The sequence below is a fragment of the Nymphaea colorata genome, chromosome 3 (assembly GCF_008831285.2).
Source record: "Nymphaea colorata isolate Beijing-Zhang1983 chromosome 3, ASM883128v2, whole genome shotgun sequence".
Classification (NCBI taxonomy): domain Eukaryota; kingdom Viridiplantae; phylum Streptophyta; class Magnoliopsida; order Nymphaeales; family Nymphaeaceae; genus Nymphaea; species Nymphaea colorata.
Window position 1 is genome coordinate 15,311,299 of NC_045140.1, and position 60,948 is coordinate 15,372,246.

The 60,948-nt window shown below is 37.8% G+C and overlaps 3 protein-coding genes across 8 annotated transcripts; 2 read left to right on the top strand and 1 right to left on the bottom strand.

Annotated features, from left to right (window-relative positions):
- The first annotated feature begins 6,381 nt into the window (after nt 1–6,381).
- On the top strand, nt 6,382–10,822 carry LOC116251143 (protein MANNAN SYNTHESIS-RELATED 1-like). The gene is made up of 6 exons (XM_031625234.2): nt 6,382–6,927; nt 7,745–7,874; nt 7,975–8,039; nt 8,419–8,504; nt 9,319–9,892; nt 10,485–10,822. The coding sequence occupies exons 1-6, from the start codon at nt 6,826–6,828 to the stop codon at nt 10,743–10,745; spliced, it is 1,218 nt and encodes a 405-aa protein (XP_031481094.1). The 5' UTR covers nt 6,382–6,825; the 3' UTR covers nt 10,746–10,822.
- Nucleotides 10,823–11,678: 856 nt separating this feature from the next.
- LOC116250629 (choline monooxygenase, chloroplastic) lies at nt 11,679–16,181 on the top strand. 5 transcript variants are annotated; one of them, XM_031624404.2, is made up of 10 exons: nt 11,679–12,041; nt 12,146–12,194; nt 13,382–13,517; nt 14,479–14,553; nt 14,643–14,852; nt 15,047–15,142; nt 15,296–15,417; nt 15,491–15,590; nt 15,851–15,901; nt 15,977–16,181. In XM_031624404.2, exons 1-10 carry the CDS (start codon nt 11,741–11,743, stop codon nt 16,115–16,117), a joined length of 1,281 nt encoding a protein of 426 aa, XP_031480264.1. In that variant the 5' UTR covers nt 11,679–11,740; the 3' UTR covers nt 16,118–16,181. The 5 variants fall into 5 exon arrangements, with proteins under 5 accessions (XP_031480264.1, XP_049932962.1, XP_049932963.1 ...); XM_050077005.1 differs by having other exon boundaries at nt 15,497–15,590; XM_050077006.1 differs by having other exon boundaries at nt 14,643–14,813.
- A 1,438-nt stretch (nt 16,182–17,619) lies between these two features.
- LOC116250628 (calcium-transporting ATPase 5, plasma membrane-type-like) lies at nt 17,620–60,643 on the bottom strand. 2 transcript variants are annotated; one of them, XM_031624401.2, is made up of 35 exons: nt 60,568–60,643; nt 60,214–60,379; nt 55,902–56,018; nt 55,774–55,816; nt 53,453–53,568; nt 53,237–53,362; nt 53,027–53,116; nt 48,039–48,108; nt 38,071–38,141; nt 37,897–37,980; nt 37,044–37,121; nt 36,896–36,967; nt 34,317–34,400; nt 34,142–34,224; nt 33,949–34,057; nt 33,814–33,869; nt 33,660–33,702; nt 33,498–33,581; nt 33,172–33,309; nt 32,708–32,773; nt 32,520–32,618; nt 26,833–26,943; nt 26,587–26,757; nt 25,316–25,375; nt 24,454–24,618; nt 24,250–24,366; nt 24,057–24,155; nt 19,967–20,104; nt 19,800–19,900; nt 19,543–19,588; nt 19,310–19,444; nt 18,651–18,758; nt 18,461–18,552; nt 17,962–18,050; nt 17,620–17,852 (listed from the first exon to the last, which is right to left on the bottom strand). In XM_031624401.2, exons 1-35 carry the CDS (start codon nt 60,639–60,641, stop codon nt 17,815–17,817), a joined length of 3,339 nt encoding a protein of 1,112 aa, XP_031480261.1. In that variant the 5' UTR covers nt 60,642–60,643; the 3' UTR covers nt 17,620–17,814. The 2 variants fall into 2 exon arrangements, with proteins under 2 accessions (XP_031480261.1, XP_031480259.1); XM_031624399.2 differs by having other exon boundaries at nt 32,511–32,618.
- Nucleotides 60,644–60,948: the final 305 nt, after the last annotated feature.

Genomic DNA, 60,948 nt, shown 5'->3' on the forward strand with positions numbered 1-60,948 from the left:
ACATTAATTATGACTTTTTTTTAAAAAAAAGAACCTAGCATTTTATTGACAAACAGTAGTACTGCCGATCGAAAAAGAGCCTAACTTTTTCACTGCCCTGGCTTTAGGTTTAGTCATGACTTATGATATTAATTACGTTTCTTATATAAAACCATAGATGCTTTTTTACTTGAAATAAGGATAACGATGAAAAAGCATTAACTACAGACCCTTTCTTTTGCCATTGAAGCTCCTCTTAAGAAAATCAGAATCATGAGGCCGGTCGAGTAAATTTGACATGAAACTAATTAAAGAATAGGTAGGAAGTGAAAAATTTTCGAAAAATATATACATAATTTTTTTTAATGACGTATGATCCCCGTCTCAATATTTGCCGAAGGGTTGCCTAGACAAGCACATTATTTTTCTATTTCAGCCTCTTAAGTAGTTGAATTGCGTCAGATGCGTGCAGCATATTGATTCCTCACATTGACATTGTTGTTCAGTAAACAGTGGTAAGTCTTCAAAAATTCCAATGGCGCACGCGTAACGTACGCAAAGTACCGTCCTGATAAGATTCGAAACTTGTCAAGCTTTTATATATATATATATATATATATATATATATATATATATATATATATATATATATATATATATGAAGAGAGAGAGAGAGAGAGAGAGGGGGGTACGGGCTGAGATTTGACCTTTGCATGGGCCATCTTTCTTGGTCAAGAAATGGAAATATCTGTAATTAATAAGAAAGTGGCAGGTGCAGGATAGCGTGAGGATTGAACTTTTGGGCGCAGAGAAATGGTAGGGACCAGACCCAGCCAGTCATTGGACTTGGATTGTTTATCTTATGCCAACGTCCGGGTCTTTCGTTTTTTTTTTTTTTTTGTTTCCTTCATACTCTTGATTTTATATATGTCAACTATTTAGTGATTTTATTTGTATACCATACTCTATCCAAGTCCCAATGAAGCCCAAGACTCTTGGGACAATGAAAATGGGAAGGCCTTGGAACTTTTTTTTCAAGCAGTGGATTGTTAATTTCTTACTAACCCCAAAATATTTTATGCCATAATTAAGGACACGATATATATCAAGTTGCACGCAGTTGGCAAAGGCACATGTTCCTTATTCCTATAATGAATATCTCATGACCATTTAATTATTTACATATTAGTTGCCCTAAAAGTCAGAATTTAAAGGGCAATTAGTGCTCCTGATCACTTAAAAATTTCTAGCTCCACTGCTGACACAATAGATTGACAAGTTTGACGATGACAACATGTGAAGGTCCTAGCTATAAGCAAATGGGCGCTTGGATAGAGCCGATGACATAACAAGAAATTCTGAATTATTAGGTTGTTAAGGAATTGAAACTTATCAAATGTTCAGTAGGATTTTCAAAACTGATGATATTAAGCAATGGTAAAGAGGGTCGTACTACTAAGAATTTGAAAGTTAAGGGATATTGGTCGCGATTTTTCAATATCGTGTGTTATATTTTCTGGCATGTTGAAACTGTAGGTCAAAAGCCTTCTGGATTAAATGTTAAGGGGAAGGTGGCTCCCTTTCTATGTCCTTTTTTTTCTTTTGTTTTTGGGAAATCAATGGATGCCGTGGATGCGCGAGCTTTCTAGACTTTAGAAAATAATGAAAGCTAATTGGTTTGCTTGGATTAGCTGGGAGCTGCAAACCATGCAACCAAAACATTTTGACATATATATGACGACCATAAACCGAAGCACGAGTTGGACCAAATCGTTGTCGAACGTCAGTATTAGGAGATTAAAGGATCGGGAACAAGATCAACGACAGGATGACTTCAAATATGTAAAAAAAAAATATTGTGAGCCCGTATCATCTCATTGTCATCATCAAAGCAGGTCATACATTTCAAAGAAGAAGTATGAAACGCCAACTTACTGTATTAATTACTTCACATGACGTTAGAGATTATCCTGCATAGATATGGACGTCTGTGCTCTTTTTGTCATCTATACTAAAGTCTTTTTGAGAGAGAGAGAGAGAGAGAGAGAGAGAGAGAGTTGTATGTGTATCAAAGTTCAAATCTCCCCAGAAGAAGATTTGTACAAAGAAACAAGCATTTCAAAAGATTCGCTCGATGGCCCAGCTGAGGCCACCGCTCTTTGAATTATGGAACGGCTTTGGAGCCTTTGAGAGAAGTAATTGAACTCCTCTGTTGAGGGACACTTGTTGATTATGTGTAAGCTTAACTCATTGAACATCATCATCGAGCAAACGTTATACATGAGGAGCGTATAAAGACTCTGAATGGGGTGCACTGTTGAACTTCAACTCCAATTGTTTTGCCAGGTTCATGTATCCCTGAGTCCACACCTGTTAGCGTAGATAATTTAATTTCATATACTTTTTTATAAGGACGATGACTCTGGTTTTTAAGAGTTACCTATCCAGTTAATTAGGACTGTTCAATCTAACCTGGTTGACAATTAAAGAGAGAAACAAAAAGTTGGATTCTGGATAGTAAGAATCTTCTTCAACACATACATAGTTTTCTTAAACAAGTTGCGGGCCAGACGCCTTATTAGAATATATAATGACGCACCAACAAATTTAAGAAGATGGATATCAGTGTTTTCATGTTCTCGACCGTTTTCCAACAGCGTGTATGTGTATATGCTCTATGTCCCCTTACACATTAATTCGTTGTCAGCAAATTTGGAGAATGTCTAGAAAGCTTAAGAAGATAGGGCGGACACAATATTTGGGTGTACGTAATATTTGTTATTTGTCGGTCAGTACCGAACGAGAGGTCAAATGAAGAACCGGATCCAGAATAATTAGTAGGCAAAGGATCAAACCTAAAACTATAAATTTGAGGCCAATGTCCATGGATATGGAATCTAGTTACTAATTAGGTACTAGTAAGGTCATATTAATTCTGATATCTTAAGATACAGGTTGCAAGAATGTGGACACTGGATCGGGGCAAGTGCCGGGTAGACAAGGGTTGGTCCTGTTGGAATTGTTAGATGGATTGAGGATCAATCTACACCTTAAGCAGAAAACCGGAACATTGCATAGAAAGGAGAAAGAACGAATGGAAGAGCATTGATACTAATATTGTAGCACTTTCGTCACGTAAGATTGTAACAATAGCCTGTAATTGAAGCCCGTATGTAGCTGCATGCTCTCTGTCACTAAAACGATAAGATGACTGACATGGATTTTCATGACTGACGAGTAGCCATGGCTCTTTCCTTACTAGTCTTGAACTTATATGCGATGCCCTACATCATCTTGGTTGCCAAAATTCACTTGTAGCAATGGACGCGACTGTGGGCAAAACTCAATTATGTAGCCACGGAGATTGCTGTAGTTGTCGACCTTTACACATTTGCCATGTACAAGCATTTCCAAAAACTTAAAAAACAAGGTGAAATAAATACATATGATTAAATGGCCTTAATTTTGTTCCAAAACTGTTTATGACATTTGCACAGACTACTCGTTGCATAGTGGGAAGCTCAGAACGTTGGCTTTGGATCAGTATAAACTGCACAAATAAAAATGATGTCTATGATGATCTAACATACCATCCTTAGTTAGCAAATGCCTGCAAAGATTCCCTTAAATAGAATCTATCTTGAAATTAAACACAGTGCAGCTTCACCATTTGATGATACGAAATTAAACATACAACAAAGAGACCCATAAAAAGCTTTTGCCCGAGCAAGCACGGGAATGATAATAATGGCAATACAATATCATACAGACCTCAACCGTGCTTAATTATGCTTTAATGAGTTGTATCTATGTATAAACAAGCTAGTGCATAAGCCCTGTACTCAACCATGTTTAATTAATTTGCGCAATTTCAGTTGCGTGGCAGCACGTATCTGCACTGCAGAGATGGATGGTGCCTAGCTTGTGGACAGCTCGGCGGGCATTAACTCAGAAGAAAAAGAGGAAAAAACTGATCGATGTAGCGACAGAACTGTCAGTAATGCCATTTAATATGGAGCTGTGGAGTTGTGCTACCACCCGCTGGCTCTCATCTGGGGTTGTGGAGAACAGACGTGTGATTTGACAGCCATTGCTGCATTAAGATCACTTCCAACTACGCTTTTCCTCATTTAGCTTTCTAAGCCCTGTTAATGGTGAGCTATTGTAGTGGCCAGCTGATCGATAGAACCCTGCTATAAATAGGGCTACTACACAACCGCCCAAGTCGGCTTCTCAAGTTAATTTCCTCTCCAGTAGAAAGAGAGAGAGAGAGAAAGCTGCCCCAAATTGGAGTCCAGCTTCAAATATGAATAAGAGGAGTATTTCATCATGCCTTTTAAATAGAGTTGAAGCTTTTACCCAACCTCTAGTCTTCCCGTGAGATAGTGTGCTGATTCATGAAAATAATTTTGAAAGAATCTTAAAAAGCATTTTGAAATTTCTTAGACCAAGATTCACCAGGGTTTAGACTATTAATCTGGGTGCTTGTTGATGTTGAGTATACATAGCCAAAAGCATGTTCTCTTAAGCAAGCAAACTTTATGAAGAACATAGTACTAGAATGCACGAAACGGATCTGGGTCGGGAATATTATCACAAGGATCCAACCTACCTTGAAGAGGTTGAATATTTTGAAGGCTCAATATCCATGGGCAAATCGCACTACTTTTTGGGTTGGAAATTTTTTTTTCGGCTTTTTGGATTCACAAGTTCAATCAGATCGGATGTCTGGATCAAAATCTTCAACGCGGACGATGAGCATGGCGCCTTATAAACTTAACTTTCTCTGTTTGCCATCATCTGCAGCGGCCCTGATCTTTTGCCGGGTAGCACGCATAGATATAATTACGGTTCATCGTTGTCATTGATTCTTACTGCCACATTTCCACTAGCAGCTAAAAGAGCTCCCGTCGGCTGCAAAACAAACAAAATTTTCACGGCAAAAGGAGTTACTCATGTTGACTGATGGTTCAGCCCGGCCCTGATTCAGACGGAACTACTAGCAACGCTTAGCCTTCACAATATTATTGATTTTTATTAAAGAAAAATCTTATGCCTTCTTAAAACATGTACATAATAAGAATTAAGAATGCCCCTCCTCCCCCCACCCCCCGAGAAAAAAAAAGTTGTATATGGGTGCCTAGTTTGAAATGATTTTTTGCTGATTTAACTTCACAAATGATTTCAAACGAGCACAATTTAGAACGTTTAAAAGAAAAATCGCTGAAATTCGATGCGCAAATGAAACTTTACGAGAGCTTTAAAATCAATGGTTTCAGACACCTTAACATACATATCGTAGCGTAATATTGTTTTCAATTTCATCGTGTATAGATGTGACATGGCCAATGATTTAGTTGTCCATTAGAAAAAGCAGCAGCTCCTACACCAAAAACTTGATGACTAAGACCAAGAATTTTTATATATTCAACTGTATTAAACTAAAGCATGCACGTTTGATAAATGAAAAAAGGTAGTCCTAAACAATTTGTACATTCAAATTAAGTTAATGACATGCCTACGTGTGTAACTAGAGAGAGAGAGAGAGAGAGAGAGAGAGTAATTCTTCCGAATTAAGCAAGAAACGCCAACTTATGGCAGTTAGCATCTTTAAGTTAATTTGCTTTGTTCGGACTTGACATTTTAACAACGTAGTTGCTTACATAATAGACTACGTCATCTTAAAAACACAATTATCAGTTTCAACAATATGGTTGCACACTGGAAATGTGGAACCAATTTTACCATAATTTTTTTACGATGCACCATTAAAAGTTAAAATGCCTTTTCGGCTAGTGCCTTCTCTAGAAAAGAACAATCTGTAAAGTGTCACCAGCTGGTGAAGCTCTGATGCAACCTTCGGTCTTAAATCAAAGAAGATGATGTGCAAGTCTTGCCTGCTGATTGAGATCAGAAAGCGTTACCCTTATTTCTTCGAGATCTAAAGGTTTAGGCCATTGGCAAGTATCTATACAAGCAAAATGCTCGGCCTCGGTAAAATGTTTACTACAGTATAGTTTAACAATTTGCCCACTTTTTGTTGTAAATTAATGAATGATTTGGGTTTACGTTCTTCGCTTCTTCTTCTCTTTGATATTTTGATACGCACAGAAGCAAAGTGGTTGATGTTTAGGTTTATTTAACCTGCTTGATCGTCATTAAGCAACGTGAAATAGCATTAAGACTAGTTTTATAATTATCACAACCTCTGAACTTTCTTAGAAAACTTTCTTATTTTTATATAATGTTTTGAATCATAAACACAAACTTTTTGCTGTTTCTAATTAAAGAAAAAGTTCTGATTTTTTTTTTTTTCAAAAACTTATCGGCAATTATTTCATTCCAAAACCAATGTTAGCAATTCGGGGTACCTCTCCCCAGGTAAAAGCATTGGACGCAGGGGTGACTGGTGAGATAGGCAGATACATGTATAGAAGAAGCAGCAAGGAGCCAGGAATAATCGCGGATAATGGGCGCTCGAAAGATTTCCTTGAAAATCCATTTCCGTTCTCGAAATCAAGTGTAGCTCGACGGTCGCGTTGTCTTCTGCCTGAAGTGTGGACTTATTAATAAACATCGTATAGATGTCGACTGCAAACGCCAACCCTGATCTCCCTCCCGACGTTCCAAATGTTTGCTTTCCATTGGGCTGCAGAAAGAGTACAAGGATGAAGAACGCTCTACCTTAGGTCTCTTGTGGTTTTCTGCACCGTTCTCATCAGAAAGTTGAGCTGTCATCCTGTCTCTTACTGACTAGCCAGGAATTGAAGAGTTGGAAGGCAACAGCATTTCGTAAAGAGAGAGAGAGAGAGAGAGAGAGGGTTGGTGGTTGTTCGTGTTCTAGAGATGGCGGTCGACCCAAGGCAGATACTGGCTGGTTTCCTCACCTTAACCATGTTCTTCATGCTTGTCAACATGATCAAAAGAGATCACTTTGACACCATTGAGGTGGCCATTCCTTTCTTTTCTGGATTTGATTGATTTCTTTTCGGTGGTTATTTTGCTAGTTTTGGGTGACCATGGGAGGATGATATCGGCTGTTTTCTTAGTCTCACGTGAGTAAAGAATTTGTTTCCTTTTTTTTAACATTTTACTGTGAATTCTGGTGAAGGTGGCTTCTTTATTATGGGGAATCATGCGGAAAATTAGGCTTAATTTTCAATATGCTTTGTTCTCCTGAATGCTACGCTTACTAATCCCTTCCATTTGTTTATCCTTTTTTCTTCAGTTGCGTTCCGATGCTATGCATGCTCTCTTCTTTTATTAGATGATATATCCTGTAAAAGAAGTTACGCACATGGCTTTTTTGTTACGTGAATTTTTGCTAAGTGACGCAACTTTGATATATGTCTCTTCTAATTGCAAATCGTAATTAAGTATTTACGTTATTTTAGTTGTCTACATATGCGAATTGTATCCATTTTAAGTACTTCATTTTTTTTGAATTCGTGTATTGGGAGAACTTGGATTTCCTCTTAACGCTGCTGAAGAAAAAACCGTTTCCATGGTAAATTAGATCTGTCCTTACAGGGGAATTCATTTATCTCCATAGTTTTGCTTGGACTGATTGCTATCCTTGTGACTCCATTACATTTGGAGTTTGACATGCACATTTTCTTCCAGTTGATTGTTGGTGTTCCTGATCTCCTGTGGGAATTGATCATGAATTAGTGTCTTCCAATTCCTGCAAAGAAATTATAGGCCATTTTTCTATTGATTCTTGGTATAACTAGCCTTAATTAGTGCTTGTTTTTCAATCTTGAAGATCAAACAATCTCAAACCATCACGATTTCAGAGAAGCCGAGTACGAATAACATCGAGACAGAGAGCCGCATCGGCCTGTGGAAGGAAAATGATCCACCACTCAGACATTGTTGGAGCAAACTCCAACCTAGTACTATTCTCTTATCTACTCTCAAATCGATCTTTTGAACATTAATTAACTGATGATAGGCCTAACTTACTGCTTTTCTTTTCTTTCTTTTTTTCTTAAGAGGAGAAAAGAAAGGGGTATATCACACTTACATTGATTAATGGAGCACACTACCATCTTTCTCAGGTAGTATGAAATCCCTAATTTTCTGCTTATTTTCTGATGATCGGACTAACTTCTTATTAACAGATAAAATTGATTTTGGTTGAATGGTTTCTTGAATTTTATATTGTCCCTCCACATTCAACTCTGCAAGGCTCAATCGTAGTGTCCTTGGCAATCAACGCAGAAAATGATGTAATTTGTGTGGTAACATGCTTCATAAAGTTTGTTAGTTAAGTGATGGAATCCAAATGGTTTATCGGTTTGGTCTATGAGTTGATAACTGTCCTTGACATTCATGCGTCGCTTTTCATTTATCCTCCACGATGTTCCATTGTTCTCCTTTTCTGTCCGTTTCCATGCTTTCCAATATTTCACAATGTTCCCTTCTGCTTTACATCAGATTGCAGATGCAGTAGCTGTTGCGAGATATCTGGGAGCAACTTTGGTGGTCCCCGATATCCAAGGAAGCAGCTCAAGAGAAAAGAGGTGATTTTCGTTCATATATATATATATATATATATATGCTTGAGTATCTAAAGCCGAGGCATTCTTTTCACTTCAACTGGCGTACACTAAAAGTTACATGATATGGTGAAAATTTCTAGTGCCACTTCATTTTCGAATGTAAGTTCGCACGATGGAACTTGATAAATGCGATCATGAGATATAATAAAGAAAAATGGATTCTCCGGCATGCGTTTAATGAACAATTTGCCTTATAGTTAGTGGAAACAAAGCAGCTAAATTAATGTGCATATTCGCAGAAAAGGGTTTGAAGAATATTCATTCTTGCACTCTTATATTGTGGAGCCATATCAAAGATTTGGTGTTCTTGGATATACTTCATTTCTGCTGCAAAAGGTGGGATTTGTACCGCAATTTCAAAATTTCAAGTAAATCATGTGCGGTGCTTCTTCCACGTTTGGAGCACGTTATTGTTGCGTCCTGCATCCATCCTTATACATACCAGGCAACAAACACAGCAATTGCTCTTGTCATTCTCCTGCAACCACATTTTCACAGTTCATGCTGCCCCTTCCCCAAAAAAGGACATGACGAAAGTTCTATTCTCATGATGTTATATTTACTTCTATGGTTGTGATTAGTGATCAGCAACTATTTTTAAGTGGTCAACCATCAACACAATTTCTACAATTATTTGTCTGTGCACATGCATAGCATGATGTGCCCCGGTAACTGACCCTTCACTTCCGAGTTAATTGTCTAGGTTCATACTCTTCTGTCATCTTCCTACAGCACAGATAACTTTCCATTGATAAGTTTACTTTGTCATTTTCAGGAAATTTGGTGAAATTTATGACATTGATAAGTTTGTCAATAATCTCGTTGGTGTTGTCGAGATAGCAAGGGATCCCACCACCATAACTGCAGGTATACCTGCCATTGTGCGAATTCCCACTAGGCCAAGGCATGATGTAATTGATGAAAGAGTTGAACCAATATTCAGAGTAACGAGGAGTGTGAGACTCGTCAGTTACTTTCCTTCACTCAACATGAAAATAAGAGGTTTTCAGAAGAGAGAAGTGGATTCAGCCTTCTGTCTTGGCATGTTTGGCACTCTTGATCTGCAGCCGGAGCTTCTTACCGTTGCAGATCAGATGATCGAGAAACTTAGATCCCTAACCCGTAAATCTGATGGCCACTTCATCGCCATCGATCTGAGGCTTAACCTGTTGCAACTAAAAGGATGCAAAGTCACCTCTGGAAGAAACAGATGCTTCAGTGCACAAGAAATAGGTAATTTTTTGAGGAAAACCGGTTTTACTAGCGAGACTGTTATCTATCTAACACAGTCCAAATGGCATAAAGAGTTCGATCCTTTGAAGTCAATCTTTCCAAGAACTTACACAAAGGTATGTAACCAAATTTTTTTGCCGCCTTGATTTTCTCAACTTAACCTGATCAATCTTACTTTCTCATATTCAAAAGTCACGTAAGACGGATTTTAATGCGTCTGCGTTCCATTGGGGGGTCATTTCCACAAAAAATGACCAAAATGAGAAACTCAGTCGTGTTTCCGACACATCCTATTTTACTTTGGCTTTGAACTGCATTAAGTGTGCCGTTCTTTGCTGCTGCTGTTCCTACAGGAATGGCATTGCTTGAAAAACATTGTTGATCTCATTGTTGCCTGGGTTATTTTTAACTCTGTAATTGGTATTTCAGTGGCTAATCTGCTTTTACATTTGGGAAACAAGAAACAATGGTTCCATCTGGTAAACTTAGATTAGTTCCTGAGATAATCAATGGAAACTGTAGAGTTTCGTTGATTGAAAATGGTATCATATTAATGTGAGAGTTGTGGTTTAGTTAGAACCTGTATATGCTGGCATACGATAAATTATCCTCCTTGGCCTCATGTATGAGTTATCTTGTTTTCTACTGGTATTTGTCCTGCTTTGGTAGTCCATTGCAAACTGAGATTATGGTTGTGGCAAATTACAGGAATCTGTCATTCCTGGTGACAAGATGGACTTAATCCTTGACCGCAAAAGTATAGAATTGGAGGCCATTGACTTTCACATCTGCACCCACAGTGATATATTTGTACCTGCAATCCCTGGCCTGTTCTACGCAAATGTTGTTGGACGGAGGATTGCTGCTGGCAGGACGCAGATACTGGTACCAACAAGCAACCCAACTTCTGGGTCTCTTTCTCGCTATGTTTCTGACAAAAGCCACCTGGCTTATTCATGTTTGTGTTAGACCATCCATGAACAAACCAGCAAACTTGTATTTGTGATCTCCCTGTCTCTCTTCCTCGATCTATCTATCCTTCTGTCTCTCTATGTGTGTGTGTTGTGTAACAAACGTTTAGTACATATATGTTAACGAAGATGATAGTGAAATGCTTATTTCTATGGAAGAAAATAAACTAATAGAGTGGTTCATATGTCATATTGAGGAGAAGCATGCGTAGAGAAATTGGTTATTCATAACCACGGATAGATAACCTATTTCTCGACGTTGCCCCTTGATTGTGGAAGAGTGGACTAAATCGAATATATAGGACAAGCGATCGAATTGCTTATGTTTTGCTTCGGTAGCCCCTGATTTACACGACTAAACATCACATCTAGAACACATGGTATTCTTAGCTTGGTGTTAATGTTTGTTGGCCCAAGCCGATAATTGGTTTAATTCAGGCGACCAGTCTTTTTACCTTACCCACTTTCCATGGATGAGGTAGCGGGAGACAAAAGTTCAACTGAGAGATCATTGGCTGATGCGTAATTGAAGATAAGTTATTTTTGTTTTACTGTTATCAGAATCATTTTGTGAGATATGAATTGGCCAATTCATCAAATTGTGAATTGACGGAAGGAAGCTGAAATTTTCATTTCTTGAAAGGAAAAAGTAAATGAAAAAAAGTTTAACATTTAATAAGAATTAAAATTCTCAAAATACTCGGGTAGCATTGAAAATGAACGTGGCATTCTACTGAATCGGTTTGGCACCAATTCGATTCGGATCTACAGTTCAAAAAAAAAAAAAAAATAGAATCTTTGACTCTCTTGAATGGACCACCGAATCAAACTGGTTTGCCACCTATGGGACAAAAAGTGTGTTGCCACTGTTTGACAATAACATTAAAATTATAAGGTTTTCTGTAATTTTTCTGAAACGTAGGAAGCCTGGACAAATGGAAGGCGCGACAGGCTCGATGGGCTGCCACGGGTGAACGGTAGGACGAGGAGGAGATGGCGAGCGCCTTGCTCCTTCCCCAATGCTCTCTCCCTTTCAGCAACCTAGCTTCTGGATCGCTCCCCTCTCGTCCAGGTCCCTGCAAGTCGTCCGCCTCTTCCACCCGCTCTCCTTCTTCGACCACCTCCCTACGACCGTCGCTCCAAATTCCCGACAGACTGCGCCGGGAAATCGACAGCTTCGACCCGAAGATTCCTCTGGATGAGGCACACACTCCACCCAGCTCGTGGTACACTGATCCTTTGTTTCTCGACATAGAGTTTGATCGAGTTTTCTACAGAGGATGGCAGGCTGTCGGTGAACCCCCCTCTCTTTTCTCCTCTGTTTTCGTCTTTTTCGAAGTTCAGCCTACTTTCTTATTTGTCTTCCCTTTTTGTTGATATGTAACGTGGACTCAAAAGCAGGTTATGTTGAACAAGTTGCAAGTGCTCATGACTTCTTCACTGGCCGGTACTTTCAGTTCCATGCTTGTCTTTGTGCGTGCAGTGCATGTGTTCAGTGGAAAGCTATAGTGTTTGTCTTTATGCACGCGCGCCTACATGTATGTGTGTGTGTGTCTATGTATGCATTGTCTGATTTCACTTGTCCCTTGTGTTTTCTATGATACCGTGACCAATCTCTTATACATAATCTTTATCATTTTCATGTCAATTCATGAAAGATGCAAGTTCAACACATAAATTTCGGCAATTAGGGGACCTCTCTTTTTTTAGTGAACTTCTCCCTTAAACTCCACAATTCTAGGCATTTTGTTTGACTAATAATTTTTGTAAAATGCAGTATGGAAGTCGTTGCGTTTCTTGATATCTTACGAGATTTAGACATCCTGCTGTCTGGATCATTAGAGGTTCTGTGAGATGGTTTGCATCTGGTATGGGTTTGGGTGTGAAGTTGCTCTGATGCGTGTCTCAACGATGTTTTCTCTTCCTCGTACCATAAAAACCTGAAGCATAAGAACGGATGGCATCAGCATGCTAAAAGCAATTTAGTGCCTGTCCAAATTAATTTTAAATATGAAAATTAATGTGTTGACATATGCAAATAGAGAGCTGAATAGCTTTTTTTCTTTTTCCATTACGTGCCTTGGGGTTAGGAGTGATTGCAATGTTCTGGATTTATTGTGCGTCTTCTATCTTCTACTACCTTTCTTGCTAAGTTTAACACGTATCAGATTAGGCCAAACATATTAACTAGAAAAAAATTAAGCACTTCCTTTACGTGGCACTCACGCTTGTAATAAAATCTTGCAGTATCAAAGTTATATGGATGCTTAATATTTCATCATATTAGATTTTTTTTTTTTCCTTTTGGCTTTTGAAATGTCTGTTTTGGTACAATTTTGGAAGCTATATGATGATGTACTTCTGAACTGAAGGTATGTCCAACTCCTTTTCTTCTCAGCATAATATTATGTTTCATGCAAGTATACCCCTGTTGCTGATAACTTTTTATTTTATAGTATTTTGTTCTATATAAGGTGGTCTGTTTCTGCTGTTCTGGTTATACCTTTGATTTGTCCACATTGCTTTCTTAGGAATAATTGTCTTTTTTATGCTTTTTCACTCCGTCCAACATCTATGTACATTATTCTTCATTTCACTAATGTTACGGCCTTCACTAATTAGATAGAACAGCAGATTGGGAAGTCTACAATTTGTGATCACTCGAGATACAAATGGCCATCTTCGTGCATTCCACAATGTGTGTCGCCACCATGCTTCGCTTATTGCAACTGCCTGTGGAAGAAAATCTTGCTTTGTCTGCCCTTATCATGTGAGTCTTTGGTGCTTAGTTGATGTTTTTATGGAAACTAGATAATGTTTGTTTATGTTAAACCACAGTTGTTGAAATCTAAGATACACATTGCTATGTCTGAACTCCCTTGGAACAAAAATTAGTTACATTTCGTTGTAAGTTGTTAACATTTAGGAATTTTGGGTGATAATTTCACCTGGTACTGGCAAGCACCTTATACTAAGAGTATAGCCAAACGACTCTGTAAGGCTGAGCCTACCACTTTGGGAAGTAAGCTTCCAAAGGTTGAAGGCTTGCGCTTCTAGAGCACAAGGGAGACATGTGTATCTGTTCTGTTGAGAAAAGAGCCGAGGATGAGTACCTGGAACTTGGAAGAGTTCAAGTGACATTCTTTACTTAATGAGTTTCCACTTGAAAAATTCAAAGGATCATTCTGTTGGACCCTTGTACATTCTTTCCTCTTCTGGCTATAGTGGAAATGGAGTGTTAGAAGCATTATTGATTTTTTCCTTGTATAAGTTTCTCCTCTCTAAAAGATATTGAATCCAGTGGTTTAGTTGGTTTGATTTTGGTTATTGGATCTGAAAGTTTTGAGTGACTTGGGAAGGGCTGTTACATCTCCGAGTGCTGGCAATATGGTTTTCCAGTGATCAAAAGCAATAATTTGACCAGCTGCAAAATGACCTTTGGTCCTTCAGGAAAATACATTGGTATGGGTACCTACAATAGATGCTGATAACTAGGCTTTAAAGTGGATAATTAGAAATATGCTGCTCTCTCTTTGCCTGTCTACTCTTTAATCAAGCCAAGCTTTTGTTCTTTCTCAATCCCTGATGAGAATGGTGTTCTTCTTTTTGTTCTTCGTTTTGCAAAAACAACTGTTTTCTAGTTCATTGGTGGCCTCATCTGGCAATTCTGCTACAGAATGTACTTTCTCTGTGACTGTTCGAGTTGCCAGTAAATCACGTCAAATTTTCAGGGATGGACATATGGATTAGATGGAGGACTACTTAAGGCTACCCAGATTTCGGGGATAAAGAACTTCCATTTACATGTATGTGATGGTAGTTGCTGTTTGTGGTTTCCTTATTTTAATATGTTTGCATAGCTAATTGCTGTTGGTTTTGGCCAACTTTGCAACAGGAATTAGGTCTCCTTCCGATAAATCTTGCTACCTGGGGGCCATTTCTGTTACTTAATTTTAACCAGCAACTAGAAGATGAAGAATCTAGTGGCGAAAGTGTTGGCAAAGACTGGCTTGGAAGCTGCTCAGAAATATTGATCGCTGGGGGAGTCGATCATTCTCTCAAGCATGTATGTAGGCGTGAATACAACATCAACTGTAATTGGAAGGTTCATCTCCTACTGGACTTCAAGACTTACAGATTCTTAATGAAAACCTTTTATTTCTGATCTTTTTTTTCCTCTTGTTGTATTCTTTCTTCTGAAAGGAATGGTTAGACGGTGTTGTCGCTCCATCTTAACTAAGGAGCCAGAAATCTCAGGTTTGCAGGTTTTGTTTCATCTAACAATCTTTACTAGTACAGGTGTTCTGTGATAATTACTTGGATGGCGGTTATCATGTTCCATATGCACATGGTGCCCTTGCAGCTGGTCTTGAGCTGGAGACCTACTCTACTATGGTATTTATGTTGTATAAATGGCTTTAGTAGTACTATATTTACATTAATATTTCTGTTATACTCTACTGTTGCATTTCAAAAGAATCCTTATTAACCTTTTCTTTTTTGGTAGGATTTTTTTCATTGTGATGTTTTTCTTTTTATATGGATTAGGTTTATGAGAGGGTAAGCATTCAAAGATGTGAAAGCATGCAAATAGAACGTGGAGATGATTTTGACAGACTGGGTTCGAAGGCTTTGTATGCTTTTATTTATCCTAATTTCATGATCAACAGGTAATCATGAATCACCATTCAAATTCTTCTTGAAGAAATGATTACAAAATAAATCAAGCTAACTTCTTGGAAGTTGTAGGTATGGTCCTTGGATGGATACTAATCTTGTCGTTCCGACTGGCCCATCCAAGTGTCAAGTTATATTTGATTACTTTCTGGAATCTGGTTCTAAGGTAAGAATCTGTCAGTCATTAACTTGTTGGGTGGTCCTCTGGTAATGAAAACCTAGGTGCCTTGTTTTTCATCTGAAATCTTTTCAAGGTTTCGCGGTTGTGCTTTTGCATAGATCTCGCCAACTGCGGCTCTGGTTGATCAAATCACATGGGCTTCCATTTATTTAGACAATTTTCACCTAGTAGCCACATCTCAGAGTTGGGTTACGTTGTCTTTTTGTGAATGTCATGGGAACCTAAGTTCGTATATTTGATGGCAGGAAGGTGAGACTTTTATTAGAAGAAGTTTAGAAGAAAGCGAAAGAGTTCAGGTATGGGACAGCAATCATTTGCATGAGGAATGTTTCATTTTTTTCATGATTTGATGCATTACCAATGAGATGCAGATGGAAGATATTACACTGTGTGAAGGTGTCCAGAAGGGGCTTGAATCACAAGCATGCTTTAGAGGGCGGTATGCGCCAACGCGGGAGAAGGCCATGCACCATTTTCACTGCTTTCTCCACGAAAACTTTACTGCCGACTGATCTTTTTTCCCTTGTATGATGTGGGAACTTAACAATAAATAGTAAATGCCGAACATTTTGCCCAGGATACGTTGCCGTGATGTGTGATCCTGTGCCTTTTGCAGCACGAAAGACGCTCACATGGGTCCCCACGCGCTCGATCCGTACGTTGCGTTGATATCTAGGCGCAAATTCGACCACTGAAAAGTGGATTCTACCACATCACAGAACATCTCGTGAATAGGTCGCTCTGCATATTTGGCCAGGCAGAATCTCTTAACCAGTCTCTAGCAATCCGAACTGCACCTTATCGGCTACTGAATTGGACTTCTTTCTGTATTTGTGACCATAAAGCTTATGCCTTTGTATATGAATGTGAATAACTCGTGCTATGGTTAGGTTGTGGCCTTACAAGAATACTCCTGGTATGTTTGAAATAAAGGATTGCTTTGAAGACAAATCTCACTTAAAAGTTGCATATCAAACAGGCCCTTAAGGGCAACAAGCTAAACATTCCATAACCATCGAAGGTCGATCTTTTGAGTAAGGACTTACCATACAAGTCCTTGACTATTAGATTTTGAGTGTAACAACTCAACCCACTCGAAATATTAGTTTTTGAGTGGAACAACTCAACCCACTTGTAGGTTTGAGTCACTGGGGTTCAATGAAAGTCAACCCGCTTCTTAACAGTTTCAGTTTTAACTTTAAAAATTTTCAAAAATTATAAACCAAAACAACAATTTTTTTATGACTATTTTATAAGCCCAAGATTGAAACCTTTATAAACCCATGAAAATCTATCAATCTCTAAACATTTCAAGCATTACAATCCACTCCCCTTATGCACTCTCAACCGCACGTGTGGAACCTTAAATCTAAGTGTTAAACTGCCCTAATACTACTATAACAACCCGACTCACTCATAGATGATTCGAACATCTAGCAGTTTCAAAACAAAAATCTCTTTTGATGATTTCCTTAAATCCTTAATAAGATCTTTAACAACCTTCAATATGAAACGAAACATTTAAAACGTTACACCGAAAAAGAAACAAAAGTCCAAAATGATCGGTCTCCACATATGGCAATTAAATTAATCTATTGCAATTAAAATTATCGTGAAACTCATACGATATTTTATAGTCTCGCTCTCCAAAGAGACGTTAAAAGAGTTAGCAAGTATCCTGAACAGTTGGAAGTGACTCATGTTCAGGAACGCCTTTTTTTTTTTACATAGAGAGTTGGATCTCCAGCGGGTAACAACCCAAAATGTCATGCAAGGCCATAATAAGAATTGAACCTCACGTAAGGCTGTTCAATACACATCTTTTCCAACATCCCATGCCAAATTGACAGGGTCAAGTGCTGTCATGAACCCGGCGCTATGAAACTCAGTGGAGGAAACAAGAATTTGCAAAAGCTCGATCATTTGTGGTAGCGGAAGGCATCTCAGTTGAATAAACGACGATAGAGAGGACGAGGACGCAACCTTTAAAAACAAACTCACGGAAACAAAACACTTCAAAGTAAGAATGACAATCCTAAAGATAACCATATACAATTCCATACCATATTTACACAACAATAAACCCAAAGAATCAAAGCAAAATTATAAACAAAAAAATCTGGATCCATGTACCCCATTCCTTTCTTGATCAACATGACAAAGGACACAGGAATTCAGGAGCAAAACACGTTGATTGACGAACTTATCCTCAGTGATCATCTTGACGATCCTCATCATAAGCATGGCCTGAAACATGGGGCAGTACACATTCATTAATCATATTGAAACTTTTAGTCGATATAGATTAATAAACTTGAGAAAATTTCAAACCGAGCAAGATGGGTATGCGGAGAACCTGCTTTGCAACGCCATATCCATTTGAAATACTCAGCAAACGGCTCACTGGGGACAGGTACAAGTTTGCCAAGAAATGCCAGAGGCCAGCTGAATAAACAACGCAAATAGGAAAACAATTTATCTAGTCAGGTTCCTAGAGCTCCTCTGAAAAATGCACATGCAAATGTGGATTACTTGTCAACATAAAAAAAAGTTCAGAAAAACAGAAATGTATTAGGAAAATCGGTTTACTAGTTTCCGAACAGGACTTAAACAAGCTGGGCATCTGGATCTATGCACATCCTTGTGGTATTATGCAGAATCTACTAAATTGCCAGCAGTAATACAGCCATGTCAGTTAACATGCACAAAAGGACGCCACTGGTAGTATCCAAAAACTATAAAGTTTTATGATTACAATGTTTGTGTCCTGTTTCTCTAGGTCCTATGGACCAAATGAAGAAATTTTTTGAGTGACAAATGACAATCATCCACTCTATGATAGTAGTATCACCAACCTTAAGAAACCAATAGCAATAGAGGCAAGCCACAACTGCCAAGTCAACTTAACAGTGGAAGCAAATTTCCCAAGGAATTCTACAATCAGAGCCTACAAGAAATCAAACCACTTGAGAAGAAAACATAAAACACCAATCTGCAAGATATGTATATATACACACACACACACACACACACATAAGCTCTTGCCTGAAAAGTAACGCTTATAGTTATTATCCCCATAAAAAGGTAGTTTCCAGTGATTCCAGAAAAGATATTCCAGTCCTCAGGTTTCCGGCAATTGAACTCATTGAATACCTGAAAAGATATAAATCTTGATATCAAATAACAAGATAATTGCTCATATCAACATTCAGAACACTTAGTTGACATGTTCAGAGTTGATATTGAACGCTTGGATTGGGTTGTGATCTGCATTTCCAACATCTTCTTTTCAAATCAAAGAGAACACAAAAAGGAATTTACCCAATCAAACGAGTATAGAAAAGACTCTACTTAGTATCCATAAGCAAATGTAACAAGACTTTGAGAGTATGAACAAGAAGCCATTGACATGGTGAAGAGAGCAGATTTTTCAGTTTGCTTCCAACTTATCCCACATGGATGACATCATCAGGAAAGGCTTTTTTTTCTTGGTATTTTACATCAGTTTAATGCAAACAGTTTAAACAGGCACTTAGGGTCTCAGCAGCGGGTAATTCTAGACGATGATGTTCTCAGGCTTTAGCAACCAGATGACTGGAAGTTGTGCAAGACTCGCCCAGTGGATGACATTATGTATGATAATAATAGCCAATCGTGCATGTCAATATGCAAAGCATACATATTTTAGCAATAGAGAAACTTACTTGGCACATGACAAAGGAGTTAAAGATAAAAGTATTCTTGACATCTTCAGCCTCTGCTTTCGACTTATTTGAAAGGTGCAGTATAGGTATACCATCAAAATTCAGGACAAGAAGAAGTGTGACTTGATACAGTGCCTGAACCGCACATAAATAAACAAATCAGCAAATAAAAGATGAGAAACCAAAACTATTGAACAGAGCTCTCACATCTGCGTAACTAAGAAACCACATACTTGAACGATAATGTTTCGCCACATAATGTTGGTTATAAGAGGATCCCTGGAAAAGGTACCAAAAACATAGGGTTACGACAAATTCATTGTGCATGTATTTAATGGTGTAGAAAAGCAACATAATGGCACCACTATATACTTCAGAGTGGCGCAGGAATAAAAACACAAGCTTAGGCATTCTTAAACATTTCAGTTTGGTCAAAGTCGACTAGATTTTTTCAATAAAAATGAGAAACCAGTCGATACAATGCTCTTACCTTCTACCAACTGGAGCTCTCCGCATGAGTTCATCTGTAGGTGGCTCAGTAGCCAATGCAAGTGCCCCAAGTGTATCCATTATGAGATTAACCCACAGAAGCTGCAGAAACAACTTCCTAAGAAATCATAAACACAACCAAAAAGGTGAATTCAGCAAGATGAGAACCTGAACAGCTGTCAAGGGCACATTCCCACCAGAGACAGCAGCAACAACATTTATTACAAGAGCTGCGACATTCACAGTCAGTTGGAATTGTATGAATTTCTGAATATTTGCATATACAGAGCGACCCCAACGGACGACCTGAGTTACAAACAACAGAAAACTCTGCACATTAGAAAATATCATCTTCAACATAGTTGGCAAACCCAGTGAGTCAACTCAGGAATCACCCAAGTCAAGGACAGGATTCTCGGACTGACTCATCAACATCTGAATACTGGATCGGGACTAACTTGCCTGGCACAGTAGATTGATCAGGATTAGCCTGATCCTGGTTCATTCATAACTGGTAAGCACAACATCAGTTCCAGGTTTTGACTTTTCAAATGTGTGTGTGTGTGTGTGTGTGTGTCCATGTTATTGAGTATATGTTAATGAATAATAACATCTATAGGGCTTAATGTACTAGCCATAGGATCTAGCAATCGTCTAACTCTTTGCTGCCTCTCCATAAATAGAGGACAGAATTTCCCTACATTATCTTCCTTAGTTTCCCCCGTTCATTCCAATAAAAAAAAAAAATGTTTTGTGCCTTAGTGCACATCAAGTGCTTGCATTTAAGATTATTTTAACTCATGGTGTATTGAGCCTTTGTGCACCTTCTTGGTTCTTTTCCCAGCTCTTTTGGACTATGTCAGCCATATTTCAACTCTTCAAATTGACATGGTTCTTTCCTAAAATTGGTCATAAGTGCCCAGATAAAAGCCACCAATTTTCTGGTTAAAGAGTTTATTCCTTTTCCGCCCCAAGTATATCATAAGAGCTTGCCAGCGAAGGTCATCCACCAACAATAAAGATGATACAAACCAGCAGCCATCTCCAGGTACCGCTTTCTCTCTCTCTCTCCATATTTACTTAGTTAAGTTGCATATGTTAAGCTAATTTGCTCTCTTAATTTCTGAATGTGTTCTGTTGCATTGAAATGAGAATGTCAATCAAAGAACTCTGTTAATTACTTGATTTGCTTTACAGTTTACAGCATTACAATATTTTTAGTAAATTAAGTTTTTAAATGTTTTTTAGTTTAATGCTAATTGACACGGGTACGCCAACTATGGTGGCGCACCCGCACCCGCACCCGCATCAGTGCGGGTGCTGGTGCTGGTGATGGTGCAGCACAACACAACATCAAATGAGTTTTGGCCTTTCTGAAAAATGTTTTGGTCAAGTTTTTATTGATATAATGATTCAAGGTAACCTTGGTAAAAAAACAGTTTAAAAATATAGAAAAATAAAATTACTTATATAACAAATAACATATATATGTATATAATATATGTATATGTATATATATATATATGCTCTCACCACACCCGCACCCAATTTTTTATTTGAACTTGCCACATACAGCACCCATGTGACATGGGTTTAATGAGTACACTAGTTTTCTGGATAAATAAGCATGAAAGACATAAATAGGGTTGATAATTTAAAGTCCAACTCGAAAGCCAGAAATACTGCCTGAAGCATTGTGTACTCATGAAAAGAAAAGGGCCAATGTGAATCTTGAATGAAAAAGATGGTTAGAGGCAATTAATTGGATGAAATAACATTTTGCGCAAATAAAAATTGAAAGTTGAACCATATTTTAAAGTAAAATGAAAAGCTATAAAAGAAACAGCTGAAAATATCATGGGATATAAAGCATGAAGAATGGAGACAAATAGGAGGCAGAAAATGGCATGACGTGGTTTCACTCTAGTGAAAATTGATGAAATAGATGCAATCAGTTTATTGAAAATGAAAAAAAAAAAGGAAAACATGTTCCAGAAACTCAAATTTAAGGTAGATTAGGCCATGGTTCCAACTTATTTTTTTCACCAAGGTGACCAATAACTGGAATAGGAGGAAATTTAGATAATTTGTAATGAAGATGATGAAGTTTTACCTTTCTAAAATGTTTGAATTTGAAAATTCTGATGATGTGTGCAGCTGTTTCAGACTTTTCTTATCATGTTTCCTGATGAGTAATGGTTAAGATCGTCACCATATCATCAGGAAAAAATTGCAGGAAAAAATTTTAAAAAAGAAATCAAATCATTAGCAGGCTTCAAAGAATCATGGTGCTTGCCTAGACGCACAACGATGAGTCGATGACTAATGGCTGGAAGGACAATAGGAACAGTAACTATTATCTGTTTTGAGTCTTTTGAAGTTTGTTCACGTGTCTGACTGTGACATTGCAAAAGAAGCAACAATTGATTCAAGATGCTATAGCAAATTGTCGAACAAGTAGCCGAATATTGTACCAGTAACTATCCTTTACCCACGAAAAAAGTTATTTATACGCTGATAAACTTTTTTAACCACAAAAGAAAGATCTTGAGGTTAATTAAGGCAAGGTTAGCAGCCAATTTTTTAATTTTAAAAAATATTTAAAAATCATAAAAAATAGAGAAAAATCATTAAAAATCTGAAAAAATGAACAAAAAATCAGAAATTAAGAAAAATGTATTCAAATATAAAAAAAAGATCATCGTACATAAGGAACAATCATGTGTATCAACGACACATTCAAAAATAAGAAATCAAATCTTCAAGAATAACATATAAGCATCCATCACGATTTTAAACTTGAAAATTTTATAGAATCTTAGGACTGAGTCTTAGGACTTGGAGTTTTAGGACTTAGATTACATCACAATTTTATAAGTTCAAAACATATAGTTATCATCTTTCCTGATTCAACGATAATATCTCCCAAAGTGATGAATCCTTGGTTATTTTTTATGAAAATGGGCAAAATCTCTCCCTCCTACGTCTATTGGAGCTTTAAATACAAGAAGAGAGAGGGGGAGGAGTGTTTAAACTTTTAAAAAATAAAGAAATATGTGTTTTCTCCCGTATCGTACGATACGGGGGTGTATCGCCCGTATCGTACGATACGGGCGATACGCGTACGATACGGAACCGTATCGTGTTTCGAACACGTATCGCATAGATTTTCTTGACCTATACGATACGTATCGTACGATACGGATAACATTGATGGAATCATCAATCAAGTTCTAGGCTTTAATTTAATTTTAGCATTTTTAACGATTCAACGATATATTCAAAGCCTTAAAGTTATATCTTATAAGAATCCTTTTAGCAATTTGGTCAGAAGAACATGGAGGATATAAGTCAGAATTGGAGCAAAAATTTATTAGGAAAACATGTTCCCTAAGTAGAAGTGAGCACAACTGGAGCACGTTTGATCATGCTTATCCAACGATATACAATAGGCTATAACCAAGAAGACAGAATGACTTGGCTTATGTTGTTACAATGCAAGACTTAGCATGAAGAAAGCCTTAAGTGTAGAAGGCATCAATCTTGTGCGAGTTGGACAATATTTTACTTTAGGATCCAATCAACGCTTGGATGATGAAGAGGCAGAAAACGCTTTGATATTTGTTACGTGAGAATTAAGCTGCTAATATTTCAATATTTAGTATGTACTTTGTGGATTAATGGAAATGGCATCCTGATTGTGATATCAGAATTTGTTACCTGTCTTTCAATCTTACTGAAACTTGAAAGAAAATATATTTTTTATTGTGATGACGCCTTTGGCAAGGTTTTAAGGTTTCAAGCTTGAAGCTTATGAAAGCTGAATTGAAGGCTTCAAAAGTTTGAAACATGCCTGCCCTTGTAAGTTTCAAATATTTCAGGCCCACTTTTCCATGATACATCATTTATATTATATCTTATTATATTATGCTACCAATTCTTCATTTTTTTATGAACCAAAGAATGAGAATCACTTTTATTCTAGTCAGTAATCATCTTGTAGTTGTGTTTGTAAACCGTAGTTATTTGATTGCATTTAGTTGTTAGTTGTTATTTTCTAGTTATGCTCAACTTGCTCATGAACTTCTAGTCAGAAAACGCTATAAAAATTTACAACCTGACCAGAACAAATAGTTGAATCAACTCACTAACCCACAACCCAGTAGTCAGCAGATCCAAGTCTGACCCACAAGTTTGCCAACTATAATCTTCGAAGATGCTTACAGAAAACTAGTTATTGATACTAAAATAGGCTTACCTTTACAACTGATGAAAAATTATCATCTATGATAATTATGTCAGAATTTTCCTTTGCAACCTCAGTTCCTTGGATACCCATTGCAAGACCTATATCTGCCTACAATCAATAATTTTTTCCGTTTAAACAAACATGAGAATGCAAAACCATATATGCCAAAGATGCCCCTGGATCAGAAGAAGAAATGCCCAACCTCATGCAGTGCAGGTGCATCGTTTGTACCGTCTCCAGTAACAGCCACAACATCCCCATTTTTCCTTAATGCTTGCACAAGTAGAAGTTTATCATTAGGGGAAGATCTTCCCATCACCTGAACCAGATGCAAGTGCAACATCTGAGCACAGCAAGAAAAAACAAAAGCTTTAAAGGAAGATTAAAGAACCAAGCAAGGTCTCACAGATATTTGGCTTGCAAGATTTGGCCTGTCTGTTTCTGAATAGTTGCGAAATGTTCGCCCTTCGATAACAATTGGCTCCATTGCTGCTGCTTCTGAATCAAGAATACCACACTCCAACGCAATAGCCTTTGCTGTCTGAATATTGTCACCAGTAACCATACATACCTACAGGAATGCACACTATCACATGGGTACAGGTATGGCTGGCAATTTCAAAAAGCTCAGGTGGAGGGGCCTGTATAGTTAAAAGCTGGAACCTCACTCTATTCTCCCTCCTCAGACTGTAAACAAGGCGGAACAGTTTTCTAATGTATGTGTATAGGTATGCTCAATGTTCTATTGAATATATCCAAAAAAAAAAAAGTTCCAACTTCTGAAAAGCACTATCTACTGCTTTCATCAAACATAACAACTCCATAGCTTATATCATGATAATATCAGGTCAGTCACTTCCATTTGGCAGCATCCCTATAGCCAGTCATCCAACATTCAAGAACTTTCACTAGGACTTGCAGGACCAATAATTTATGTTCCCCTTCATCTGACCAGGACCCACCATAGTCTCCTAATTGGACAAGAAGACCCACTCTAGGTTTCAGTACCATAAAAAAACCAAAAACATCAAAACACAACATTTGACACTCTGAATATTCAAGATGGACAGAAAGACCGAGTGTTCAGACTAGTCTGGTATCAAACAATACCAGAAAAAGCCAGATAGCAATTTAAAGATGCAGAATTCATCCTAGAGTACAACCTAAATGTTGCAAAGAAAAACATAACATTAAGTGGCAAGTGAAACAGTTCATCAGCAGGAATAAAGAACATAAAATATAAAAACAAATATATCACAAAGCTTTACCCTCACTCCAGCATTTTTACAGAGGGCAACCGCTTCTTCCACACCTGGACGACAAGGATCCTGCAGGAAAAAGATGGTTGAAATAAACATCTACAGGTAGGAAGTAAGCAAAAATACATGCAAGCACACCCCAAGATGCGTCAAGGAGAAACAAATTCCACGTTGACAGGAGGAACACTTTGAATTATCAAACTTACTTTTACGACATTTGAATCCTTGATTACCTTTTATGCTCTATAAGGGCATTTGGACTGTCATGATATGTGAAGAATGTGGCATTTATAAGAAACCATCTAAAATAAAAAATTATTTCTATAATATTTATTTAAACAAAAACTAATTGCGATGAATCCAGACAGAGCTCAGGAAGAACTAATAACAATTAGTTATTCCATTAAGAATTCATATTCTTCTCAAATTGTCATTTTTTTTTTCATCAACGGTTAGCTATAATTCATTGTTACATCCAAAGTCTATCTTTGCTTGACATGCGCATCTTAGGTGGCAAGCATACAGAATGCTTAATTGAATTATAATAGACCTTAGGACAAAATTAATTAAAGTTAGGCAGAATTCATTTTTACATTCGATTTACTTTATTTTATATATATATATTTAGTTTTTATAATATGAATGGAGATCTTATGAAATTTTGAAGGATGGTAATGCAAATATAGCTCATTTTGTTCTATTTTGTTTTATTTTCTAACACAAATCAATAAAGATCTGAACTTAAGTATCATGGAAATCTAATGAAAGAATATTAGATCAATTGTCTACAGAAATTCATACCTAAAAATACTAGAGTGGAATATGTTTGCCTTTATTCTTCTCACTGTGAAAATATGCAAGTGTTTTCAGAATTTTGAAAAACCAAAACAGTTCCATAAAATAATTTATTAGAATTGACAAATACATAATTTGATAAAATAATATGAAAAATGTTTCTGAAATGCCACTCAACAAAGAAGTAGCTAAGGCAACAGCTAAGAACCAAATAAACACCCCCAGCAGAGTCAATTAACATTCTTGATAATAGCATACATCCCAAATACCATTCAATAAAATAGTAGCTTGTGCAACAGGTAAGAACTAAATAACATCTCTAGCACAGTCAATTAAACATTCTTGATAAAACTAGCATAAATATAGCATCAAGAAATGATGGAGTTGAAATAGCTGAGTCAGTTACCCAGAGAAGCTATATAAACATAGTGGGTACATTAGATGCAACAATGAAATAAACTACCACATTAAAGGTCCTATTTCACCTTTATCCCGACAATTGCCAATAAAGAAAGGTCATTATCTGGTATCAGCCACTGTTCTCGCTGCTCCATAATGGTTGGAATATTTCTCATATCATAGTTTCTGAAAGCAAATGCAACACACCGCAGGCTCTCAGCTGCCATCATTTCAATGACATTCTTAATCTCATCCATCTGGAAAAACAAGCTAATCACTGCTTAAAGGCTGTCTTGCAAATAATAATTTCATGAACTCTTAATAGTTCTAACCTTATCAGGTGTAATCTCCTGAAATGATCCATTTTGATTAAACCAGTGACTACATGAGGCAAGGACAAGCTCTGCAGCACCTTTCCAGTGTATGTGCACATCTGACTCTGACTGCAACCCAAAAAAAAGCATGTCACTGGAAGACCACAAGGACATCATTGCTGCAAGGACAACCAGTCAGGCAAGAAAGATTACTTCTAAATTACAAAAGACAATTTGAACCACAAATCTTTTGAAGAGGATGGTGAATAAGGGAGTTAGTCACAGAGTCACACCATATGCCTGGAAGTTGAGTTAGAATATTACATACAACACCAGGTAGAAACAGACATAAATACTCTAAAATAGCACAAAGTAGTAAGCGATGACAGAAGGAGACTTAACCAAGCTATGTGGTAGCGTCGTTTCCTTGCTATCAGGGATACATGAGGAAAACCCAACACACACACCCACAAAACCCTAACCCAGTTAAGGCGTCTCCCTCCTAGAGGACCCATTTACTTCAACCTCCGACAAAATTCCTTCAATCAAGCCTCAACCTTATTTTGAAGCATAATAATTTGGGTCAGTTCTAAAGAGACTTGACCTGCAGTCCGTATCTGGTTTCAATCAATACTTCCCCTTTTGAAAAGCACCTTGTCCTCAAGATGGGCATGGGTATAAAAGCTGAAGAAGAAGGATTCGTCCGTTGGTTTAAGCCAGACAAGGCGGGGGCAACATCGGTCTTGATAGTGTAGGGGCACAACTGCACCTGCTCAGAAGTTTCCTCAAAATTGGCCCAAACCAGCACCACAGACAAATGCAAACCAGTTGCTTGGTCATTGGAGTTTCCTTATCCTAGCTCTATATGCTATCAGAATTGCATAGCTATGGGTCAGGCCTGCTTTTAGGGTTGACATGGAACATGAGTCCAGCTCTAGAAGACAAAATAGTGACAGGTGGGAAATGCTCTGCTACTGGCTGTCAATGAATTCTTCCAATATTCTATCTCGTGGGCTGCTTTTCATAACTCTTGCGCCTACTTTGGCCAGTCCCAACTGGTAACCTTTTCTTGGACTGGTAATCTGGACACAAACTCAGTATTAAAGATGGAGAACCTCTTTGTGAAGAAGCTAAGGGAAGATATCAACGTCTAGTGGGAAGATTGATCTACCTCACTCTGACTAGACCTGATATCACCTTTGCCATAAAATGTCATGAGTCAGTTCATGCACGTGCCTACAGATACTCACTTGAAGGCTGTCGACAGAATATTGTGTTACTTGAAGAGGAATCCTGACAATGGACTTCCATATGTGAAACAAGGGCCTATTGAGATCGAAGGGTATTCAGATGCAGACTGGGCAGGTTGTGTTGATACTAGAAGATCTACTTCAGGGTACTGCATCTACTTGGGGGGAAATCTTGTTGTTTGGAAAAGCAAGAGGCAAGATGTTTGTTCCCGCTCAAGTGCAGAGGCTGAATATAAGCTTGTTGCTACTGGAGCGTCAGGATTACTGTGGCTGAAAATATTATTGACTGATATTGGAATAGAGACTGAAGGACCTATGAAGATGTAATGTGATAACAAGTCTGCAATCAATCTGGCTAACAACTTTGTGTTACATGACCGAACAAAGCATGTCGAGATTGACCGTCACTTCATCCTAAAGCATGTATCTGGTCTGATCCAGTGTGTGGTTATGACCCTACTTAACCTGTGTAAACCCTAATTTTCAGTGTGTGAAAGATAATTCAAGAGAGAGAGTGTCTGGCGTCTAGTGGGCACCAGTCCTCCTCACCCGTGGATTTTTCCCTCTAATTGAGGGGTTTTCCACGTTACATTTGTGTGTTCATCTTTCTATTTGCTTTTACCGTTTCTACAAGGTCAATCAAACAATCACCCATTCCCTCAACCTAGTTGCTCTCTCTCTCTCTCTCTCTCTCTCTCTCTCTCTTTTTTCTGTGTGACCATGCTCACTGGTGCCCAACCAGCAGCTCCCTGGTGATGACAACCAGTTCAGCAAGCAACACTTTCAATCTGCATCTGTGTTCGTTTATTGCTACCTATGAATGAACATAGCATGGTTCCCTTAGTTCATTTGAAACTCATCTAGATGTGTATACTTTTCCACCAAAGTCATGCTGGGAAATTTGATTTCTCATTTCTATTGTTATGAAATATGCATTTTAACGCCACAGGTACATGGTAAATGCCCAAATTCATTTTCCCATCGTAAACCTGTATGTATATTGTATAGTACCTGCAAAGCATAAACTTATTTGAGTATTAAATATGTAAACTCATCTACACTGCACTACCGTGTACTTTTTCAAAAATCAGGGTTCTAGTTTGATCTCATTTTTCCGTAGCTTGCTTTAAATTTAATTTTATATTACAGTCATTATTTGGCTGTCTATTAATTACTATACAATACACACGTGCACGCGCACACACACTCACACTCACATGCCCCCACCAAATATTGTTTTTAAAATGCACCCACATTCACACCCTTCACCAACGTAACATAGTAACCAAAGCAAGCATTCTATGTGGACACAATCAACAACCTTAAACACTTTCTGAACAATCAAGCTAGCATCAAATGCATCAAACATGGTCCCAGGTTCAAGAGTCTCCAATTGATGATATTGGTATTTTACTTTTTTAGGTTCAAAATTTGAAGTCATGTCCCCGGTCCTAGTTATTGGACAGTTTCGTGTCAAGCAGATATACAGCGCATGGTTTCTGGATCTATATATATGTGATGCCAGTGACAAGATTTCCATAATATGTGCAATCATGTCTGTAACATGGCTGAGCATGAGGAAATCAAGGCTATGATGATGCCAGATCACCAATGAAATTGGGAAGCCTACAGAATCAAAGCTCACACAGACATGAGGTATACCTCACCTTGTAAAACAGGGAAAAAGGGTATTCCCTCATAGTTGGAGAGTGGGGGTCTTGGGGACTTCACTCCCATGAATGTAAACTATATAATTGATGACAATAAGCAGGCTTCCCCAGTAATGCAGGCACATGTGCAACAACATTCGACCAAAGAAAACCACATTCACATTCTTGTAGGCACATATGCATCCAAAGATACACACATGCACAGTTGCAAAGGTCGTTTTCACTTTCATCCTAAAGCATACTTTCAATTAATACATTTAATATTGCTTTGGAAATCAAGGACGACTCTTACTATCCTATAACAAGAACCAAACTGTTGAATCACATTTGCTAACCTAGATTTTCACTATGTCACATAGATGCAGGTGCCGGTATGGGTACGAAGTATTTTCCAAAAATGTGTATGGATTATGGCCATGTGTGTGTGTGTATAGCTAGTTAGTGTTTTATTTTTCTTTATCTTGATTTTTACTTGTTTAGTTTTTTATGGCTTATGAGAAATTTAGTCTTTATGATGGAAGTTTTATTTATAAGTCATATTGAAGTTATTAGAAATCAAACGCAGAAATTTTTCATTAAATCCCCTCATTAATACACTCTTTATATAGTAGGTTCAGTAATTGGGCTATCTCTCTCTCCTTTATTACACCTCTTTTTGGTTAATCTTCATTATCATAGCATTAAATATTTAGTTAACATACATTATTACAGCACTAAATATACAGTCAACCTTCATTACTACAGTATTAAATAGTACAAAAAAAACCAAAATTTGGTCAGACAAACACTCGGCCAACTTTGACCGAGTCTTAAAATGGATGGGTACAATCCTGCAAACGTTGACCATACCCGGTATGATTTTTACCGTACCCAGCATCATACAGGTACCGTACCAGGTTGGCACGGATACTGCTCCATTTGAGCAGTGCCCATGTGACATAGGATTTCCATTAATTTCGTGGCTCACCTGTACACCAGAATAATTAGAAATGCATCCTATATGCAGAATCTTGTGCTTACGGGCCCAATACCAGCAGCAAAATATGTCCTTCAATGTCAAAGCTCTCATGGAGAACATTTAGTCTTATATCTTTCAGCATGAAGAACATCCATCATGGGAAACTAAACAAAAAGGGCTCTTGACCTTTTTGTTAAAGCATGTAAAAATATTTATTAAAAAAAAATTCTCAGGCTGGGTAACGGGCAGCAAATTTGGCCCAGTACCCAATAAGCCCCTGGCCTGACCCAAACAGGCCGGTCAATGGGCCCGCTGATTCTCTAATTGGCCTGGCCTGGCCAGGCCTGATGCCAGCTTTAGCCAAAACTACTGAAACCATTGGCAATTTTGAGGATATTGGAATGATAGACCCGGGATAGCCACATTGCTGGCAATATTTCCCAGCTCGCGACATGCCCAATTTCATGAACTGATTTCCTCGTGTTGCAACGTTAACAACCCTAGTTTCCAAAAGGAACTCATCCAGTGCCTCACAATACGATAATAAAAATCACAATGTACAGACCTAACATTGAACATAGTCCAACTTCAGAAAAGTTTCATGAAATATTCAGAAATTGCAAATTTCACTAGATCAGATGAGAGTTGATTCAGAAACACCTAAATATAGGCCTTAATGGGAATCCCAAACTCAAAGAAGAAAACATACTAAACTGACTGTAAAGCACAGGGCTAAATCAGCGTCTCCAAATGCTAGCACCTTATCATTGCTAACACCAGCAACACATTACTCACTATAGAATCTAGTCAAAAGCACCTTTACACATCATGAACGGTTATAATCATGTATTGTAACTGACATTATTAGTCAACCTTTTTTTATCCAAAGTATAAAAAACAACTGACAACCCTCTCCACAAGCACATGCCTGAAAACAGCCAAACCCAGGTCACATTTCAGGACACAGGTTCGGCTGCAATTGCAGTTCCGGACATTGCTCAGACATGGTCAAGGCAGTCACTGTTGCAGGCAATGCCCCTTATGCCCTTGTTTCTAATATTGGATTTGGTCAACTTTGGCAAATACAAGCTTGTTCTTGTTCTTTTCAACTTTTCATACTGTTTTAATTTGATGAATCATATTAGCATCGTCCTTTTATTAAAACTAATTTTACAGTTCTTGGTGCATTAGCTTTTCGATATGTAGTGCATATATATATATATATATATATATATATATATCCTTGACTCGCTGCCTTGGCGCCAGGTAGACCCTGCGCCTAGGCAGGCCCAGGCAAAAAAGGCGAAAAAAAAATCGTTAATTTTTTTAGTTATGTTAATATGTCAAGTAATTTTGATTAACTATTACTAATATTTGAAATGTGGAGAGTAGTAATATAACAAGCATAATCAACTTAAACAATCAAATTAATTGTTGACTTCATTGAATATGCAAAATCAATAGAAGAAGTTTAACATTACTCATTTGCAAACTTATTTTTCAACGTCAAACTTGTCATTCACTTTTTCTAAAAGAAGTAACTTTACATGTGGCACCTTATGAACCATCAACTAAGATGACAGGATGACTCATAATTCATTGACACAGTCCTCACTATACTCCAAACGTAACCCCACCCCAAAAGAAAACCAAAAACAAGAAATGAATGGGGAGAGAAAGCAAGGAGGAGCACGAAGAGAGGAAGTAGGTTAGAGACTGATAGATAAAGTTAAGGTGAAAAAGTCGGTTCAAACATAAACTAGACAACTACGACAAGGGAGAGAGAGAGTGGGGAAAAAACTCAAACCAATGCTTTACTTTATTTACCAGTTTTATGGCAATCCCACCACATTTCTTCTCTGAATTAAAAGGTACGACATGTACAACTGATGATTGTGATCGCAACTCCTCAAACTTCATACCAATCTGAAAAAAAAAAGATATCTGAATCAACATAGCCAAATACCAGAATACAGAAAAAACAAAAACAGAACAAAACAGAAATGGGAGCAAACCTTAAGTCCCCAAGAAAGAATAGCTTTTTCTGTAGGTGAACCAGTTACTTCAGTAACTCCACCATCCTGTCAACCACAAAAGAAGTTGTATTAGGCCTCATATTTAAGGGCTAAGAAAACACTTGCACCATGAACAACTTTAGTTCATATTTTAAAGTCAACACTTTATTCACTCAGGCATAACTTTTGGTGGAGTGACATGATGAACCCAACACTTATTTGCACAACAAGGGAACCAGATCATGTATTTATGCAACACGTAGCTCCTTAAAATATTTGTGATGTTTGTTTTATGCAGTCATGCTTGTGTACCAGAGAGGCAACTCATTGTGCCAACCTTAAATGTTTATATAGGGAACGTGTTATACCGCTAAAGTAAAAATTCAAGAACATACAAATTACAAAGCAAGGAACTTTGGGCTACAAATATCATGCAATTTAATCACGCAAGTCAGAAACCTTACCTCCGAAATGAAAACACTTCCTGTCGTGTTATGCGCAATTCCTTCAGTTAAAAGAGAAGATATTCTAGATGGTATCAACTCAATTTTATCAGGTGCTTCTAAGATTTTTCCACCAACAAACGCCCTAACAATGGTCATCTGAAGCTTGCAAAAAAAAAAAAAAAAAAAAAAAAAGAAGAGAAATATAGATTCTTCTTGTTAAAAATAATGCACCAGGCAATTATCAGAGATGGAAAATCAGAGCGGTTTGCATGCATGATATGCACATTTTTATTCCTTTCTATCCATAAAAACAAAAAAGCAGTAGAAAGAAATAGAAAACTAGCCTGATTCAAGGTGAGTGTCCCAGTTTTATCGCTACAAATTACTGTTGCAGATCCCATAGTTTCACAAGCTGAAAGCCTGCGCACCTGTATTCTGACTGATCAAAAGTGAACCTAATCATCACTTAGTTCAAATGATTGGTACTAAGATAAATATATACACACCAGGGCTTTATCCATCATCATTTTCCTCATCGAATAAGCCAGACTGGAACCAATCAAAATAAATAAGGCCATCATCCAAATGGAGTTGATAAACGTAAGTCTACTAAAAGCACAATTAACTTCTAATATACGAACCAACTAACGGTAAACTTACGTCAAGGTCACGGCCAGTGGAAGACCCTCAGGAACCGCGACAACCACAATAGTAACCTAATTGATTGCAACGAGCTCTTAGATTATGGTCTAAAACAGACAAAAAAACTATCACTGTCCCAGAGAAGTTTCAAACCGCTATGGTTATGATCCGGACAATCCCATCGAATGCAGTACCAACACTCTTCTCCCCAAACCTAAATTGAACTGAACCATCCGAATTTTTGGTGTGACCAGATAGGTATCTGAAAATAATTTCCTGAGGGATAAGAGTCAAAATAATTATAAAAGGTAGAAATTACTCCCACAAAGAAGAACAGTCAATGCACCTGATCAAGAGGACCAAAAGAACAGTAACAGCTACCACGAGACCCACAGTGCCAATAAAAGTAGCCACACCATTTAGACGCACCTGTTCAGTCCATACAAAAAATGGTAAATAATTAATGAAAACCAAACCACACAACGAGTTGAATGAAGGAGAAGAGCTGTAACTAAATTAACCTGCAAAGGTGTTTCTTCACCATTATCTTCGGATATACTAGCCATCAGTAATCCCCATTCCGTGTTTAATCCAACACCCGTTACCTGTAAAAAGGTCATTATGAAACAACAAAACATAGTTCAAAAGTCAAGTCCCATGAACGTTGCTACTTAAATTGGACAGGCTTACAAGAACATCTGACAGACACCAGTTACCATATGCTTTTTCATCAAGAACATAGTTAATCAATTCAAATCACTATCATGTGGTCAATGATGAATTACAATCTTCAAATTAACCCCAAATAGATGGGTTATGGTGACGGATGCAACTTGTTGAGTGAGGTAAGAAAGAAGAAGAGAAAAAAAAACAAGAGAGAGAGAAAACATGTTATCTTCTCATTACCCCAATCCCATATTAAAGAGGGATCAGGGATGGCAACAAAATTACAGAATAAGTCCCTATACTGAAATAAAAATAATAAAGACCTCTATCAAAAATAAAATAACATCATGACTTCTAGTAATTTGCTACAAACATTGTCACATATATTGTGTACAGACAGCGAGGAATTTCTCATGTATAATACGGCAAAGTTGTATATTTTGAAAAAATCTTGGCAAATTTTTAAAAAATTATAACATTTAATAAATCTTAAAAATTAGAAAAAATAAAAATTAATAAAAAAATACAAAAAATGCTAAAACTATGCATTTTTTTCAAGCTTTTTATTTTCTGGCATTTTTTTAAAAAAGGTGCGTCTTTGCCGTTTTATATGGCTAACTTATTTTTAGCATATTATACGCGTTCTTTCCAAAAAAAAACACGTTTTCTGTGACAATGCTACAAACTTCCATATCCGATTTATTTTTCAACACTCCCCCTCAAGCTGGAGAAAACATATCAATCATGCTCAGTTTGTTATAGACTTACATCATCTTGTAAAATCTCCAACTGGGAGAGGCATCAGCTACTTGGTCTTCTAAGGGCATGTGGTCAATTAATATAGCCCCTGACCGTACAAGATCACGAATGTAATGACAGTCCACCTCTATATTTTTTATCCTCTCCTTGAATACAGGGTTGTTGGCAAGGTAAGTGGTTCCCTTGTTATCACATCTCATAAGTAACTTCACTTGGACGCACAAACTACTGAGAACATTGTTTATCCACGACATTTCAGCAGCAGTTCATGCCATCGCTCAGCATTCGGATTTAGCACTAGATCTACCAACAACTGCTACTTTTTGCTTCTCCAAGAGATAAGATTCCCACCAATAAATACGAGAAGCCTGTAGTGGACTACCTAGTTGTTAGAGTCAGACCCCAAGCAGTGGGATCCAAGGTCGTTAGTACTTAGAGGACAGTAGGTTCCACCCCCTGTTCAGAGGCTAGCAACAACATTAGAGGAGTTGTCGGTCCTTCAAATATCTTAGTCATCGATTGTTCTACGTTTGCCTTCCGAGTCTCTGCTGCTAAGGTTTTCCGTCCTTCACTCGCTTTACAGAAGTGCATCTTCATGCCCACAAAGTCCCAAATAATTTCCCCAAGGCTGCACAACCATTGTATTCCAAGGACTAAATCAGCCCCTATCATGGCCAAGGTAAACAGCTCAATAGGGAACCTGTGATCCTGGATCTCTAAAACCTCCTTTTGTTGCCATCTCCCACCACTACATCAAATGCCGGTTGATTCTCCATGCGAAAGCCAAACGCCTTGCTGATTTCTCACATATGAAGTTGTGGGCGGAGTCAGTGTCCACCAACACACTCACTGTTTGGCCGTGCAATAGACCTTCAATCTTCATTAGTTGTGGGACTTTCATCACCTGCTAGTGCATGCAGTGAGGTTTTTGGAGGTCCTTCTTCCTACGACCCCAAGGGTTCCTCTTGCACAGGATTTCATGGATTTCAATCCATGCCCAACATACACAAGACAAAAATCTTATCCATGGACTTTTGTCTCATGGATTTTCATCCACGGATTTTTATCCATGGATTTATGTTTGTGGCCATTAAACAGGCCCTCAATGTTGCAATCTTTACCAAATCACATTCCTAGCTAAATCAACCTTTGTGCTTCCTAACTATTATTAATCTGAATTAGCCTCACAACAACAAATCTTGCTTTTGCAATATGTATGATCACGTCTGTCACCCTGATATCGTAACGTCATTTATCATGATGGAACTTAGCATTTCTAAAACTCAGTCCTACTTAACATAATTTATGAATTTATGGTATATTTTCCCATTTAATGATGGAACCTTACAGGATTGAATCACGAAGGTACCAGAAAGAAACAGACGGGGCATTTCCCGTATGAAAGGAAACATCTGATTTATGAAGCAGAACTTTTCGCTTTTAGCTATTGGACGTAACTTGGAACAAACCAACCACTGAAATGCAACAATGAGGAACAGCTGAAGGGCTTGTTCTAGCACAAGATGATAATCAAGTCCATGCCACAGATGAATGGAAACTCAGTGGAGAATCTCAATATGATGCTAGAGAAAAAAACCATTTTTGTATAATCTAATGCATGAGTTCATTTGGCAAGAAAGACCAGAGACTAAATGGTGTATAAAGTCACACTCACCAGCATGTTGCCATAGCCATCAGCAACCTTGCAGCCAGACATCAAAAAAGGATCTCTCTGATCCTTGTGAACCTGCAGATGGCAGTATATCTCTTAAGTTGCTGTTTATAAACCCAGACAGCACAGCCAGCTAAAGCAACACTCTTACAATTTTGCTTTCTCCTGTCATACTAGACTCATCAATTGCAAGAGAATACCCAACAATAAGCACACCATCTGCTGGAACCTAGTCATTGATAAATAAAAACACTAATTATACTAAAATATATGTGCTGCAATAAGAAAATAAAACAAACTGCAAAAAGGAATTGACTCTTGCTTCTCGAGTGCTTATCCAGCTCCTAGAACTAACAAAAAGAAAAGGATAAAATCCACAATAGCAAAACTTTTGGAAAAATAAAAATAAAAAGTAGCAGCAGACTAGCAGGTGATGCAAGATATGAAAACAAATGTCCTGAAGGCATAAATGCATAAGAAATAAGACAATCAAGTTTATCTCAGATGCAAAAGTGTATTTTAATCATAGTCGCAAATAACGTTTCGGAGTTTTAAACGGCGAAGTTTTTCTCGGTATAATACGGTGAGCTTGAAAAAAAGGGAAAAAATGAGGGAAATACAGTAAACTTTTAAAAATTTAAAAAGACTAAAAATGGAGGAAAAATAAAATAAGTGAAACTAATAACATAAACATCAATAGATAAGTAGATTTGCAACAAATAAAAAATAGAAAACGAAAAAAAAAATGTTTGGCATTAAAAAATGAAAAAATGAAAAAAAGTGAAAAAAACGAGTTAAAAACGAGTTTTTTTAGTCTTAAACGGCAATTTAATGTATCACGTTTTTTTTTAAGTTTTAAACAGCAATTTAAGGTAACGCGTTTTTTGTGACAGTGATTTTAATTTTATAAATTTGAATTTGATTACAAAGGGAATGCAAGAAACTTATGCTGAAAAGCCATGCTCAGCACAGATAAAGTTATGTAAATGTAGAATCCTACTCACCTGATCACCAATTTTTAAGGGCACAACATCACCAGCCACAATATCAAATATTGAGACCTCAACTCTTCGACCACCTCTGATGACCTAGATAACTGATAACAATTAAATATGTGCAATTGCAACAGAAGCCTTCAAGCAAAAGTAGACAGCTTAGTTACATAAACTAGCAAGGACCTCAAGCTTTATGTTTCTCTTCTCCTCATTCAAATTTTGGAACTCCAAAGACTGTCTGTAATCACTAATAGCTGGAAATAAAATGGGAGACAACCCTCATGAGCAATCACATTAAAGAATAGCATATTCACGTCTACTTCAACAGAGAAAGAACCAATACATATGACCAAAGATGTAAGTGAACAACAAAAGAAGACCAGTAGCTTTAGTGTTTAACATAGTTGAAGCACGTGAAACAGCAAAGTAAACCATAAGCACGAAACATTGGACAACAATATCACGAAAAATGTGCTAAAATGGAAAGAATAAAAGGAGTCCAGAATGTCCAGGCTAATGAATCAACCAGGTCCAGTGAAACCTGTCCAGCATCCATTTAGTGGGAGAAGCAAACCTAACCTACATGTTTTCCAGCACCAGATACCAGTATATTTAGTAACTGTTGAAATCAGAAAGTTTATTTTTAAGTATGGTAGTTTTCTGATTATTTAAAAGTTAGATTCCTCTTTTGTCATTTTACAACTTTATGTGTCTTACTTATGTAACAGCCTCAGCCGATCCATAATCTCTATTTAAGTAGAGGTTAGGGCACGATATTGAAAGTAACTTTTCGGTCTCTCTCTCTCTCTCTCTCATTCCTTCCTCCATCGTGTAACATGGTATCAGAGCTCCCCTGGACCTATGTGACTCCAGTTGCAGGTCGTCTTTCCCTCTCCTGCCCTCCTCTCTTCATCTTCCTCATCATCTTCGTTATTCTGCCCAAATCTGTCGTGGGTAGCAGTTTGCCCTAAGAGGCTGTATCGTATGGGAGATCAGGGATCTGATCACTAAGTCTGGGCACCGGGCTGGGCCACTGCCAGGTACCCAGCCCGACTCGGGCCCGGGCCCTGAAATAGTGACTATCGAGCTTATTTTATCGGGCCCGGCCGAGGCCCGGTAATTAACGGGCCGAGCTCGGGCCCGTGACTGTGATCGTCGAGGGAACGATAAGCCCGACAATAAATTTAAAAATATATTTTATGAAAATGATTAACATTTGTCCAGGAACTCGCAGCACTTGGAAAATTATCAAAATTCACCAACAGCTTCGATTACTCTAAAAATTGGACAGGAGCTAGATGTCGGAGTGAGGATTGGATGCCCTTCGTTTCAGCTCTAGATCAGCACCAGGGAGGAATCGCGTGCAGATTTCTGCTCCTCTGCGTCTGGTTGTTTTTCCTGAAGACTGTTCTTCAGGTTCCTCGACAGATTTGGGGATTTAACCCAATTCGAGCATAAACCCCATTAATATCAGTTCAATTCGCCAATTAAGAACAAAATATAGTAGAACAAAACACCAGATATCAATTGGAACCCAATTTATGTACAAAATTGGGGAAACAGTGCCGAGGCGGCGATTTGATCTTGAGCGCCGCCAAATTCAGCCCATTTCCGTTTTGCTCCGGTCAGCTAGGCAGATGAAAACCGATTGCACTCAAACTTCTCCAGATTGCTCGTGTGGATGTTACGAGGCTAACAGGCTGGTCACCGGCCTCTAATCGGACTCTGGTAGCCGACAATTGATGATTGCTCAGATTCTGTCCACGACGCTGACAGCAATCTTTCAGGGAGAGAGAACTGTGATCGTCAGGCCAGGCCGGGCCTCGGGTATAAACCGAAGCCCGATGCCCGATATTACATGGGCCCGGCCCGGCCCGTTTAAAAACGGGCCGTGCCTCGGGCTGGCCCATTTCTAATGTCGGGCTTCAATTTTTACATTTTTATCGGGCCGAGTCGGGCCCCAGCCCTACTGATCACTGCCATTACATGATCAGTAGTGATTAGATGCCCTAGATCTGGTCATTGCAAGATCTGAAGATCGTCGGAGATATGAAGACACATTTCAGAGTTGGGGTGATGGTTGCAATCAAAGGAAGTCGTTGCAATCAAAGGCAGACTATTTTTTTTCTGATCTCATGGTTCATGGATGACTGATTTGACTTCTTGAGAAGTTTATGCCGTAGATACTAGGGTTTGATGTTCTCTACCTCTAGTAATTATTTATGTGGCATAATTATGAAGTTGAAGGCATGTCGTGGTGCTGATAAAGTTGAAGGTATGTAGTCTGGTGAAGTCTGCGTGAAGGAAGTCTGTGCACATTTGCTGTTTTGTAACATTGTTTGCTGAAATATGCATGAAGGAGGTCTGTGCATGTTTGCTATTTTGTTTGCTGAAGTCTGCGTGAAGGAGGGTACGGTTATTTTCTGTGGATTATTGTTGTGTATGTGATATTGTTGAATCCTACTTTGTTTATCAGCTCATTTGCATGACTGACTGATTGTAAATAGGACTATTTTTTTCTATGCCCTAGCTGTTGCACAATTTTATCGTGGTATTCTTGTTCTAAATTCCTGTTGTGGTTCATTATGGTTGAGAGCAACAAACCAAAGGGTGGCAATGATCATAAAGGAGCTGGAAATCTCTTCACCTGTTAAGTTAGATGGACACAACAATGAACTGTGGTCCAAGTCCTTTATGTTGTCAGTCAAAGGACATTAAAAAGGGCACATAATTGAAGACGATGAACCTATTGACAAATCATGGAAGTACATGACCTGGGAATAGGACAACAACATAGTTATGTCTTGGACCACAAAATGCTTCTACTATTGCTTACTATACTGCTGCTAAGGAGATGTGAGAATTCCTTAGGCAGACATATTCACAAGATAAAAATGTAAGTAAAATCCTTCAAGTTGAAGAAGAATTGCACAATCTCCGACAGGGAAATCAAGATTTATCACAATACTTTGCAACAGTTAAACTACCTATGAGCGACCGAAATTCTTGCGCCCTCCATGCAAATCTTGTTATAAGTCACACTTTGAACCTACCATGGTTGCAAAGTTTCTTGCTGGTCTCTCTCCTGAGTACGCCGCTGCCAAGGATCAAATGCTCACTGGGAGTGAAATTCCTGATCTCTCTGATGCATACAACAGACTTAGTCGTCTGGCTATTAACTTGTCCCAACCAACTCGTGTGACGCCAGCTCCCGCTCTTGCTGTGGGGGTGGTTGTGGTCAGGGCACCACCTATAGCACCAGAGGAAGAGGTATAGGTCATGGAACTAGTGGTCGTGGGAGGTTCCAATGCACCTATTGTGGAAAGATGGAACACTTGGAGGATCGTTGTTGGGATAAACATGGTCATTCATCCTCTATGTCACAGGGGAGAGGTATGGTCACCAAACAGGGTAAGAGCCTTACTCATCCTCCTATGGGCTTTGCCCAGGTTGCCACTCCTACGGTGGAGGGCTCTTCGTCTAGCACACTACTAGAGACATTTACGATCAGCCTTGACAGAGTTGAGTATGAGTAGTTTTTAGTACACAAAGCCTCACAGGCTTCAGCTTCCACAGCTTTGACTGATCAAGCCTTCTCAGCAGGTACATCCACGCCTGATTGAAGTATCTCTTAGATTATTGATTCAGGAGCATCGAAACATTTCTGCAGCCACGTCATGTCAAAATTGCAGATGGTAGAATGTCACCCATATTGGGTTATAGAGATGTGAAGCTTTCTCAATCCATGACTATTCCACATGTTTTATATACTCCTGAACTTCTATCTCATTTGCTCTCCGTCAAACAGTTGACTACTGATTTACATTGTCGCATTATTTTTTACCCTGGTTCATGCTCATTTCACGACTTACAAACTAGGAAGACGATTGGTGGCGGCTATGAGAAAGGGGGCGACTACATCCTGTCGGCTCCTATGGGTATTGCTGCTACCTCCTCTACATCAGAGTCTACATTCTTCCAATGGCATCTTAGGCTTGGTCATCCTCCAGCGCCCAAGCTCCATTCTATCCTACCTAATCTCTCAATCCCAGAGTCTTTTCAATGTGAGGCTTGTCAACTTGGCAAGCACACTCGTAGTAGTTTTCCTTCGAGTCTTAGTCCTTAAAGGTTGTTCGATCTTCTCCATGTTGATATGTGGGGGCCCAACAGGGTTGTTAGCGGAACTAAGTTTAAGTATTTTTTTGTCGTTGTTGATGATTACTCTCGAGTCAGTTGGGTATTCCTTTTGAAGGAAAGGTCTGAAGTAGTTTGTATTCTCAAAAACTTGATTATTGAAACAAAAACTCGGTTTGGTTTTGTGGTTAAGTGTATTCGCACTAATTATGCTCTCGAGTTCAAATCGTCTATTTTAATGACCTTTTATGTTGAAAATGGTATCTCTCCTCAATTTACATGCCCTCATACCTCACAACAGAATGGAGTTGCTAAACAAAAACACATGCAACTTCTGACTACTGCTCGTACCCTAATGCTTCATAATCATGTACTTGCATACTTGTGAGGTGATGCCATACTCATGGCTTATTACCTGACAGATCGTTTACCTTCATCCTCCATTGAGAACAAAGTACTTATTCAACTTGTTTATCCCAATCGAAGCTTATTTCTTGTTGCACCTAAAGTTTTTGGGTGTACCTGTTTTGTTCACATTCTTGAGCCTAAACGTGATAAACTTTCTGCTCAAGCAATTAAGTGTGTGTTCGTTGGCTATCCTAGAAACCAAAAAGGGTACAAGTGCTTTGACCCAGTAACTCAAAAAGAGTATATCAGTGTGGATGTCACTTTTTTCGAGTCTCAGTCCTACTTCTGTGTCATCTGAGATGCCATGTCCTATTCCTCTTGTCCCATTGCAATATTTTTCTTCGCTATTTCCTTCTCCTGCTCTGACTATGAATAGGTTTGAGGACCCTCCATTGGTCTACACTCGGCGACAGCATCCCTCTAATGGTCGACCATCAGACTCTCCTCAGAATGTGAGCTCCACTGAAGTAAGCATATCTGATGTTGATCCTTCATAGGACTTGCCTATAGCCCTATGCAAAGGCAAGAGACAGTGTACCATGCATCTTATCTCTCACTTTGTTTCCACTGACCATCTTGATGACAACTTACAGCAGTTTCTTAAGGCTATATCAATCCATACTATACCAACTGATCATAAACAAGCATTACTAGACTGTAAATGGCGAAAAGCTTTGCCAGATGAGATGGATGCTCTCATACAGCGTGATACCTGGGAATTGGTTGATCCCCCTGAAAATTGTGACATTGTTGGCTCCAAATGAGTATTTACAGTCAAGTATCATTCAGATGGGTCAGTAGAGCGATATAAGGCTCGATTAGTGGCTAAGGGTTACACTCAAACATACGGAGTTGACTTTTTTGAGACGTTCTCTCCTATGGCCAGGTTCGACACTATTCGCCTCATTATTTCTGTTGCGGTACATTCTGATTGGGCCTATGTATCAACTTGATGTGAAGAATGTCTTCATTTATAGTGATCTTGAGGAGACTATATATATGCAACAACCCCTAGGGTTCGAGCGACAGGAGAAGTGTGGTAAAGTGTATCGTCTGAAGAAGGCTACTTATTGACTCAAACAAAGTCCCAGGGCATAGCTCCACAAATTATCAGAGGTGATCTCACAATGTGGATTTAAAAGATCACCTTTGTATCATTCTCTATTCATCAAGAAGACCTCCAAAGGTGTAGTTGTTGTAGTCGTATATGTTGATGACATTATCTTGACAAGTGATTGTGATCAAGAAATCTCGGCTACAAAGGCTTTCCTTCAAAAGCATTTTGTCACGAAAGATCTTGGTCACTTGCGATATTTCCTTGGGATTGAGGTTGCGTAGAACAAAGAAAGTGTAGTATTGTCTCAGAGGAAGTATGTCCTTGACCTGCTGCAGGATACAGGGAAGTTAGGGACCAAACCGGCTAATCTCCCTATGAATCCACGTCTTCATCTTCACGATAATCAATCAAAACTAGTAGATTCACGATCTTCCAGGTATCCCATTGGCAAACTTCTTTATGTTACTGTAACAAGACTAGACATTAGCTTTGTTGTTGGGAAATTAAGTCAGTTTATAAAAAAACCTAAAAAAGTCCACTGAAATGTTGCGTTGATGGTGTTGAAAAACCTAAAGTCATCCCTGGGCAAAGGCCTCTTTTTTAAGAAAGGTGAATCTCTAGAAGTTGTTGCTTACAGTGATGCTGACTATGCAGGGTCTGTTGATGATAGAAAATCCACCAATGGCTTTTGTATCTTTGTTGGGGACAATCTCATATCATGGAGAAACAAGAAACAAAACAGAGTCTCTAGATCAAGTGCAGAATCTGAATATAGAGCAATGCTTAAACAGCTTGGGTTAAATCTATGCTAACAAATATGAGTATTCATGTTCCTCTTCCTATGAAAATGTACTGCAATAACATGGTTGTCACTTATATTGCAAACAATCCAGTATTTCATGAAGGAACTAAGCACATAGAACTGGATTGTCATTACGTTCGGGATCTTATAAAAGAAGGTGTGTTGTCTACGGTTCATGTAGCTTCTGAAGATCAGGCAGCAGATATGTTTACTAAGGCTCTTCCGATTGGTGATTTCTCTAGATGTTGTGACAAGCTGAGCATGGTTGATATCTATGCTCCAGCTTGAAGGAAAGTGTTGAAATCAGAAAGTTTATTTTTAAGTATGGTAATTTTCTTATTATTTAAAAGCTAGAGTCCTCTTTTGTCATTTTACAACTTTATGTGTCTAACTTATGTAACAGCCGCAGCCGATCCCTAATCCCTATTTAAGTAGAGGTTAGGGCATGATATTGAAAGTAACTTTTCCGTCTCTCTCTCTCTCTCTCTCTCTCTCTCTCTCTCTCTCTCTCTCTCATTCCTTCCTCCATCGTGTAACAGTAACCTTATCCACCTCATTCAGAGCCAGACAACACACCATTTGAACATAAACCTGCCTTAAGCAAATGCATCAAAAGGTCATCAATAGTCTCCATAAATTCCCATATCCATGTAACTGGTCTATACATTAAAATTGCCAAAAGTCTAAAAGTAGCAAATTAGCACAAAAATCAGTTCACTAGATACCCCCAGCCAACTGCTTGCTTGCCAAATCCAAGCTTCTAAACTTCCTATTTACCCAAAACAACAGATTATATGTGGCACAGTGGCAAATTCAAGTCACCACAAGCTAGTGCCATCACAAGAAAGCTAAAAGCTTCAAAACAAATAGCCAAAAAATTACTCCCTAGGTACTTGTGCAACTGAATTTCTTCAAAAATATCAAACTGCACTCAAGTCTGATGCCATTTTCGATAAATAGACCACAAGGCCAAGAATATATGCCCCTTACAATCGGACCAAGTGTTGAATTCCCCAAATATCTGTATAGCACGGATCTCAGCTCATAAGACCTGCAACAGCAAATGCTGCCTACTTCCAGTAACCCTACAAACATCCTCATGCTCAACTGGCTCTAACACCATCCAAGGATAAGTATTATGTCTCTGACACAAGACTACTCTATCGCTGAAACAAAGCCCTGGGTCAAGATTATAAGCAAGATTTAAGCCCATTATCTAACTACTGCATATGTGAACAGACATCATGAAAAATCCTTGCACGTTCTTGGTAGTATGTAACTTACTAAAAGCACCATATCACAGGGATATTAGATATTATTACATATCCCTTTATACGAAAAATTAAATATGACTTCCTAAAAACAGTCATATTCATTATCCCCATATTTTCACCCATATCCTTGTGACAGTGAGAAAGCGACACTGAGAGAATTGAGTTTCTCGAGAAGATCACGGCTCTTTCATACGTTGCAAACATTTCTTCTAAGAGTTATTTTAGACAGTCAAGGATCAAGAATAGACTTGGATGATTACAACGCTTGAATATTATGCCCCAACATTTGAAGCATTAGCCCCCCTATAACCAATATGCTACCTTATTCAATGTTTTAACAGAATGATACTTCCGCATGAACAAACCACCAAATTGCCTGCTAGTAATCAGCATTTTAAGTATCATAGCATATTGTATGATATGACATGATACCTATCATAACTATGGGCTTCCTGATGCACTACACTTTTCAAACTAGTTCCAACATGTAACTACACCATATAAAATGTAACTTATGATACAACCCAGCATCTTATATTACAATATGAAACGAGCTATGTTTTATGTCATAACTTCAGAACATAAAGACCAACAACACTCATCCTTTTAAACTTGAAGTTACATAGGTTCCTCACAACAGAATTTTAAGTTTGTCATGAAAGTCACTTGCAGATTTGAAGTAGAAACTAAAGTTTACAACTGATTTCAAACCCCAAATTGAGGACTTCGTGGTACTTCTGGTATGAACTTATTTTAACCTCCAAATAAAAAATTTGAAGTTTTATTCCTCCAAGGCCTCAAGAAGTAAGCTATACAAACCAAAAGTTACCTATTTGATGCCCATTTAAATATTATGAGCAATGTATGATAAAATATTTAGTTCTTTAATATTTAACATATTTTTAATAAAATGCAGTTTGTATAATTTCATGTTTTTCTTATATTTTTCTCTTTTTTATGTAATTTCTTCAGACCCTTTTATTTTTATGATTTTTAAATCATAAAAAACATAATTGCGGTTCCTGTGCCTAACTGTGGACTGGACCAATACTGAGTTACACTATGCATTTTACAACATCACTCAGAATAGTTACCTTCGAAGCAGTGGATGGCAACTAACTTCAAGGTCTTCATAACCTGCTCTCAAAGCAATGCATCTAGTCCTGGAAACCACACATTCTAGTACCTTCATGTCAAAACAACATGAAGGAAATATCTTTTCAATGTCATTCATACGCATCAATCGCGGCTGGAAAAATCAGTGTGCCAACTCATGACACGGTTACTCCAACTCAACCAAAGCACTGACAAATTCATTAGTGAAACATAATAACTCGACAAGAAACTGTCTTGCCCAAGCTCTTATTTAGAAGACTTAGCTAATTTAGGACATGTGCCACCTATCACTCAATGAGTCAGTCCCTCAGGACTAAACTCTCTCTCTCTGTCTCTCTCTCTCTCTCTCTCTCTCTCTCTCTCTCTCTCTCTCTCTCTCTTTTGGTTTTCCTTCACTGTTCTCTTTATGAATATAAATATATGATTGACTATTTATTATTTGATTCATGTACTAATGCATACTTTAGACCTGCATCCCTTTGGTTGATAGAGACAATAGGTAGGTCTTCTTCTACAGTTGCTAATGAGTTATGTTTTATATTGCTTTTTCTGTCTCAATTTAGGAAAAAGGACGAACTCTATTGTTATTGTGATACTTTTGTTGGTCCACTAATTTATGTTTGATTTATTTCTGTTATGTTGCAAGTTGTTTATATTTACGATTGTTACTTGCCAGTTTTGTTTTATGTATTCTTCACACACACACAAGTACATACTGGCTACACCCACACCATAGGTTTTTGTTTCTTAGGATGCGCCTACATCCAATAAAGGCTTTATCATCCTTGGTTATTTAGGTTTTATAAAAGATGGGGAGATTATCTATTCTTTGTAAACAATCAAGAAAACAACTCATCTGAAAGAAATCCAACAAAGTCCCACATTTCCCACCATGGTTGTGGTTATCATTAAGTTCACATGTTAGTATAACAATGACCTTACTGGTCAAAATTTAGTAAATTAGGAAGAAAAAAAAAACACTATACAGAGCATTCTTCATAAGTACTCTTTAAAAAAGTCTCAAGAAAGTTGGAAATTCAAAAATCTAAAAGAATATAAAGAATAAAAAATTTTATGAAACTATGAGTTTTCATCTAATTTCTAATAAAAATGATAGAGATTCAAAATAGTTTTAAAAAAAATAAAAAATGGATAACTTAAAACTCATGCTGCAAATAGGAAAAGTTTTTTTAATGGGAAAGTATCATAATATTTATTTTTTGGCGATAATTTGGAACATTTATAATATTTTCCAGATAACAAATTTTTTCTTCTTTTTATGAAACTATACAATGCTGAACAATCTTCACATTGACAAAGGTCTACCAGGAAAGGCATTTTAGAAAGTTATGCATCAGACCTGTGACGAGAATCACAATGAGAACAGCAACTGCAATGCTTGCACCATCATACCATCCTTCCTTAATTCCCTATTCAGAAATTAAAAACAACAGTAAATTGTATATTCTAAGAAAACGAAAAAGAGAAGAATAATTATCCATATGACTGTGAGTCCTCTGTACATTGGGCCAACGTCTCGTGATTAGTAAATTAAGCATCTCACGCCTGCAAGAATAGACCAGGTCTTACAGCAACAAAGTATCCAGATTCCAGCTAGCACAAATTTCAGTTACGTCATTACCATAATAGCCATAAATATTGCTGACACCATCTCTAAAGCTATGAGAATCATATATCAGAAAAGTATTGTAACAATATAAGTATTTTTAGCACACAATACGATACTTTAAGAATGCACATTGTAACTATGACAGGGAACCCACATTGCATCCTTAAAAATAGCTTCAGAAATGTGTTGTACCAGCATCAAGCCTACCAAATTCCCATGAAAGATAATATGTGGTATCCCATTAATCAATAATGAATTTAAAATATAGTCTCGGAGTCAAGTGGGCCTGCTCCTGTGCTTATAGTGGAGGTGAGCCCAGATATAGAATGTATCACAAGCAGTTTTCTATCTAAACAAACCACTGATGAATGAAAAAAACACAGATTGAACACAAAAGTATTAACTAAGCACTAAGCACAAGAATTGCTAATCAGAGCCCCAATTAGCAATAATAACAATACTAAAAAGCAAAAACACTAAACTAGCCTCTACCTAAATCAACTGTTAGACCCTCAGCACACTTTTAAAAGGTGCCAAAAGGTTTTTCTCATGCATTTATGAAGGCCTTCAGGCTAAAATATACTATACACTTCCAAAACGCTGCCTAAGGAATTCCTGAAACCTCAAGAAAAAGCACCAATTTTGGACCAAATTTTGTGCTAAGACTAGGTTTCTGGGGGATTTCACATACATTTTTAGCATCCTAATGCATTTTACTTCTACAAGTATATGCCTATAATTTATTAGCATATATTGAATCCCTCAAAACAAATCAGAAACATGTCAAAAATCAAGGTGTAAAAGGTTCTGAGTTTGTATTGTTTTGAGTTGAAGTTCCTTGAAGATCCTGGAGAACCTTTCAATAAGGCCCTAAGAGAACAACAAAATCAATTAGTTCTCAGTTAATCTAGTCCCAAAAGAGTATGCATATATTCCAGATGGGATTTTCAGCATGGGGACCCAACATGGAAGTATTATGATTTGATTGAGCCACATGACAAAGTGGACCAATAAATTGCAATGTTGTAGCCATATATTATGCAACGTAGATTGCATAAGTTCCAGTATCATGGAGTAGGTCATCTCTGTCGTCTCATAAAAAACACAACTCTCCTAGCACATCAAGTACTTGTGCTGAGGTTCCACAGGTTCCACAGGTCCCACAGAAACCAACAGAAGAAACCCATGAACTTTTCGTAGCATTAGTTGGAAAAATGCTATCAGAAATCATCCTTGATTTAGAAGATGAAGACTCATTCTTATCACAAGCAAGCAGAACTTCTCATTAGAAAAAGAAACAAAATGAGTTAAAAGTATCTGTACATAATGATAATACATATATATGTACCTGTGTATAGTATCTACACGTGTAAAATATATGATAATGACATAGTCAAGAAAAATTTTATCATTCTACACAACTATGAACCATGATGAACAAAAAAGTTTATGTACTTTTTTTCCCATTCTCTAATGTCTGATTATTTTATATCTTAGTGAAAATATTTTGCATCAATCAATGGCATCAAGGGACTTGAAAAAACCCTGCACGACAATACCATAAGACTGTTGACCACCAATCCACCATGGAAAGGTTACCCTACTATGATGTGAGATTAATGCAGATTCAAGTAATACATATCAGGTTGGAGCCATGTCACATATATACGGGTACGGAGGTACGGATACTGGTACGGCGTTTTCGTAAATCTTAGTACGGCGGTACGGCGAATGTTTTATATTTTTAATTCAAAAAATTTAAAAATTTGAAAAAACAAATGATATCATCACGTATTCACATTAAGACAATGTTCCTTTCATACAATCTCATAGATAATCTCATAAGTCATAAAAAAAAACATAAAATGCTCACAACAATCGTAAGCTGTATAGTGCATAACTTATAACTTATAAGTCATAATCAAATTACATATAAGTATAACTCGACAAGGCTGAAGGGCATATGCAAAACCATTCGACAAGGGCATTGCAAGTTACAGGCTTATAGTCTTCACAGAACACGGCATGAACAGTCTCATTTAGTAAATTTCAAGCATTGCAAGTAACAAATTTCAGTTTTCACAGAAGAGAGAAAACCAACAGAACACGGCATAAACAGGGAGCAGGAAAATTGAGATGGCATGAACAGGGAGCAGGAAATTTGAATCATATAGGCCAGTTACATAGTCAATATGCGGTAATGGTCAGTAAACCAGTGCAGCTCCACCACCGGAGGAGGATTTGGGTGTCTTTGGCTGAGATGATTCAAGCTCAAGGTCGGACAAGCTCAAGATTGAGTTTCACACAATATCCCACAGGGATCCAACAAAAATCAGACCCCATTACAGATGTGCACAAGGCGTCACACCCCAAAAAATTGGGGCAACCCCTAAAAACAGCCAAAATTGTACAGAAATTTTGCATAGTAGGCAGCCATTAGATGTACCAAACCTATCGTCGATGACTCGCTGCCCATCGCCAATCGCTGCCTAAGCTCCCGCCGGACGTCGGTCGGCAGCTGCCCAAACTGTCAAACCCCCAACAGTAGCAGTAACCCTAAAAGCTGCCTAATAAAGAAACCGAACGTCGCCTACTCGCCTTCTGTCGCCGGTCACCATCCGTCACCAGCCGCAGTCCGCTGCTGCTGCCCAAAGTCGCTAGTGAATCCAAGCACCCACCGCCAAAAGAACAAACAAAATCGAGAGGGAGAAGACGAGCGTCGGGTTTTTTTGTCGAAAGTGATATGGTTTGAATCTGGTTCCGACCCGGAACCAGATCCAAACGTACCATCAGGTACCAGTGTACCGGTACGGGTATGCTGGCCAAACAGGTGTACCATGGTGACATAGGTTGGAGCCTTGGAGAATCCATGTATAATCATGTCATTCACAGTGGCATAAAGAACCACTTTGATATATGCTAGTGTCCCAAGTGCAGAACACCAGAACAAGCACCTCAACAGCAAAATAATCAAAGAGAGTGCTGATGATGAAGAGGTGGATGATGAAGAAGCCATAAATGGTGCTGACATGAAGAATGGATTGAAGATATCAGATAGTTCCATTTTCCGTTTTTCATGTTTAAACTTTAGTTCCAAAAATTGAGCATGTAAACATTAAGTACTTACAGAGTTTTCATGGCTGCAATTTCTGTTACATAATACAGTAGCTACTAGATTAGTTTCATCTGCTTTTGTACACAATCCACTGCATAATTTTGACCTTCCTCATCAGATATACGCCTTGACATGATTAAGATATTTGATGTTGCATGTAATTTAGAACAATAATGGATGAAGTCTTCAGCTTGTTAAGCTTTAATTTTTATGGCATGCAACATGCATGTATTTCAAAGCACATATTCCTGATGGGTATCTATTTTCCACAGCAACAAGTAATCCAGCATGATGATACCTTTAAAATTTTGCACTAAGTTACTAAATCTTCAAGATTTTTCATTTTTTGAAAAAAAAGAATTATGATTTTTACAAGTTACATTTCCAATTTTTCAACTTCCTGCAAAGATGATATGCATTTTACAGCATTGGTTCAAGCCCATTCTTCACAGCAGCATTGAAAGATTTTGTAGGTGAACAGAAAGGAATCAACGACCCTATTTTCTTCATGAAAAAGCCACACAATGATGCAAGCCAAGCTCCTTGGGAAAGCATTTACAAACTAATTTTCAAATACACGTGAGAACAAACCAGTTGGCCAAGCCAAGACCAGAAGATAATCAAAAACTTGAACTATATAAAAATTAATGTAAATACTAAAAATAATAGGAAAAAGTCACAACTTTGCAGATAAAATGTGTAAATAATGGTCTAAGGCATTAAAAAGCTGTCTAGGTGATGCTGGGATCTTGGCCACTGCCTAGGCAGCCTAGGCAGAATACATAACACTTCACTACATAAAGATGAGTCAAAGTATCGTCCCCCATAATAAAGTCTAACAGCATATCTTCGACAAACATATAAACCAAGTCCCCCACTAAAGCAAAACATGATCTACATAGAGCAGAAACCAAGAAACATACAGAGTACAGACGTGAATGAAACAATTAAGTACACTAATAAAGGTCAAGAAGACATGACAACAAAAGGAAGTCTATTGTTGCGATTGTGGGCAAACACATGACTCAAGTCACTCAACATTTAATCAGCTATAATCTATGGGCTAACAAAGGTGAGCGACTCAGTGACTTCGGCGATTTGTGATCCTTTGTTTGTTTTATTAAACATAGACAACAATTACGCATCTTCCAATACAAAAATTAAAAGCATTGGCAAATAATATTTCTTCATATAATAAACAATTGTTAATACGTGCATATACATAATAAAACTAAACAATTGTACATTCCATATATTCAGTAATTGGAAAAAACAGATACACTGATTAAAATAATTTAACAAACATTTCAGAAAGAAAATTAGATGCCTTGGTTGACTCTGCCAAATCATTGACCTAAAGGCGGATAACTTGGCCGAGTCCATAGCTTCACTCGAATGGCTCATCCAAGTTTTGTCTCAACGAGTTATATTTATCTTTTCTACCCATTTTAGGTCCAATAAAAGGCAACTCTTGCAAGTTAAAGTTACGAGTTGAGTCACCAAGTATGCAACCATTTGCAAAAGCACCCACAAGGGAAAGAAAAAAAAAATCTCTAGTGAGCAATATAAAAGGAAAATAACTGTAAACATGACAAATGCACACCTCAGTCTTAATGCCTAATCCAAGAGAAAGTGCCGCAGCAATCATTAGGATGATAAGAGTTGTATCTTGACAGGCTTCCCAAAGAAAGACCTATAAAGAGAAAGGAACAAACAAATAAATAAATAGGAACTTCAAACTTCAAAGACGAAATAAAATATCATGCTTTGGAAAGTTGACAACAAAAGTTTCAAATAGAATCAAAATTTATACCAAGAAACTCCTCCCCTTTTTACGTGGATATGTATTTGCACCAAATTCATTCCTCCGAGCTTCATCATCATCCCCAGAAACCCCTTTATCCAGGTTTGTTTTGAGCAAATTAGCCAGCCCTTCAACCTAAAAAAACTCTTGTATAAGCAACAGGTATGGAAGAAATGCAACACTGATAGGAACTCCAGAATAAGTTCAATGTTTTCAAAAACTTACTCCTCCAAGTCCTTGCAAGGAAGAGCTATCATGGTCCCGGGTCAAGGCAGCAAGCCGTTCACACCCAATTCCAAAGCCATGAGCGCTTGTGTGGAGCTCGTCTAGATCACCAGTTACTGAAGCAACCAAAGGAATATATAAGACAAAACTGTAATAATTTTTGGACTGCCATTTAATGTAAGAGAGCTACGATTAGGCCCCTAGTTGCTACAAGCAAAATATATATAGACACACAAAAACACAGAATACATGAATACAGAATGCATATATAGATATATACACACAAGACATATTAGCTTCACTATTTTAGAAGGGGGAGAGAGAGAGAGAGAGAGTGAGAGTAACACAAAATAAAGGCGTGAAGTAAGTTAAAGGAATGTTGATTCAAAAAAATAAGCTGAAGAGAGGTTAAAGAACGGCTTTCAAGCAAAGCCAAAACCTAGTAACATTTGATGGTTCAAAACATAGTTTTTTGAAAAAAAAACCACTTTGGGGCCTAATCAGTCATCAACTGGTCAACCACGTCAGTTGGCTAGTCTCAATCATGAGCCCAACCTACTAATATCTAGGGACTCATAGGTTGACTAGTGCCTATGAGAACCACGCAATCAGTCGGCCAAACTGCTCCTTAAGTTCACAACTAAGATTGGAGCAATAGGAAAGAAAAAAGAAGCTATAATCGGTATTATCAACACCACTCCGTACCTGTATTGTCTTGGACCCTTGCCACTATGTTACAAGTCAGATATAGAATTTTTTATATTTTTTCCACTTTTTCAGCAAATTTAAAATATTTTCAATTATTTGTTAATTCACAAAATCGAAAAATAGGGCGATACAAGCTGATAGATAATGATTTGTATTGGCTGATATGTTGTACCAATGAGCAGACCAATATATCGCCGATACCACATTGGCTGAAGTGTTAAGTTTCCCACCCTTTTCCATAATATCCAAACACAGTCAAAATTATGCATTTCAAGAGGCATAGTCAATGGTTGTTCATTTATCAAACTTCCAGCAGTTCAACAAGAGCTTGACAGATCTAAGAAAGAGAAGCAACGGTCTCAACCAGTGGGACAGAACACAGTATGCCCTTCCCGGTAACTGCTTCTTACAAGATTCATGAAGTTCACCTTCATCAAATGTTTATGTGTTGGTCCACATTATGGCCCCTCTAGGATGCTCTACAGTCAATGATCACTATAAGGAAACGGACATAATCCATTTCACGAAATCTGCACTTATGCAGCCCTAAACATATCCTGTAACAAATTTTCTTGATTTTAATTTCTCACAATTAAATCATAATGTTAAAATATTCACCAGGCTCTTTTGAACCTTTTTTTTTTATATATTATCATTACTCATTGTATTGGACTAAGTTGACAAAATCAGAAGTCTGATACAGGTCATTGAAGACCTTAACAAGCCTAATGAGGACTAGACGATATTAATCATCCAACACCACATAGGTAGATTGACCACATATATGCATATACTTATATCGAAATAAATACAGAAAAATATATCCATAGAAAAAATGCATATATACGTCTATAGAATAGCGAGTAGTTAGTTGACCAAAGGCTAGGTAAACTAATGGATTAGTCTGACCAACTAGTCAAAGGTTTGAAACACAGATCATTTGATAACCAACTCTCAACTAGTCAGACCAGTAGGAATTTTGACAATCAATGTACTAGATGCTTTTCTCATTTAACTTAATCCATTGAGGACACCCCAAAAATAAGTGTAGTGGAACATTTCCAAATATTCCCATGCCAATATTGGCTGCAATTTAATATTTTTCTGCATCCTTTATTTTTACAGCAACAGCTAATGTCTTCCTTAGATACATCCACGATTTGCCAAATTGGACCACAATTTTTTACCTAGAACTTATGCAGCATTTTTTAGTTTTATTTTAAGATTTTAAGTAACAATTTTATTCAACCTGAAGAATCCAATAACAAGGACCATCCAAGACGGCTTATCAGTTATTATAATCTAGACCAAGCATATCCGCAGAATTGCTTGTCCTACATTGGATGAATTTTCATATTCATGCAGCTTTCTCTATAATCATTACCCCAACTTGTTTGAAAGGTCATAATAAAAGAACAGGTCACATTCAGTTCAAGAATGCACAGAAAATTTTGACAAGTGACTGTTTAGTGAAAAACAAAACAAATAACACAGATGCTTCTCATGCTTTTTGAACAATATCAAAGATGAGGAAAGAGATAAGTAACAAATATAACAATTATACAAGCAAAATAAAGTACTGTATCACTTGAAGTGCAGACTGCATGCTATACCATGGAGCTGTGCTTTCCCAGCTTCCTTGAACAAAAATGCTGCCTGACATGCCAAGAGAAACGGGGTTTAGTAAGCAGAAGCAAGATGCTCAGAACAAAAATATGTGATGTTTAAAATCAGGACTAACCCGTATTGCTTGAGCATGGGCCCTTATTTTTCTTCTTGTCTGCTCCTTTTCTTCTTCCTTTTTCAGATCTAGTGTGTAACGGAAGCGACGGGATGCATTCAGCACAAGTGCAGCTTGCTATTGAAAATAGAAAACAACGAAAGGTGTTCACTAAATGAGCATATGAGTGTGAAGGCTTTCAACTTTTTCACAATAAAGGGTAGGATGGAAATTCAGTAGCAAAAAAGACTTGCTATGAAAACTATTGAATGGAAAGATTGTTTGAATTTACATTAACAAGCATGAGTAGCAGTTCTCAATAAATGACACAGAGAACAAAAATGAACTGTATAAGAAGGATCAAGATGATTTTCAATAATATTTGTCACGATTGGGATGATAGCATGTGTATCATGTCAGGCATATCAGGATACTTCAGAGACACAAAAACACTGTCAATGCTTTATCTTGACCTTCTCACTTTAATTTATATGAAATTGACTACTCTCTTAGTATACAAATGGTGCCTCGTTTTAGGTTATGTCATCAAATATCTAATTTCAACTTAAATTTTATTATTTGATGTTGTTAATCTTGATAAATGGAAAGACATACAGATATTTTAGGTAAGACAGGAATGATGCTCGATTGTTTTCTTTTGTCCCAGTCAAATGGCAATGCTCCCATCATCAACCTTCAAACTAGCAGGCTTCGGGTTAGGTGAAACCCTTGCAATCTCCGTTGCCCACAACAGGCGCACAACCCCAACTCTATCCTTGTAGCAAGGTTGGTCCTGCGGCTTCAAAAGGAAAATGTCTTGCCAGCATGGTGACATTTATATGTCGTCCATGAACGGGTATACATTAGCCATTAGGACATGCTGCACACATGCATAGGGAAGCTGTTATATGCAGTGGCTTGCCCTTGAATGGTATAAGCACTACTTTCCATCTCTCGAATGGCAATTTCTCAGCCAAGATTATGGTCAATCACAAGGTCAGCCAATCTACAAAAATCCATCACACCAAACCACCACAATGCTCATTCTTGTTCACATTCAAACATGTCCCATGTCGCATCACTTTATGTCAATGGAATGAATGGAAAAATCCCTACGAAGTCCTTGTTCTATCCAACCAATTCATTTCATCCTCGACTATACCATTTCGGGTACTCAATGTTGGTTATGTCAATCAAACAAATTCATCGAGTGGGTACCGCATGTTACCTTGCTAATAGAATGCCAAGCTCTAGCATTGAAAATCAAGTTCCTCTTGAAATACTATTTCAAAGAATGATTTCTATTAGGCACTTAAAAGTTTTTGGGTGCAAATTTTTTGTGCACATACAAGAAAGATTTCGAAATAAACTTAAAAAACGAGCTTTGAAATGCATCCTTCTTGGATACTCAAGCAAAAAGAGCGGTTACAAATGTTTTGATCCAAATTTGAGAAAAAAATTTGTGACTCAGGGTGCAAAATTTTTTGAGAATGAACCATTCTATAAGGCACCAAGTCAAGGGGAGATTCAAGGTTCCATGTCTGATCCCATTTCTAGTAGCTCTCTTCCTCTTGTTGACGTCTTTCAAAACCCTACTACCCACAACCAAAATCAAAACCAGCAATCTAGTGAACCCAATAGTCTTACCACTTTAGAAAACCAAAACTAAGATAATAACTCCATCATCCCAAACCAACGAGATAAACCGTGAACAAGCCACCAAGACCAAACCATTGAACCAAGTCAAATAATTGACCCAACCCTCAGAAGATCAACTCTTCCCTCTAAGCCAACGTCTAGACTAAGTGATTTCTATACCTACCTATCAACCCGACACACTTACTCCATAGACAAATATATTACTCTTGATACCTTATCTAAGTCATACAAGTCCTCCGTACTCAATACCTACTCTCAACTTGAACCAAAAAACTACGAGGAAGCAAGCAAAAGTTCAAACTGGCAGATAGCTATGAAGGAAGAATTGCCTGCAACGAAAAAAAATCAGACTTGGGATTTAGTTCCGCTGCCCAAAGAAAAGAAAGTCATTGGGTGTAAGTAGGTATAAAAAATAAAATATCATAGTGATGGAACCATTAAACGATACAAAGTCTGTCTTCTTGCTAAAGGCTTTACGCAGACTGAGGGAGTGGACTACAATGAAACTTTCCCTCTGGTCGCCAAGATGAATATAGTGAGGATTCTTCTTTCAGTAGCGTCAATGAAGAGGTAGAAACTAGCGCAACTTGATATCAATAATGTTTTTCTTCATGGACAACTCAATGAAGAAGTGTATATGGAGGTTCCCCAAGGTATAAAACATGAGAAGGGGCATGTGTGTAAACTATAAAAGACTTTTTATAGCCTTAAGCAGTCTCTCAGGGCATGGTTTTCACGCCTAAGTGAAGCATTGATTAAAATCGGTTTTAGGCCTTGCCCCTGCATATTATACCATGTTTGTCACTACCCGACCTTTAAAAATAACTATTCTACTAGTGCATGTAGATGATATCATATTGACATGTAATGATGAAGGGTTCATGGCGCAAGTACAAATTTATCTCAACAAGCAATTTGAGATCAAAGACCTTGGAATCCTACGGTATTTCTTGGGTATAGAAATGGCACATTCCGAACATGGAGTCTTCACATGTCAAAGAAAATATGTTCCAGATCTCTTGAAGGAAACCGGTCATTTGGGTGCCAAAGCCGTAGACACTCCACTTGAGATGAACTGCAAATTGAAGAAAGAAGAAGAAGAAGAAGAAGAAGAGATTGAAAACATACAAAGCTTTCAAAAATTTGTTGAGAAGCTTATCTATTTGACCGTCACTTGACCATATATTACTTACGTTGTCAACCTCATAAGTCAATTTATGCACAAGCCTAAGTCAAGGCATGTAAGTCAAGGCATGTCGAAGCTGCTCACAAAATTCTGAGGTACTTAAAAGAAACTACAAGACAAGGGATCTTGATGAAATGGGACCAAAAAATGGATGTAATAGGATAATGTGACGTTGATTGGGCAAGTGATCCAAATAACCAAAAATCTACATGGGGCTATTGTGTTTTTGTTGGATGAAACTTGGTGACTTGGACAAGCAAGAAGCAGTCCGTTCTGGCCCGATCAAGTGTAGAGGCCGAATACAGGGCCATGGCGTCATGTGCATGTGAGTTGATATGGATAAAAGCACTCTTGAAATATATAAAAATTAAAATGAATGAATCTATGAAGCAGAAGTGTGACAACATGGCAGCTATCTACATTGGGGCAAATCTCGTCTTCCATGACAAACAAAGTATATCGAAGTTGATTGTCATTTTATTAGAGATAAAATACAAGATGAAACCATTCAGACACCACACGTGAGAAGCTAATTTCAACTTGCCGACATCTTTACAAAGTCCCTTGGAAGAGATCGCCATGCATACATTGTGTGCAAGTTGGCGCAGATTGATATATGCTCGCCAACTTGAGGGGGAGACTATTCGTGGTATAGAAATGAGGAGGCAACTTCCCAACTTCCATAAAAGATAATCAAGAGAATCCACTATTTTTGGGAGGAGATAGGATACTAATCTGGTGAACTATCTCCACTGTGATTATTGGAATCTATCAAATCTAATGTTTTTGTTAAGTAGATTCTCAAGAATTCCTTATGTAACTGTTTCCATCTTGATTTGATGCATCCGAACCTTTATAAGCTGGTTGTTCCCCTGTTATAATCAGCAACAAAAAAAAGGGAAGCAGAAAGCCTTTTTTTTCTCTTGTGGATGTAGGCAAATTAGCCGAACCAAGTAACTCTGTAGCCTCTATTATTTTCTGTTCTTTCATGTATGTTTTCTAACAGTTCTCATTCAAACATGTCCCACGTCGCATCACTTTATGTCGGTGAAATGAGTGGAAAAATCTCTACGAAGTCCTTGTTCTATCCAACCAATCCTTGTTCTATCCAACCAATTCATTTCATTCTCGACGATGCCATTTCAGGTATTCGTGTTGGTTCTGTCGATCAAAGAAATTCGTCGAGAAGGATAACGCCAAGAAGTTCACGAGCACAAACAAAAGGAGGAGCCCAATGTGATAGTTCTTTGAAGGAATGAAAGGATAAGCAAACAATTTTCGTCACCCCAGTCTCTAATCGTAACTGCAGTGAAGTCACCAGACACGCTGGTTCTATGATTCAACCAAACAACCAAATAAATAACCTCCAAAAGTCGGCAGCTTTTATCATGTCCAGGCAGTCTCGCTGCCATGCATTGACAGGATGAGTTCCAATCCAGCGAAGCCACACCGGGAGAATGCAAAAGAAACAATAGGCAAAAAACTTACCCTCCAACGCTTTAGCCGCTCAAGCGACGCTTTCTTTGGCTGTGGGATATCGAATGCGTCGGTCTCGTCCTCGGAACCATCGGCTCCGCCATTGGCACCGCCACTGGATTCCTCATCCTGCCGCGGCCAGCGCCTTTGGGGCGAAGGCGAGAGGCTCATGCTAGGTCTGTTGGCAGGAGAGATGATACCGGCGGTTAACCAAATACCTCTCCCGGAAACCAGAAGCCCTTTCCAACTTACAGTCAAGATTTAGGTTTCCATGAGATGAACACAGAAAATGCGGAGGCAAAACAACGCAAGGGAAGATTTGCAGCCCTCGGACCGGGATTGCAAAAACACGGGAAGAACCCTCACCTGTTCCGGCAACCCTGAGAAGCTTCCTGGCACCTTCGCTCTCTCTTATGGTTATATACGCGACTCCCGCGCATGACTTTTTTATAAAAAAAAAAATTGTTTATGAAGAAGAAAAATTAAATGATTTGGTTATTAAAATTTTATATTATGACCAATATACCCTCTAACAATAAGAAGTTTTATTGGTTTATAATGTTGTCTATTATCTTATAAATATTTTATTATCTCGTAAATATCATTTTATATTTATGTTTAATGTTATCTCCTTCCTTTGTTTGTTACCTCGTTGTCTTATGAATATTTTAATATTTTATACATATGTAGAATTATCTCATACTGTCTTACATATTTGTCATCTCATACATATTATCTTATATCTAT

Bases quoted from the DNA above. Each gene is read 5' to 3' on its own strand.
- LOC116250628 (XM_031624399.2), bottom strand. From the start codon at position 60,641: ATGCGCGGGAGTCGCGTATATAACCATAAGAGAGAGCGAAGGTGCCAG. The intron at 48,109-53,026 runs GTGTGCATTTGT...ATTTCTGAATAG, and splicing joins GATTAGGCATTAAGACTGAG to GGAATTAAGGAAGGATGGTA. The intron at 33,310-33,497 runs GCTAGTTTTCTA...TGCAAGCTTCAG, and splicing joins GGACACTCACCTTGAATCAG to ATGACCATTGTTAGGGCGTT.
- LOC116251143 (XM_031625234.2), top strand. From the start codon at position 6,826: ATGGCGGTCGACCCAAGGCAGATACTGGCTGGTTTCCTCACCTTAACC. The intron at 6,928-7,744 runs GTGGCCATTCCT...TCAATCTTGAAG, and splicing joins ATCACTTTGACACCATTGAG to ATCAAACAATCTCAAACCAT. The intron at 8,040-8,418 runs GTAGTATGAAAT...GCTTTACATCAG, and splicing joins CACACTACCATCTTTCTCAG to ATTGCAGATGCAGTAGCTGT.
- LOC116250629 (XM_031624404.2), top strand. From the start codon at position 11,741: ATGGCGAGCGCCTTGCTCCTTCCCCAATGCTCTCTCCCTTTCAGCAAC. The intron at 13,518-14,478 runs GTGAGTCTTTGG...TCAAATTTTCAG, and splicing joins GCTTTGTCTGCCCTTATCAT to GGATGGACATATGGATTAGA. The intron at 14,853-15,046 runs GTTCATCTCCTA...TTACTAGTACAG, and splicing joins ACATCAACTGTAATTGGAAG to GTGTTCTGTGATAATTACTT.